The sequence below is a fragment of the Micromesistius poutassou genome, assembly GCF_964030765.1.
Source record: "Micromesistius poutassou genome assembly, chromosome: 21".
Taxonomy (NCBI): domain Eukaryota; kingdom Metazoa; phylum Chordata; class Actinopteri; order Gadiformes; family Gadidae; genus Micromesistius; species Micromesistius poutassou.
Window position 1 is genome coordinate 9,059,960 of NC_140291.1, and position 60,473 is coordinate 9,120,432.

The following is a 60,473-nucleotide window of genomic DNA, read 5'->3' on the forward strand; positions in this document are numbered from 1 at the left end:
TTCATTACTTATGTATAAACCTTTTGGAAAATGTCCAAGTTTACATTAAAATCTGTACTATTGCACAATTTAATCAAATTTAATGGTCTGTAGGCTATGCCGTTGTTGTAACGGCCATTAAAACATTCCATGCGAGGTAACATTTCAAAGGTTGGACCAAATTAATTATTATTATTATTATGAATACGTTTAGATGCTTAAAACACAATTACTTAATTTATAAAGCCTTTTCTGAAAATAAATAAAGTCATGGAAACAGTTGAGGTTTATAGATAGTTCTACATATTAATTTGAAACAACACTGGATTCTGTCCTCTGTTAACCCCATTTTTCAATTGCTTCTATCAGCTAAATTGTTCTACAAAAAAAGAGAATGTAATACAATAATATAAAAGTAACTTCATACTTATTTTTCAAATCAAGAAAAAAACACCACTAGTTGGTTGTGCCTGATTTGTTAATAGCCTAAAGGGAACTATTGTTAGATGGAAGAAAATGCATTTCATACTGGAAGGAAATATTTTGAAAAAGACCCCTTTCAATAATACAAACAAACACATAAAATGCGTGGAAAAACTAGACTTTTTTTATCCCTTCCACTGGTAATAACTCTTTAACTCAACCATTTCCCACTGTTGCTGGGGACTGACGGTCTACCACTGGTTCCAACCAAAATGTTGGTGGTGATGGGGTAGGATGGAACTCTCTTCCATGCACGCATTCATCTGTATTTTCATAGAAGAAGATGCACATTGACCACCCGACTCCTTGGGGGTCGGGTGGTCAATGTGTGTGTCTTTGTATTTTTATTTTTTATCTAATCCCTCTTTCCCTGTCCCTTTCCTCCTCCATACCTTCTTCCCCCATTCTCTTCTTTATACGGGGCATAGCCCCCAGCTCTCTCTCTCCCTCGCCTTCTCTTGTGCTTTTGCCTCTTTTCTTTGTGTCAAATGCAAAGATTCATAGGAATTCATAGGAGAAAAAGAAATCATGCAAATAAATTATTTTCCTCGCTTCCTCTCTCTCTCTCTCTCTCTCTCTCTCTCTCTCTCTCTCTCTCTCTCTCTCTCTCTCTCTCTGGAAACTGTGTGGCTGAGGGGCCCTGTCATGATGGTGTCATTGACCACTTGAGTTAATGTGGCTCCCTGGGGGTCCACTCTCCTGCTGCGCCAGCCTGATGGGAATAACCAAACCAGGGAGAGAAGAGAGGGAGAGAGAGAAAGAGAGAGAGAAAGCATAGTGTGCAACATGAGATATTCTTGAGCTGCTTCTGAGGAGTCAAATGGGGTTCTACAGATGCTGAGCTAACCTCCTCAAACATCTGGAGCGGTATTGACTAAATCCTTTATGCAAATGCAATCCAGTTCAAAAAGGCTTGTTCTATTTCACTGTTAAAATGTTTGGAAGAAAACCAAGCACAAAACATGAATGAATGGGGGTCATGTTGGGTTGTCTTCTTCGGGGTGAGAGAAGGAGAGGGTAAAGGAAAGAGAAAAGGGGGTCTAATAATTAATGTATTATAATCATTATTGAGAAGATTAACGTACAAAACTGAACCTCGTTGCTCCAACAAGTTTCATGTTTTTTAGCTAAATATGTTAATAAGATAAGTGGAACAGAAGTACTTTGTCCTATTAACACTTTGTGCTCTGACCAGCAAAATCGACACTGCCGTGGCCTACAATACATATTCATGTACGATTATATTCCCATGTGCTCTATTCTGGCACTGATAGAAACTATTTTGTAAAAATCAGGTACACAGCTCGAAAAGCTTATTGTACCAGGGAAAATGGACGGGAATTTAAAATAATAAGGACGGACCGACTCTGTGTTTTCATTGAGTCCCACTGCAGTATTTATTAGTCCCATCTATCCGGTTCTGCTTGTTTACTAAAGCGAGACCTTCCTGCTTAATTTCTCGTACTGCCTTCTGTCCTCCACTAGCCAGCTACTTTTAGCTTCAGTATTTCAACACTGAGGTTCTCCGTCCGTCAACTCTCTTGAATCACCCCTGTAGGGGCTGGCCCTCCAGCAACGGCCCCCCTGTGGTGCCCGCCCCCTCCCCTCACACAGTCACCTCCGTCTTGCTGTGGGTGGAGCAGCTCTTGTGCTGGGTGTGGTGGGGGTGGTAGTAAGGGGGCTGAGCAGACCCCTGGTACTCCTGCAGCTGACCGTGGCCCCCCGCCGGGCCCCCCCTGTAGGCCCCGGCGTAGGGCTGGGTGAACAGATCGGGCAGGTTCTCTATGCTCCGCTGCCTCCTGGTGGAGTAGGCCTGCCTGCGGGAGGAGGGGTACACACCACTGCAGGGGATGGAGCTGCGGCCGGGCGCAGATGTCTGCCTCTGGACCTGCCGGCTGTGCGGCTCCCAGGCTCTGAAGGCCGAGCTGGAGATGGAGGTGGGGTGGGAGGTGGCCTTGGGAAGGTGGGCATGCTCCAGGTGATCAGGCGGGATGGAGATGGAGAGCGGGGCGTGGGGGGGGTGCTGGCCGGGCGGGACTGGGTGGAGGAAGGACTTCTCTGTGTTGCGTGGTGGCGCGGCAGGGGGCGGGGCTGAAGACTGGTACTGAGAGAAGTCCATCAGTGGGTAGCTCCTGTAGTAGTGGCCCGTCGCCGTATCCGCTGGGAGGGAGGGAGGGAGGAGAGGTAGAGTGGGGGAGAGGAGAGGGAGAAATAGAAAGGAGAGGGATAGAGGGGGAGAGAGAGAGGGAGAGAAAGGAGAGGGAGTGTGGGGGAGAAAAAGAGGGAGAGAGAAAGAAAAGAGAAGAGGAGAGGGAGAAATAGAAAGGAGAGGGATAGTGTGGGAGAGATAGGGAGACAGAGAGGAGAGGGAGAGTGGGGGAGAGAAAGAGGGGGGAATAGAAAGGAGAGGGGGGTGAGAGAAAGCAGACCAGAATGTAAAAGGATAGAGTGTGAAGTCATTTAATAAGGAATGTAAAAATTAAAAGAGACATCGTTTGCAAGAAACCCTAAACGGCAAACAAGAATGAGAGAAATAGTGAAAATGGAAAAGAAGAATGTCAAATACATCATTAAAACAGTTTAATTGAATGGTATGTAGGTCATAAACATTTATATCAAACAACAAATACCAAATAGGCCAATCACGAAAAAGCAAAAGCTACAATTGGCTTGTTATTAAAAGGTTGTTTTTCTATTTGTCTGATGGTAACCTGATATGACCCTCATTATGGGACATTGGGTTGTTTTTCTGCTAAATTAAATCTGCACTCGCCTGTTGCAGATCAGGGCGAAAAAAAGAAATGAGCTGATTCATCTCCACGTGAATAGCTGTGGGTGGTTGCTTCAATGAGTGTATGCACACTGGCGCGCTTGTACTTTTGGGAAAGAAAAGCTTTTTCCCATAAAAATCAACCAAGTGTGCTTATTTCATAGTTGTACAACATTGTCTCTGTCTATATCTTTGGGTTGTTTACAGCTAGAAGCTGCTCATGCTAGGAGAGGAGGTGTTTATTATACCACTGTGATGACAGTAAAGATCAAGGGGTAGGAGCAGAGACGAGAAGATGGGGGTGGAGGTTTGAAGGCGATCTAACATGATGGCCAGTGATTCAGGTGACTCCTTAAAGGTGAAGGTTCTTGTGGGAAAATGTGCATGGTTTCAGTGTTATAGATGAGTTTGGTGTGTTTGGAAAAGGGTGGCTAATACAGGGGAAGGCAATGCACGTTGGCACCCTTGAAAAGCAGGTTCATAGTGCTGACAAAGGAAGCAATCACATTAAAAGACAATCATTAAAAAACATGAAGAACGATGCTATGCTAAGTCACATGCTTGGCATTTTTAGGGTTATGTCGAGAACCGTGTCGAGATACACAAACAGCTGTCCAGCAGCACACAAACACACAAAATAGCTCTCTCCGTCTGGCCCAAAGTGTCTGCTGTACCAGTCCAGTATGTCACAGTTGTTTTTCAAAGGGCTGTGCATGACATCCATCTATCTATCTATATATATATATCCAAAACACTTAAGCCTTGCCCAGGTAAACAGGTGACAAATAACAGGTGAGATAATGAGATACAAGTGGACTTCATTAAGCCTCTGCTGGGGTTCTCCTCATTTCAACTCAGAGAGAGATAAAGAGAGAGAGGCAGGCTCTGCAGGGCTCCAGACTCGAGCATCTTAGGGCAGCTTCTTTAATGTCACCTTTCACTCGCTGTAGGGAAGCGCCCACCATGACAGCTCCTGCACCCTGAACCTTCTCCTGAAGGTCACCACGCCACTCACACTCAGCATCACACCTTGTGTGTCACACCATAATAAAAATGACACCCTCATCTCACCCACAGGTTTGAGAATGGAAAGGTTGTATTTGTGCGTATGTGTGTGGGCTGAGGCTCATCATACCCACAAGTTTAAGAATATCAAAGGAGGTAACACTGAGTGTGTGCGTTACCAGTCAACCCACTCTACCTCCTGAGCTACTTTCGCCTCATAGGATGGAAGCTGTGTGTCTTGGGAACATTGGACCCCTGCCGTGACCGAGTCGTACTCTGACCAATGAGTGGAGTGCTACTGGTGTCCACACGGTAACCCTACATGATATCATAGACAAAAAGCCTGATTCTAAAGATTACATTATTTTGTTTGCTCGATCACTGATCAACTGATCATCAGATGATTATTAATAATTTGGCCAGCCCTATGAGTTGCATATTCCAGAGGGAAAGCTGCCTCCTTGTCAAATGTCTTACTAAATATGTTAAGCTGGTCATGTGACAGGTGTCATGGCGGCGCGCAGAGTCGCAGCGGCTAGGAGCTCTCACAGTGGGCATACGTTTTTTGTTGTCTTGGTAGCACTTTGTATTATTGCACGCAGTTTTCTGTAACTGTAGATACATTTCAGTAACTGGAGATACATACATACAACCGCCACAAACTATTAGAACTTAATAATGGAGCAGTACACCATCTTCCAGTGGATATATTCATCCCCCCAAGATCGCCAGATCAACACCCGGGACTACCGAGGCTGCGAGACGGAGGAGGAGACGCTGTGAGCACCGACAGAAGAGAGGCAAGCGCGGGGGAGTGTGGTCCAGGCTAAAGGCCAATCCATTCAAAACACCGCTTCCCACCATCTTCCTATCGAATGCCTGCTCAATCCGGAACAAGATGGATGAAATCCGACTGTCGACACAGAAACACATGGACAACTGTAACAGCTTGATCTTCACGGAAACATGGTTGGACAGCACGACTCCAGTGGTGGCTACCGAGCTAGCTGGCTGCACTAACTACCGAGCTGACAGGACAGCAGACTCGGGTAAGAAGACCGGTGGAGGTCTGTGCATTTACATCAACGACTCTTGCTGCACAAACACCACTGTAACAACTTTGCTGCCCTGACATGGAACTCCTACTGCTTAAATGCAGACCATTTTACATACCACGTGAATTCAGTGTTGTTTACATCTGCACTGTTTACATTCCGCCTGACGCCAATGCTAAGCTAGCACTAACACAACTTCATGACTGTATACACAAATGTCTGGTTGCACACCCCGAAAGTACCTTTATTGTGGTGGGGGATTTCAATCATGCCAACTTTAAAACTGTACTTCACACGTTCCATCGTAATGTGAAATGTACAACCAGAGGGAACAATATACTCGATCAGGTTTATACCAACATAGCACACGCATACAGAGCTCAGGCGTATCCCCACCTGGGTCTCTCCGACCATGTTTCACTCCTCCTACACCCCTGCTATACCCTGAATGCCAGATCCACTAGGCCCGTAGTTAGGTCTGTTAGGACATGGCCTGAGGATGCAATCCCCAGACTCCAGGATTGCTTTGATTCCACTGACTGGGACGTCTTCAGAGGCCAGGAGGCGCTGACACAGAGTTCTCTGGATGAATTCACCGTCTCGGTTTTGGATTACATCAACTTCTGTGTGGATACTGTCACATCTTCGAAGGAGGTCCGTGTCGCTCCAAACCAAAAACCTTGGATGACAGCAAAGCTAAAATCACTAACGCCAGGGATATAGCATATAGATCAGGGGACACTGAGGCATACAGGGCAACCAGGGCAGCTCTTAGAAGGGGCATCAGTTCTGCCAAACTAGAATACAAGAACCGCATTGAGGCACACTTCCACAACTCCTCAAACCCCCGGCAGGTGTGGGAGGGTATTAGGGCAATTACAGACTACAAGGGAGTTTCATCTCCCCCTGTCAACAGCTGTGCCAGCTTAGCTGAGGAATTAAACATATTTTATGCCCGCTTTGACAGAGATAACAAAGACTCTGTGCTGCCCCCTCTCTTCCCTACTGACGCCGCCCTAGTCCTGTGCACCCATGATGTTAGACTCTGCCTGTGCAACATCAACCCCAGGAAAGCAGCGGGACCAGATGGAGTACAGGGACGGGTACTCAAAGACTGTGCAGCCGAGCTAACACCGGTCTTCACTACCATCTTCAACCTGTCTCTGGCGACTTCATGGCTCCCTGCATGCTTTAAATCAGCCACAATAGTTCCAGTCCCCAAGCAGTCTAAGGTCACAGGCCTGAATGACTACAGGCCAGTGGCACTCACCCCCATCACTGCAAAATGTTTTGAGAGACTGGTCATCACACACATAAAAGCTGCCATACCGCCCTCACTAGATCAATACCAGTTTGCATATAGGAAGAACTGGTCAACAGAGGATGCCATTGCTATCGTTTTACACACCCTGCTAGAACACCTAGCACAGGAGCACATACTGCAAGGCTTCTCTTTGTTGATTTTAGCTCAGCATTCAACACAATATTTCCAAACAAACTCTGTAACAAACTACATGGTCTTGGACTCAGCACCACATTATGCAACTGGATACTGGACTTTCTAACAAACCGCACACAATATGTAAGGGTAGGCAAGCACACGTCCTCCACTTTGACCATCAACACCGGGGCACCCCAGGGTTGTGTGCTTAGCCCACTTCTCTACACACTTTTTACATATGACTGCAGCTCTTCCTCCCCATCCACCCATGTAATAAAATTTGCAGACGACACAACAGTGCTTGGCCTCATCACCGGGAATGATGAGACTGCATATAGGCAAGAAGTCCAACTGCAGGCAGCATGGTGCAGCAGCAACAACCTGGCCCTCAACACAAAAACCAAGGAAGTAATTGTGGATTTCCGTAAGACTGGACAACTGAGCCACTCCCCACTCCTCATTGGGAATGAGGTGGTGGAGAGGGCCTCTAGTTTTAAGTTCTTAGGTGTGACTGTGTCGGAGGACCTGTCATGGGGGAGAAACATCGCCTCTGCCACAGCGAAGGCCCAACAATGCCTCTACTTCCTCAGGAAGCTGAGATGGTCGAGACTGCCCCAGAGACTCATGGTCAACTTCTACCACTGTGCAGTGGAGAGTGTGCTGACCTATGGTATACTATAGGAAGGAGGACATACACAGAGTGGTTAGAGCTGCAGGGAAGATCATTGGGGTCATCCTTCCAGACATCGCGACTGTGTACACCTCCCGCTGTATGTGAAAAACATCCTCCTGGACAGTCTACATCCAGCACACCACCTTTTTCAACCAATGCCCTCTGGGAGAAGATATAGGTCCATCAGGGCCAAAACTAGCAGGCTGACCAACAGTCTATACCCCCATGCAGTCAGGCTGCTAAATGGACAGTCTGCCCCCCCACTCCCCATTGGACACCCCTCTGTGACATAATAGCCTCCCATACACCTCCATAACTGTGACCTGGACTCTGCATTGCTGCAAAACACACAACAACCCCACCCCCAGCAGATGTATCTATCTATTAATTTATTTATTGCACTAAGCACTTTACTGGTTATGTGGAGTCTACGGGGTCTTTATGAGACTTACAAGTAGTATTATGTGTAAAGTACTGGGTGATTAATTAATTGATTCACAGGGATTAAATTATGTTTAAATTATGTATAAATTGGTGGACAACTAAAACTACATGCCTGTGTTTTTGCTCCAACTGAACTAAAGGTCCCATGGCATGAAATTTTCACTTTATGAGGTTTTCTAACATTAATATGAGTTCCCCTAGCCTGCCTATGGTCCCCCAGTAGCTAAAAATAGTGTTAGGGCCCTTACATAGTCAACGCATTGGTACGCATACGCGTCCACAAGGCTACGCATCGCTACGCTTCGGCCACCATTATGCGGCGATGGGTAGCAAAACGTGTCGCCCCAATTTTTGATACGCGACACGCCAATCCGTGCAATACTATGCGTTGTCGGTGGGGGCGGTGGTATTTCAACTATGTTATATTTACAGTAGAATATTTGAATAAAATGGCGGGCGAAGAGGAGAAATTGTGCAAGCAAATACGTTTTTATCAGCATTTATACGATAGTTCGGCACAATTGCACTCCAACAGGAATGCTTTGGAGAATGCATGGAGGGAGGTTGCAAGAGCAATGGGAAAAACTGTTAAACAGGTAAAAACGGACTGGAAAGCTGTCCGGGACAAATATGCTAGAGCGCATAAAAAGTGGAAGGTAGCGTGCAGAAGTGGTGCAGGTGCAGTAACGTTCGACTACCCCAAAATCTTGACCTAGCTGGTTGAGCGAGTTCATAAGGCACAGGAGGACCGACTCAAATTTTCCGGTATGTAGGCATAATCAACATGTGTGTGTGTGTGTGTGTGTGTTGCGAGTAGCGAGAGAGAGAGAGAGAAAGAGAGAGAGAGAGAGACTATGTTTTCAATGTATTTTGTAATGGTAGGCTATTTACTTGGTCAGGACATTTGAAAACAGGTGTCTTTCTGTAGGCAGGCGAGGGAGACGATGATGATGATGAGGAGGAGGAGGAGGAAAGGCCTAGGCCTAATGTGCAGGCAGATCAGGCACCTCCATCTACCCCCAACCCCGCCTCATCCCTATCTCAATTTCAACTTCTATCTGACCCTCTAACCTCTACCTCTTCCACATCTCACCCTCCCACCACTCCGACACGAGTGGCTTCTGCTACCTCTTCCCCACTATCTGACCCTACCACCACTCTGATGGCTTCTACCTCTACCTCTTCCCTTCTTCCACCCCACCCTCCCACCACCCCGACTGCAGTGGCTTTGACCGTTCCTCAGTCAGTTACCCCACCATCTCATCCCCCTACCCCGACATCATCAGCCTCCCGTGGTGGTAAAAGAAAACGAAAAAGCGTCAGGCCGAATATGGATCCATGCGAGACTGCCCTCCTCGATAGGCTGCAGGAAATTCGGCAGGATAGAGAGGAGATGGAGAAGGCGAGAGAAAGGGAGAGTGAAAGGGAGAGAGAAAGGGTGGAAGAGAGGGAGAGAGAGAAGGAGAGGGAGAGAGAGAGGATGAGGGAACGTGATAGGAATGACATTCACGTCACCTTTACCAATTACCTGTGCCAGTTTATGCGAACCCTTCCACAGCGGCAAAGTGCTATTTTGATGCGCGACATCAAACAGCTGATGCGGGATTATGAGCAATTTTAATGATCTATACTTCACCCTATATTGCTTCTGTTACTGGAATTATTTGTTAGTGTTATCCTATTGGAATTTGTTATGTAATGTTTTGTGTTCATGTTCTGTGTGAAACATAAGTTCAGTAGCCTCTTAGTGAATTAGATATAATGAAATAGCCCACTGACACCATTTAAAATTTGTTTTATAGCCTACTGCGTGCGTGTATGGTGGGTCAAGTTGCTGTAGGCCTAATTGATAAATAAACCCCTTTTCTCTAATAATGTTTCCTACTATATAATTTCTGTGGACATTATGCACTATAGCTTTGTCTATAGGCCTACACTTAAATACACTTAAATAATTAATTAATCTATCAGGGCAGTAGCTCGTTGTATAAACATTTTATATGGATATGAATTAATGAGTTTGATGTAAACCAAATTAGTTAACATGTGTAATGTGATAACTAATAAATCAAAAGTCATGCTTCCAAGTGACCAATGTATATGCATTTATTGGTCAGTGCGCATACCCAATCATAGCACATTGTACTGGTTGGGAAACACGCCAGCATCTGACAAAAAATAATCAGCCAGCTGCTCCCTGACAAGTGCCGCTCTCTGAGATGGTCTGGCTCTGCCGACCGAACACTGTGGTCCGTCGACCATATTCCGGTCCCCCGCAACATGCTGCCTCCACTCTCCAGGCTGGACCTCTCCGGTGTCAGCGGTCGTATCCACAAAGGTGGCGGGCATGTATCTGGCTCGTTCGGTGGATGCCAGGAAGTTGTGGAGAGCCACGCACGCCTTCACAATCTTCACCGCCTTTTCAGGTTGGCAGTCAATCGGATGGCCAAAAATTCGGAAGCGCGCAGCCAATATACCAAAGGCATTCTCCACCACGCGTCTCGCCCTGGCCAGTCACTAATTGTAGATGCGCTTCCTATCCTGCAGGTTAGTGCCTTTAATGAGAAGACAAATAAGTGTCATGCCAGAACACAGAACAGATGACAGAACAGATGACTTGGCTGACTCTAACTTTACACGGCTATGGAATAGTAATGGTCAACTGTGCCATTGCATGCACTGTGTGCCTGCCTGGGTAGGCTATGCATTTTTTTTCGTTAGACTAATTCATGTATATAATTAAAACAATAAATATGTAAATCTATAAACGAGCTAACACACCAGAAGCCAGCCATACAAGACCCGTGTGTGAATCTTTCTCTGGACATGCAGATTGCTTTAATGTAGCCTGGGGTGTTTTATCCAAGAGACCTGCGTTTATTTCCATCAGCTACCAATTAGTTTTTAATTACCTGCACAGGTTGCATCAGATTATCCTGTGGAAAGGCCTCTGGCCTATGATGATATATTGTCGGGGTGCGAATTATAGGCTCACGGCAACTGAATAGCCTACAGTGCCATAAGGTTGGCTATGTTGCACAACAGGTATTGAACAAATTGGCTGGTAATCAAAAAAGTTAATTTAGAACCCTGGATGTGAGTAACCTACTTGGATCATTGTATAGATGCTTTCGCAACTTACTGCAGGGACATAAGGCCAGACAGATATCCACTGATGTGACCAACCATCTGATACCCCCAACAACCTTAACCGGCCATCCAGGTCGGCCCTGATACACCATAGCCACCGAACAGATTTCGCACTGTGTCTATTGGCATGACATAGCAGAGAATTGCATCATGCTTTGGCATTAGTCGTAGAACCCTCTACTGACACAGGCAAACTCTGGGTTAGTTGATCCATTAAGATATGCAGTATTGTCAAATCAACAACTGAACAGCCTTGTGACCAACATACTTCAGTACACTAGTACCCAATCTCTTCATGCAGCTGCTTAGTTCTCATGCAGCTGCTTAGGTTAGGCTACCTGTAGGCTGTTGAGCAGACATCAGTGATTTTCCAGCCACTTTCCTGTTCAACTGAAACGTGTTCCTGTTCAACTGAAACGCCTTCCTATTCAACTGAAACACCTTCCTATTCAACTGAAATGCCTTCCTGTTCAACTGAAATGCCTTCCTGTTCAACTGAAATGCCTTCCTCTTCAAACGCCTTCCATTTTCACTGAAATCATCACACACATATGAGTGAAAAACTTTCAGTATAGTAGGTTTTCAGGTTTTCAGTATGGTATGTGAATGGTTTCATATGTGTATGTGAGAGAGAATTTTTCAGCTTTGTATATGAGCACATTTTAATAGTAGGCTACGTGTGAAAGCATATCAGTAGTCTATGTAAAAGGTTCCACTAGTTGTTACGAGAGCTTTTCAGTTGTTTGAGTGAAGGTTTTTCAGTTGTGCATGTAAGAGCTTTCACTTGTGTATGTGTGAGGTTTTCAGTATAGTATGTGAATGGTTACATATGTGTGTGTGAGAGGACATTTTTCAGCTGAGTATATGAAAACATTTTACTAGTATGTGTGAAAGCATTTCAGGAAGGTTTCACTAGTTTTTATGCAAGCTTTTCAGTTGTGTATGTGAGCGTATAATTTTTCAGTTGTTTGTGTGAGAGTGTTTCAGTTGTGTATGTAAAAGCTTTTCACTTGTATGTGTGCAAGGTTTTCAGTATAGTATGTGAATAAGTTTTGTTTCATATATGTATGCGTTTCTTTTCATTAATACACAGGATCAGATGTTATAATCCCTTGTGCCAAAATCTAAGGAAAACACATATTCAGAAGCCCCTGCCCAAACCAACCTTATAAGCACGCTGGCCACTAAGATACCAACCAATGGTGAAAAACAAAAGACAAATGGCCCAACTAACAGCAGTATGCAGTATGCAGCATTTCATTGGGGTTATAAAGTGGGCACCCTCTTTCACCAATGTTTCGTTAAGTTAAGCCCACGACACCTCCTGAGGGCTTAACAATGAAACCAGCGTCCTGGAGTCACCCCCCTCTATGCTGCCACCACATTGCCACATTTAATGCATCTAAATACTCTCTTTACTGCATCATACCCCTAGCCATACCCCTAACCCTGATCAAACAAACACGTTAGCACATTAGTCAGCTGGCTTACCTTAGCTTGCACCCCAGGAAGTATGTTTTCTCTTTACCCACAGCCATTCACTTGCTCGTTCTGCTGCCAAGGACATGTTACTAACCCCCTGCCTCAGACTTCGTCCACAAATGCCCAGTTCAGACAGCAAGCTAGTAGCAGATCTAGCCACGAACCCCCGAGTGCCGATTTCAATAGGCCTTAGCCGCGTACTCCAGCCTCGCTGTACTGCCTCTCCAGCCATTTCAGCATACTTCGCTTTCATAAGCTCATTGGCTTCTTCAACTCTGTTCCCAAGGAACTGTAAGTTCAATGAAATAAACAATCTTCTCCAAGTCTGACCACAATAGCATATCCGGTCTTAGCCTAGTGCTAACAATGTGTGGAGGCACAACAATCTGCTGAATAAGATCCGCCTTCATTTCCCAGGCTCCTCCATTACTTAGCTGCCCGGCTCTGTGCCTGCCTCTAAGTGGTCTAGCCTTTTCCCCCTGATGCACAAAGTTAATTTGCCTACCCTCTTTACTAGAGGCTGATGAATCAACTTCTCTTCGTTTATCATCAACAGCCATGCTAATTCTGAATAATGTCCCATACGGCCTCTCATAAACACAGATATCTTGCCACATCCCTTAACTGATATGGCATTAGAGGAGTAGCACATACATGGCTTGGTAACTATCTTCACAACAGAGAGCAGTACGTTCAAATACAAAATGACTGATTTAATGAAAGTAACATGTGGGGTACCACAAGGTTCAGTACTCGGGCCCAAACTATTCTTATTGTACATAAATGAAATCTGTAATGTGTCTAAATTGTTGAAATATGTGTTGTTTGCGGATGATACAAATTTATTTTGTTCTGGTAGTGATCTGTGGCAGCTTTTGGATACAGTGGAGAAAGAACTGAAAATCCTAAAACAATGGTTTGACATTAATAAGTTGTCTCTAAACTTACAGAAAACTAAATTCATTATATTTGGATACAAAAAAATCAAACATGAAATAAAAATCATGATAGACAATGTTGAAATTGAAAGAGTCTATGAAAACTAATTCTTAGGAGTGATCATAGACCACAAATTATGCTGGAAACCACATATTAAACAAGTGAAAAGAAAAGTTTCTATGTCCACCGCAATACTATAAAAAACGAAAGATGTACTCAATTCAAAATCATTACACATGTTGTACTGTTCCTTAATATTACCATACATAACATACTGTGTGGAAATATGGGGAAACACATACAAAACAGTTACAAACCCTATTTTTATTCTACAAAAGAGGGCAATCAGAATCATTAACAGAGCAGAATATCTTGAACCAACCAATACATTATTTATAAACTCTAACGCACTTAAATTTAGAGAGTTAGTGGAGTTCAAAACAATGCAAATAATGTATAAAGTCAAAAACAGGACAGTTCCAGACTGTATCCAGAAGTTGTATCAGATTAGACAGAGCAAGTATGAACTAAGGGGAATGTGCATGTTCACAAAGATAAAGATAAGAACAGATGTCAAACAAAGATGTATATCTGTAAAAGGATTAAACATGTGGAATGCCTTAGATGAAGAAATTAAAATGTGTAACACGGTACAAAGACTGCTTAACAAATATAAAAGTGAAGCATGTATGGCACTGTAAATATCAATGTGGACCTATTTTGTTTGTCATAATTTTGCAAGTAATATGTATAAAATATACAGTAATTAATTACAACAGTAATAATCATAGTAATTATTAGTAGTAAAAAACAAATAAAATAATAATACTTCATGAAAAATAAGAATGTGTGTGTGTGTGTGTGTGTGTGTGTGTGTGTGTGTGTGTGTGTACTTACCCACGGCCTTCAGTGAGGTGTATTTGTTAAGTCGCGCCAGACTGTGGTTACTGTGGGGGTGGGGAAGAGCTGGTCCAAATGGACCATAGGCAGAGTTGTTGAGATGGTACTGCTCTAGAGAGAGAGAGAGAGAGAGAGAGAGAGACAAAGTCAGGTCTGGTTAGGTCCATGTATATGATCAAACTGTTAAATCATTAAACCTTTCATCAACACTTTATGTTAAATAAGAGAGCGAGCATCTTTTTTTTTCAAAGGAGATATCTGTGCACAACTCCTGAATAACAATCAGCAGCACCGCACAAAGCATACAAAGAAAGAAAAGTAGTATTGAAGTATTGAAGACAGGTGATAGAGGAGAAAGACCTAACGGCAAGTCTAAAAGAAAGAACGAGAGAGAAACAAGGAAGAAAATGAGAGACAAAAATAAAGTAATGGAGATGAACAAGCCGAGAGAAAAACAGAATGAGAGAAGGAGCAAAAGAGAGAAACAGAGTGATAATGAGGGAGAAAGAGGGAGAGAGAGTGAGGATGAGGAAGAGAGCCATGATAGCAGGGGGAAGATCTCAACAGGCACTGGTGTTGAAAGTGAAAAAGAAAGATGCTGAGAGAAGAGAGGAGGAATAACGTCAAATGGTGTTAGTGGTGTTACACACACACACACACACACAATCTACAAGATTATAAATGAACTATCTTCTCTGCTAATCCCCTGAAACCATGCTTTACAGCACACCGGTGATTTTATACGTTAAGGAGTATGTGTTAGTGCACGTGTGTGTGTGCGTGCGTGTCTGTGGAGTCAGTAATCCGGTGACCCCTACATATGTCAGATTAGTGGGTTATGAGGAAAAAGACGGTTAGTGTCGGTTTAATGTTCGTCACTTCTTTTCCTCCACATGCTCGCTATTAATCTCTGAATTTCCCCTTTGATCGCTTAATTTCACTGCACGAGCTTCATCATCATCCTCAACACCACCACCATCATCACAGAAATCCTAGAATCCATCCCTAAATGCTGTGTGTCCCTGCTATGGTCCACAGACTCAAAACTCCTCACCGTCTTCGAAATCCCTCATGCCAGACAAGGACACATGTTCAGAGCAGGTGTGTTCCAACCAAAGCATCCAACATGCCAACACATACGGACACAGATGTGTACACCCACACTAGCATTATAGCAATAGCATTCACCAACACACAACAAGCTAGCTACTTGCTACAAGCTCATCACGAGTATTTCAAATGTGTTGTTCCTGTTCTGTGTATGGTGTGTTGTTTATGTTTAAATACTCTGAAGCAAAAGACAGATATTCAAAGGTAAAAATCCTTTGCATTTGCATCCTGTCATTTTATTTTTTATTTTTTCACCTAAATAGAGACTATTATGAGTCAGAGAAAAAATTCAACGTTTAGATCGAAGACAAATCGGAGCGTATCACCGTGGCAACTCATCCTCACTTCACTTCCTCCATGACGTGAAACCTCAGACACTCGGACCCTCTTAATGCAGAAAAGAGCAGATGAACGCTACCCAATGAATCATGCAACATTTCCTGTTTCTGGGCCCTCTGGCACACTGGTGATGTGATGGTAATTATGCCACCAACAGAGAACCACTCCTCTGCTGCCGGTATCACAGTGTCCCCACCAGAGGGCTCTGTGGCCCCTGGGGACTGCTTAGACACCAGGGGACAGGCTGTCACACCAAGACACAGATGAAGAGACAGGGGAGGAGATTGAGAGAGCGAGGGCGAGAGAGAGAGAGAGAGAGAGAGAGAGAGAGAGAGAGATGGGACACTGAAAGGGAGAGAGTGACACTGAAAGGGAGAGAGAAGAAGAGTGCGGGGACAAGAGAGGGAGAGATGAAGAGAGGAGATGAGAGAGAGAGAGGAGACCAGAGAGAGAAAGAGAGAGAGATATGGGACACAGAAAGGGAGAGAGCGACACTGAAAGGGAGAGAGTGACACTGAAGGGAGAGAGGGACACTGAAAGGGAGAGAGAGAGACACTGAATGGAAGAGAGGGACACTGAAATTTGCTCTGTGCTAATTTTAATAATATTTGTTCTGTGCGAATTACACTGTTTTCATTTGGAAATACGTTATATTAAGGACAAATCATTTTGTGGCATTTTTCCAAAAAAAAAAACAAGGTTGGAAATGTTGCCTAATTGAGAGAGCAGACGAGTTATAGACGAGAACTGGTAGACAAGAACTTATATAATGTAATGTATAAAATGTAAAATATAATGTAATGGTGGTTAACAAATAGGAAAGACAAGGGGACGTTGTTTAATGGGTGTTCTTCTTCCAGTGTGACTTGTGTCTATCGGATAACACTTTGATCTAGGAGAATGAAGTAGAGTCCCGCTTTTCCAGCAAATACTTTGCCGTCTAATCTGTGAAACAAGCTTTGATTTTAACATCTATTGATATCCTCCTGACATGTGAGCTACAGACAGCAGGGCTTTCAGTGGACCCTGCCTACAGCCTTTCTCTACATAAAGCTCCACTCTCGGGCCATCTTGGAAAAACCATTCATGCCCAAGTATAGCCTTAATATTAGTGGAGCGTGTTATCCAACCTCAAAGACAGAACAGGTCGTTTTTTTTACCCATAACGACCAATATGAGCGTTCACTGCTACAGCGCCCAACAATTCAAACAGCTTCTGACTGCTCAACCAGTTCCCGACTGCCAAAACAAAATGGATGACATTTGTTTTATTCTCAGTGGAAATGCAATTTAGTCTGTATATTATAAATATACAATCTATATAAACAAATACTGTATTGTGACATCTCGTGGGTCATAGAATTTATTACAAAGTGAGAGAGAATGAGACAAAGCGCACGCCTACGAGCATCAGATCAGAAGTCTGGTGTGACCCAGCGACCCAGAACATGAAGACACATAAGGAGAAGGAGAGAGAGAGGCGACAGAGAGAGGGATAGAGTATTTACAACACCAGGCTTCAAATCCTTCTCTCCCATGGGAGAAGCATGTATGTCGTGTGTATGTGTGTTTGTATGTGTGCACACGCGCGTGTATATATCTCGCTTCAAGACTCTGTATGTCACAGAAAAATACACACACTGCACAACCCCTAACACGGTTATGCAAATCAGTTATGCAAATCGCTTCTATAAATATTTCAAATACATTTTTAAACTGGGATAAAGGTTTTGAGACAAAAATTAGTCGTGAATGGACAGTGGTTTGCAGTTCTGTCAAACAATGACTGTTACTTTGCTTAGATGGTTTTACTTTTCTCACATTTATGTGTGCATGTGTGTGTGTGTCTGTGTGTATGTATGCATGTATTTGTGTGTGTATTAGGCATGTTTGTGTGTGTATGTTTCTTCAACGGGTCTTCAATGTATTGTGTGGGTTTATGTGTGTGCTTTTGTGTATGAATTGTGAATTTGTGCGTGGCGATGTGTGTGTGTGTGTGTGTGTGTGTATTTAGGTTCTCTAAATATCTCTGAATGTGATTTCCTCACATTCAGAGAACATGATCCCCATATCTCTCTCCTCAGGGGCCAGTACCCAGGGTGTGTTTTCTGCACTACAGGACCTCCTTGTGGGGGATCCACTTTATTTATTTTCTTTCAAGTTCACATTTGTTCGCTAAAAAAGCGTAGTGATGAACAGTGAAGGCCCAATAGGGGAGGGTCTGTGGCCCGATCGGCCCCAGCAGGACCACCCCACAGCTGGCCTTCAGGGGTAAACACATCACCAAGACAAGGTGTGTGTGTGGAGCTGGCATGGGATAACAAAAGCCTGGTGTCAAAATGTAGAGCCTGCTGTGACTGAATATTTAGTAGTATACTGTGTTGTGTGTGTGTGTGTGTGTGTGCGCGTGCGTGCGTGCGTGCGTGCGTGCGTGCGTGCGTCTCTCCTCCTCACCGCTACGGCTGCGTAGCATCTTGTTGGAGGCTCCGTTGGCCCTCCGGCCGGGGGGGGAGCCACCTGCCGCGCTGCCCACCGACGGCACCTCACCCTCGGGCTGCTGCAGCAGCTCCGTCAGGGTCCTGGTGGAGGACAGGAGACACAGGTCTGGCTAAAACGTATATATATATATATATATATATATATATATATATATATATATATATATATATATATATATATGCTTACTGCATACTGCTGTTAGTTGGGCCATTTGTCTTGTGTTTTCACCATTGGTTGGTAGATTAATGGCCAGCGTGCTTATAAGGTTGGTTTGGGCAGGGGCTTCTGAATATGTGTTTTCTCACAGATGACTGAAGATGACTCACCTGTGATGGACACGGTTACTGACCCTGGAACAAATTTGACTATGAGTAAGGAAAGCATGTCGGTGGAAGCCACTAGTTCAAACTTAACTGAGAAGAAGCTGTAGGTGTGTGTGTGTGTGTGTGTGGCTGGCAGAAGGTTACTACTCTGAAGGGCCTGAGAATCCATCAAGGGATAATGAAGTGCCCCCTGTGAGGGAACACAGGGAACCTGCATTGATAGCTTCTTCTTAAGAAGTGCATTGAGTCAGTCTGTTGAAGTCCAGCGACAGGAAGTAACCCACAGTTCGCGGGACATCAGCACTCCTGATGTGGAGGTAGATTCAAGCACTGAGGCAGAAAGAGAGGCCAGCCAACCAAAGAGGGAGAAGATGAGTGGTCATAGGCCTGGGGTCAGGTGGCCAGGCGCAGCAGAAGGTAGGACATTGGAAGATGTTAATAGTGATCTGGTTAGAATTCTGGGTCGGCTTAAAGGGATGGCTGAAAGCAAATTAGAGAAAATGGGGCACATTATCTACAGCTACGGTAAAGAAAGATTTGGGATTTTTGAGAAAAGGATGAAACGGAAACATGAGGTAGCCAAATCTAGGCGCCAGCAAGAGATAGACTCATCCAGGAGAGGAAGCAGCTCAAGAAGCAGTGGAGAAAAGGTATAGATGACGAGAAGGAAGGCATTGATTGTCTACAGGCAGATGTGAGGGAGCGGTTGGCAGTGCTAAGAAGAGCAGAAAGTATTAGGAAAAATAGGAAGAAGAAATTGCGAGCTAGAGTCGCATTTTATAAAGATCCATTTACATTTACATTACATTTAGCAGATGCTTTTATCCAAAGCGACTTACAATAAGTACATTTGTCATAAGAAGTGAAACAATATATTGCCGTCGGTACAGTAAATATGTTCATAGAACCAAGTGCAAGTACTAACAATCGCCAGGCTAACCCCATTCCCCGTATACAGCAGTGATAGCTAGCTACTGCAGATACACTGCAGCTACACAACTAAGTACATGCTACACAACATGCATGCACAACACAACATGCTACACAATTAAATACAATGAATGAATACAACCTGCATTAAGTGCGTTCATCTGCATTAAGTGCCAGGACGTACAACAAACAATAGTGCAACAGACAAATAAGGGACTGAATGGCTATGTAGAGTCTAGGTGAACTCTGAACAGGTGGGTTTTGAGTCGTTTGCGGAAGCTGGTGAGCGACTCTGCGGTCCTGACATCAGCAGGTCATTCCACCACTGTGGTTCCAAGATAGAGAAGAGTTGTGATTTAGCTGATCGACCTTTGGTTGCTCTTAGTGATGGCTGTATCAGACTTCCAGCTGAGGTAGTTGAGCGGAGGGATCGAGCTGGGGTGTGTGGTTTGACCAAGGCTTGGAGGTAGGCAGGGGCAGTTCCATCGACTGCCTTGTAGGCCAGTACCATCATCTTGAATCTGATGCAGGCTACTACAGGGAGCCAGTGGAGGTGGCGGAAGAGGGGAGTCACATGGGAGAATTTAGGTAGGTTGAACACGAGGCGCGCTGCCGCGAGATACGCTGCAAAGGTCTAATAGCAGAGACCAGGAGTTCAGCCAGGAGCGAGTTGCAGTAGTCCAGGCAGGAGATGACCAGCGCTTGGACTAGAAGCTGAGCTGCTTCCCTTGTGAGGAAGGGCCGTATCCTGCGGATGTTGTAAAATGCAAATCTGTAGGATCGGGCCACTGCGGTGATGTTGGCGGTGCAACATAACTGGTTGTCTAGTACCACACCAAGGTTTCTGGCAGTTGGAGACGGAGATACAGTGATGTTCTCGACAGTGACCAGTAAGTCAAAGTGTGGGCAATCTTTCCCCGGTACTAGAAGGAGCTCAGTCTTGTTGAGGTTAAGCCTCAGGTGATGGGCAGTCGTCCAAGTGCTGACGTCTGCCAGACATTCAGATATGCGTGTTGCAATCAGGGCTTTGTCAGAGGAGGGGAATGAGAGGAATAGCTGGGTGTCGTCGGCATAGCAGTGATATGAAAAACTGTGTGATGTAATTACAGAGCCTAGAGATCTGGTATAGAGGGAGAACAGAAGGGGCCCCAGTACAGAGCCTTGAGGGACACCAGTGTCAAGTGCGCAAGGTTTGGACAAGGAGCCATTTCATGTGACCTGATAGGTGCGATTCGACAGGTAAGATGTGAACCAGGATAGGGCCGATTCAGCAATGCCAAGGAGGAGGGGGTGAGGATCATGCAGGTCTGGAGTGGAAGGGACAGAGGGAGTCCAAGGAGGAGGAGAGGGAGGATAGCATAGTGTCTGAGGCTTCTTCAGTGGATAGTTGGGAGAATTGTTTGACAGAAGGTAGTGAGGACAGAACAGTTGAGGCAAATGTAGAGGGAGAAAGAGAGATTTCAGGTTACGGCGGCTGGTGACAATGTGAGGGGTAGGGGTAGAGAGGAGAGAGGGAGAGGACTTCAGGGGGAGAGAAAAAGCAACAAAATTATGGTCAGATACGGGGAGCGGGGTGACAGAGAGAGCCGAGGTACTGCAGGACCTTGTGAATATCAGGTCAAGTTGGTTACCAGCCTTGTGTGTGGGGGGAGAAGGGGAGAGTGTCAAGTCAAAAGTGGCAAAAAAGTTGGTTAGTTCAGGTGAGTGTAACTTCTCTGGCAGGATGTTGAAGTCGCCAGGTATAACGAGTGGTGTGCCATCTTCTGGAAAGAAGCTGAGGAGGGCATCCATCTCGTCATAGAAATTGCGGTACAGCGAACGCAATACCGCCCCCGCTGCTCCGATTCTCCGGCCAATCTCACGCTCCATCGTACCCTCACTCGCGAACAAGACCCCGAGGTACTTAAACTCCTTCACTTGGGCTAAGGACTCATTTCCTACCCGGAGAGGGCAATCCACCGGTTTCCTGCTAAGAGTCATGGCCTCAGATTTAGTGGTGCTGATCTTCATCCCAGCCGCTTCACACTCGGCAGCCAGCCGATCCAGTGAGTGCTGAAGGTCACAGGCCGATGATGCCATTAGGACCACATCATCTGCAAAGAGCAGTGATGCGATCCTCAGATCACCGAACTGCAACCCCTCCCCACCACGACTACGCCTCGATATCCTGTCCATGAATATCACAAACAGGATTGGTGACAAGGCGCAGCCCTGGCGGAGGCCAACACCCACCGGGAACGGAACTGATTGGCTGCCGAGAACGCGGACACAGCTCTCGCTTTGGGAGTACAGAGATTGGATGGCCCTGAGGAGTGAACCCCTTACCCCGTACTCCCGCAGCACCTCCCACAGTTTCTCCCGGGGGACCCGGTCATATGCCTTCTCCAAATCCACAAAACACATGTAGACCGGATGGGCATACTCCCAGGCCCCCTCCAGGATCCTTGTGAGAGTGAAGAGCTGATCCGTAGTTCCACGTCCAGGGCGGAAACCGCATTGTTCCTCTTCAATCTGAGGTTCGACAATCGGCCGAACCCTCCTTTCCAGCACCTTAGAGTAGACTTTCCCAGGGAGGCTGAGAAGTGTGATACCCCGGTAATTGGCACACACTCTCCGGTCCCCCTTTTTGAACAGGGGAACCACCACCCCGGTTTGCCACTCCTTTGGCACTGTACCAGACTCCCACGCAATGTTGAATAGGCGTGTCAGCCAAGACAGCCCCTCAACACCCAGAGCCTTTAGCATTTCTGGCTGGATCTCATCAATCCCTGGGGCTTTGCCACTGCTGAGATGTTTAACTACCTCAGTGACTTCCACCAGGGAAATTGACGATGAACCACCATCAACCTCGAGCTCTGCCTCCAACATAGAGGACGTGTTAGTCGGATTCAGGAGTTCCTCAAAGTGTTCCTTCCAACGTTCGACTACCTCCTCAGTCGAGGTCAACAGAGTCCCACCCTTACTGTACACAGCTTGGATGTTTCCCCGTTTCCCCCTTCTGAGGTGTCGGATGGTCTTCCAGAAACACTTTGGTGCCGACCGAAAGTCCTTCTCCATGTCCTCTCCGAACTTCTCCCACACCCGCTGCTTAGCCTCCGACACGGCAGCGGCTGCAGCCCTTCGAGCCCGCCGGTACCCTGCAACTGCGTCAGGAGTCCTCCGGGATAACATACCCCGGAAGGCCTCCTTCTTCAGTCGGACGGCTTCCCTGACCACCGGTGTCCACCACGGTGTCCGAGGGTTACCGCCCCTTGAGGAACCTAAGACCCTGAGGCCACAGCTCACCACCGCAGCTTCAGCAATGGAGGCTTTGAACACCGCCCACTCTGGCTCAATGCCCCCAACCTCCACAGGGATGCTAGAAAAGCTCAGCCGGAGGTGTGAGTTGAAGATCTCTAGGACAGGAGCCTCCTCCAGACGTTCCCAATTCACCCGCACTACCCGTTTGGGCTTACCAGGTCTGTCCAGACTCTTCCCCCATTCCCTGATCCAACTCACCACCAGATGGTGGTCGGTTGACAGTTCCGCCCCTCTCTTCACCCGAGTGTCCAAAACATACGGCCTCAGATCAGATGACACGATCACGAAATCGATCATCGATCTTCGGCCTAGGGTACTCTGGTACCAGGTACACTTATGAGCACCCTTATGTTCGAACATGGTGTTCGTTATGGACAATCCATGGCTAGCACAGAAGTCCAGTAACAAACGACCACTCGGGTTTAGATCAGGGAGGCCGTTCCTCCCCACCACGCCTCTCCAGGTGTCTCCATCGTTGCCCACGTGGGCGTTGAAGTCTCCCAGCAGAACTACGGAGTCCCCTACCGGAGCCCCATACAGGACTCCATTCAGGGTCTCCAAGAAGGCCGAGTACTCTGAACTGCTGTTCGGTGCATATGCACAAACAACAGTCAGAGTTTTCCCCCCCACCACCCTTAGGCGTAGGGAGGCGACCCTCTCATCCACCGGGGTAAACTCCAACACCGCGGCACTCAGCCGGGGGTTTATGAGTATCCCCACACCCGCCCGGCGCCTCACGCCCTGGGCAACTCCAGAGAAGAATAGAGTCCAACCCCTATCCAGGAGTACGGTACCAGAGCTGAGACTGTGCGTAGAGGTGAGCCCCACCAGATCTAACTGGTAGCGCTCCACCTCCCTCACAAGCTCCGGTTCCTTTCCCCACAGTGAGGTAACGTTCCACGTCCCCAGAGCCAGCTTCTGCCGCTCGGGTCTGGTCCGTCGGGACCCCTGCCTTTCACTGCCACCCATGTGGCAGCGCACCCGACCCCAGCGGGTCTCCCTGCAGGTGGTGGGCCCACAGGGCGAAGAGGGGGGGGGTGCCACGTAGCTTGTTCGGGCTGTGCCCGGCCGGGCTCCGTGGCAAACCCGGCCACCAGGCGCTCGCCGGCGAGCCCCTCGTCTGGGCCTGGCTCCAGACGGGGGCCCCGGGCTTCCTCCGGGCAGGGTCTCTCCTCCTCTTTTTGATGTATTCATGGGGTCTTCTGAACCATTCTTAGTCTGGCCCCTCACCTGAGACCACTCTGCCATGGGAGACCCTACCAGGAGCACATGGCTCCAGACAACACAGCCCTCAGGTTCACAGGGACACGCAAACCTCTCCACCACGATAAGGTGACGGTTCCAGGAGAGGAGGCTCCATGCACCAGCAGGTTGCTCGAAAAGTTAAATAGCAATCTGCAATGGGCTACAATGAAGGTGAAGCCAAGTAAGTCTAGGGGCCCTAGTTAGACGGTCTCAAACGCAGACGTGAAGGCGCAAAGTCAAAGTACTTTGTGGGCGGTTCTACAGCGCTGTTGCTATTATGATGGCGAGATAAATGAGCTTTGCGCCCAGCGCAAATCTAAAATGGGTTGGGCTGAAACCTGTAGGTGTGTTTTGGGCGTAACGTGCAATAAACCAATGAGAGTTGGTTTGCATTCTCCGCTGAGACAGATGCATGACCACATGAATTTCAAACTTCAAATGGCTCAGTTTATGGCCAAATAATAGGCATAATTAACACATGGAATAGCGTTTTCTTAACTTCAGAAACACTGATTCGTCATGTAAATTGCGGCAAAGACAACTTAAAACATATATGATATGCGGACGCGGTCCTCGATGGCCGCAACTGTGGGTCTATTTAATGATATGCGGCAATACATTAACAAACATCGTTACCAGTATTGTAGTTGTAGCCAGTCAAAGTTGTCACCATTGGGGCCACCGAAGGAAATTTGGGCGGTCCTGAATGAATGTTATGGTTCCACATTCACACTGACGGCTATTTAAGCATCCAGACGTCTGCCTGGCACCAAGCTGGGTAGCCGTGCCGGATGGTGTGTGGTGTCGGTGCTGGGGAGATTGCAGGGTGACAGTGGGACTTGAGGTAGGCTATATTGCCAGAGCTTAGTTGTAGCTAGTTGTATGTATGAGGCTAAGCAAGTGTATATTACCCCCTTCTTCTAGATCTCGCCACTGCTGCTGCTGTTTTGATTTGTTTTATTTGATTTCCTTTTATTTTACGGTTGTTCGTGTTGTCTTTCTCTTTCTCTTGTTTTCTTATTTTTTATAACAACTTGTGGTGGTTCTGGACTTGGAGGAGCCCAGTGGGGCATCAGCCAGCTACAGGAGGGTTATAGGGCTCGCTTTAGGCTACTACCCCTGTGCCGCTTTTTATTTTTGCTGTGTGTGTGTTGTGTGCGTTTTATAGGCCTGGGTGTGAAAGTGAGTAACCTAGCGAGCTAGCTCCCCCCCGACACTGTTCACGGTTGTCGCCACTTGCCAGCCATCTCATGTTGTTATGATAAATATGTTAAATAAATATAATTGTTTTGGGTACAACTCACGTCTCCGTCTCATTGGCGAAAACTGCGTATTTGGGGAACCCGGTTTCAATTACACACACATTTGGTTAATTAGTCCTTGAAAATAACACACTCAAGGTGGCGTTGTCGATAACATTAGTCGCAGTTGGACTCCTTGCCACGCCCCGGTTACATATATACATTATCGTTATCGACTTGTGTTCATAATATGCATGTGTACCCCCGTTAATATACATTGCCATGGACTGTATTATGTGTTACGTGTTTAGTTTGCGTGTGTTTAAACAGATGGGTGCGCACACACACGCGCACCAAGCATCATCCGCATTCATTCATTCTTTTAAACACTCACTCGCGGTAAAACAGTTTTCTCACGATCAAATACTCATCAATCCTAAAAGTAATGGGCTTGCACACAATGTCTGTGTCAAGAACATTTGCTGTACGGTGTTTGCAGATGCATTAATTTAAAAGTACAACTTACCGCTGTATCAGCTGTTCTTTCCCAAATCATTTAACCAACCATTTACCATTTACCATCTCCTAGCAACCCTGACAGCTGCGGTTCAAACTGGACAGCGGAGGAGAAATATGGAGCCAGAAATTATAATTTTATTTGTTATGTTTTATCTTTTATTGGAGGAGTGGGAGAAGATTCACCGCCGGAGCCGGCGGATGAAGAGGAAGGTTATACGTCTAGCATTAATGTCATTCAACTTTGACAATAAAGTTACATATTTAAAATGGTCCCAACCTTACTTTTATATAAAAAAATGTTTTTACATAGTTTTGTCATCAAATATGTATTCGCTGCAGCTGCCGCTTCTGAAAAAAATCCGTCGTGCAATGAATCTTGGGATACGTTGGGCTGTGAAGGATCCACCCGGTGCATATCTCGGCCGCATTTGAAGGAGCTGTTATGTTATTTTTAATCCAGGAAAGGCCGCAGAGACAGGATCGCTTTTAACTCACTTAATTTGGTAAAGGTTTTGGTCTATTGTCTATGGTCTATGAAACAAAAGGAGAGGAATAGTATATAACACGAGCGGAGCGTCTCTAAGCTTTACATCTACGATACGCCGCCCAAGAGATTCTGCCTTCTGATAGCGGAATCCGAGTTTAAATAGGCAGGGGTGTTCTGTGGCTTTAAAAGCCCGCCCCCTGACCATGCGCAAATGTTGCAGCCCTACCGTATGTGCTCAGTGCTGCTCCCTGTGGCTATGGGAGAATATTACCTCTTAACCATTATATGTGCTTGGTGCTGCTCCCTGTGGCTATGTGAGAATATTACGGCTGAAATATATTACAGAGCCTTCAAAATGGGACAGCCTTGACGTGCCGCTGTGACGTAAGTGGTCTTCAAATGTGTCCTTCGAAGGATGCAGCCCCTGAATTGAGCCGCAGCCATAGTTAGCACTAGGCTTAGACCGGATATGCTATTGTGGTCGGACTTGGAGAAGATTGTTTATTTCATTGAACTTACAGTTCCTTGGGAAGACAGAGTTGAAGAAGCCAATGAGCTTAAGAAAGCGAAGTATGCTGAAATGGCTGGAGAGGCAGCACAGCGAGGCTGGAGTACGCGACTAAGGCCTATAGAAATCGGCGCACGGGGGTTCGTGGCTAGATCTGCTACTAGCTTGCTGTCTGAACTGGGCATTTGTGGATAAAGTCTGAGGCAGGCGGTTAGTAACATGTCCTTGGCAGCAGAACGAGCAAGTGAATGGCTGTGGGTAAGGAGAAAACATACTTCCTGGGGTGCAAGCTAAGGTAAGCCAGCTGACTAATGTGCTAATGTGTTTGTTTGATCAGGGTTAGGGGTATGGCTAGGGGTATGATGCAGTAAAGAGAGTATTTAGATGCAGCACCACATTGGTGACTCCAGGACGCTGGTTTCATTGTTAATTCCAGGAGCTGATGGTAGCCACTGTTTTTCCCGTACTTAAAATTGTTTAGCTCTGTATGCCTTATCATTGTGTAAGATCACCTCCAACTTATGTGGTTTATTTATTTATTTTCTTGTTTTGTTTTGATGAGGTTTGTTTGTTTCTTTCCTTTTCTTAGTCAGCCGGGGCTGGGAGAACGTAGAGGGTAGGATAGCATATATATGTTCAGCGCAGTGGGTCTGTGTTGGCGGTAGCCACTGCTGTCGGTACTGAGGCCTTTACTAATCTGTTGTGTGCAGTGATATTAACCTACTGGTTGTGTTGAAATTGCAGTGGATTAATTGTAACATTCATGTTGTGTGGTATATTATTAACTGTGTGACTAGGCACATTATAGCCCTGTCGTGGTATAGTGTGTAGCTGTCTCTTTCTCTGGGTAATTCTACTCTCGGCTGGCGGACCCTTTCCCTCACCCTTATAGAAGTAATTGTGCCCATTTGTGGGGTGATTATCGTATATTTTACTTTTCTTTTTGTAGCAAAGACAAACTTAGTTAAAGTGCATTATTTTTGTACATCGTCTCCTCCCTCATTCATTCAATTGAATATCTGATAGAGAGAATACTGTATTACACCTTAGGTCGGGAACTCTGATACTTATTGAGTTAAGTTAAAATGAGGAATAAAATATAACAATTATATGTAAGATAAAGTAATGTAAATTAGGCAGTAGTTACGATGGACAAACATGGATGTTGTAATGAGAAGTTATTCTGCCATCCATTTGTATGGTACGCCGGTACGTCCGACCTGCTCTAGCGAGAACGTGACATAATTTCCTGGCTTGTAGCACATAGCGTTCCCGTTTGTCATTGGCTAGTCATTAAAGTAATTAAAGTTAATTCCCTAAATTATAGAACAAGGCAGGTTGGATGTTGCTTATGCATTTTGAAATCATCATCACTCAATTGGGATTAATGGCAAACAATTCATCATTTGGCATAGTTATTTGATAGACTATATACAGAATCCTTTCACTTTCACGAATTTACACGATCGGCTATTTTTTGCCAGCACGCCTCCCTAGCCATATATGTGCAATTGTGTTGCCCCTAGCTGTTATCAGATTTTTAAACTCCTCATAGGAGTTAATTATGACTATATGTTCCTCTTGAGTGAAATAGACTGCTCTTGCTCTATCCATTTTGTAAAGGTGAGTAAAATGACGCGATAAACGCCCCTTTCACGTGAACGTGCGTTGAACCTAAAGCGGAAAACTTGGCTAGACTAATCGAATCCCAAGTGAGTGTCGTAGGACCTAACATCGCCATAACAACCACTGGGCAAATTCAAGACGACGACAACACAGTAAACAAATGAAAAAAGTACAACAACCCGATGCTGCGAGCTGAGTCCACCAGTAAACCCGCCCATGTGCACCACCAAAGGGCGGTTATCAAATGTCACAACACAAGGAGGAGGTCGACCGATGTGTTCCTTGGTTTTGGGGGTGAGAACACAAAGCTGTCTGTGTATGTAGAGAGTGAGCACACATGCGACCGGTCACAATACTTAACAAGGAAAATTATTTTGACCAGGTAGCGATTAAGGGATTGCGCCAAACCTCTTTCTTGCACCTCCAGGATCTGGAGATTTTAAAACATGCCGAAATCTCTGCAGATGCCGGCAATGCAAATATTGTGCGTGATTTGTCAGAAAAGCAAGGCGTGCATGATTTATTTTGATCAGATTTTCACGCCTACTTTGAGACCAGTCTATAACTGCATTAGGAGTATAAAACAAGTTTACATGGATGAGGCGTCTCGCACAGGGACACCTCGACACTTAGCTATGAGGAGCCTTGGATCGAACTAGCAACCTTCCGGGTAGCAGTCAACCTTCTCTACCCCCTGAGCTACTGTCGCCCCCTTTTTTGTCTGCAAATTTTGTCTGCAAAGCACCTCTTCAGCCTCAGCCCACCAAAATACAATTTCATCTTTTTACATATACGCTGCCCGCTTTCCTCAGAACAGGATCATGGCAACAATCAAAGCTTGGTTTAAGAGCAGAAGCTGAAGGCTGCAGAAGGCTGCAAGGGTCACTGCTGAGTGTGAAAAGGACGATTAACATATTGATTATCAGCTTCAAAGGTTACATTGACATGGGGGGAAGCTTCATGGACAATGGACGGCTGAATGCAAAGATCATATAGTAAGCAGGAGGAACATTTAGACTTTATAATTCCATATCATACAGTTGTCTTAGGGTTAATGAAAATACTTAAAGGGCCCCTATTTTACCACCAGTTTTAAGCTTGGTTAGTCATTACAAAACATATCAAATTAATTTTCATCATTAGACCTCCTCAAAATCAGCTATATGATTATATGCAACATTCAGTTTGGGTGGTTCTCGAGACTAGTGGACACTCTTACGTTTGTCACTTGTGGATGCCTATTTCTACATGGCTTACTTCTAGCTGGATTAAACAGGGGCCTCTAACCCTGTACTCCCAGAGGTGTGATGGGATGGAGAGTGATGGTCAAGCCCTACAGGTGAACACCAGGTGAGAACAAACCCTGAGGATGAGGCAGCTTCCACATTGAGAAAAGGTCTCCTCATCCTCTTTCCCCCTCTCTCATCCTCTCTTTCTCTCTTCCACCACACTATCCTACATATTTACTTTCAACCTTATTCTTTCACTCTCCCATCCCTCTCCCTTATCCTCTTCTCTCCCTCTCTCCTTAAACCATGATGAGGCACGCTGAGAGACACATCGAGGGAGGGTTGTGGGGGGGTGGGGGGGGTGGAGCTGAGCGGGAAGTAGCAGTAGTGTGGGAGTGCATGTGAGTACTACGAACAAATGTATGTGTGTATATTTGCACTGTTAAATGGACTGCATTTATAAAGCGCTTTTCTAACCAGTGGCCCCTCAAAGAGCTTCACAATACTGCAGAACATTCACCCATTCATGCACACATTCACACACCAACGGCGGTGTCAGCCATGCAAGGCGACAGCCAGCTCGTCAGTAGCAGTCAGGGTGAGGCATCATACTCAGGGACGGCTCGACACTCTAGGTAGGAGGAGCCAGGGATTGAACCAGCAACCTTCCGGTTACCAGTCAATGCTCTCTACCTCCTGAGCCACATGCCGCCCCCTGTGCATATACATTACATGTCTTTCTCCATGGGCGTCGTACCCACACTGGGGAAAGGGTTAAGATGGAAAACTAAATCTGATTCTCTGCGTCACCCACTGGTTTGCCTCTGCCGTATTGACCGTTGCTTATGTAGGCTGTAGGCAACCAGGGGGGCCACACCGAGGTCAAGCCTTTATATACGTCTCTCGTTACATAACCCTAAAGCCCCCCTCGCAGCCCACAGCTGTTACGCACGTATAGACATATAGATTGATAAATCAAACATGTTTATGGATCGATGCGTGGATGGCACGCAATCAGCCACCCACGTTGTCAGGCACGTGACATCTGACGAGAGCGTGCACGTGCATAGGCACACGTGCAATGTGCACGCGCGCATGTGCGTATCCAGGGGAGCATCTGTGTGCTCATGTGTGTGACCGTGGGCATGCACCCTTATTGTATGAGGGGGTATGATGCTGAGTGGAGGGGCTTCCTGTCTTGTGGTCTTAGCTGAACCCGGGCAACCCCAAAACCCCCTCTGTATCATTGTGGTTGTGAATTGAACTATAAACTAACATCAACATTAAGTATCTGGATTGTGTGTGTGTGTGTGTGTGTGTGTATAAAGGTCACCAGTTTGTTGACTCTTTGTGTGTGTGTGTGTGTGTGTGTAAAGCCAAGCCGTTTCTAGTGCACTGCCGTCCATTAGACGCGACGGGTTCCACCTGAGGCTGGGCAGAGTGGCGCAGCCCGATGCTTTTGTAAGCCAAAGATGGGCTGAGTTTATCCAAATGGACGGGACCATCTCGGAGGGGAGACAGAGATGGGTTGGCCCCCCAAGTGAAATCTACCTGATGTTAAAAAGGGGTGACTAGAAAGCTGCTCTAAGATTTAAAATGTATTTTTTGTATAAGCTTCTAAAAGATGATAGGGCTTTTGAAGAACGAGAAAGTGGAAAAAGGAAAGTAAAGAGAAAAAGGTAGAATGGAAGCAAGGGGGCGGTTAGAGAAGGTACTGGACTTTGCATAACATAATTATGTTCTGCTGTCTATATTGGTATATAAGGTCAGAGTTTGCTGTCAGGAGTGCTAATTTTCACCTCAGGACCCAGGATTATATTTTTGTTCTTCCATTTCAAAGATGGCTCAGTAGGTTGTTCTAGGATTATTATCCTACATTTACAGGACGCAGATCACTTAGCAGAAAGAGAGGAGGGACTGATTCAAGAGAAAGAAAAAGGAAAGGAGAGAGCAGAGAATGAATAAAGAGATGTTGAGAGATTGTTTGAAGCCCTTTCCTACTCATCCCTGTTCCTCCTCCATCTATTAGATCCCAGAACCAAGGGAGGAGGATGAGCGAGTGATGGAGGAGCCCAGTGATGGACAGAGCTAGATAGAGGACTGTGGAATGTAGGGGGGGTTGATCAATGGTTACAGAGATGAGACACTGGGCGGGATTCTATTGAAGAGGTTGAACAAAAAGAAACCACTTTGAGGAACCTACACACGAGAGAGCGAGATAGGGAGAGAGCAAGCAAGAGGGAGAGAGGTGGGGAGAGAGGGGATAGTTGAAATGGAGAGAGATAGGGAGAGGGAGAAACAGCGATTGGGAGAAAGGGAGAGAGATCAGGATAGATCAGAGTGATTCAGATTAACATGATGAATATTCTGATGGGACAATATAGGAAAGGATGATCCACAAACAGACCAGGAGTTTGGATATGTGCTGTGAATAACGAGAAGAAAAGTGATGGATGGGGAACTAGGGCCTCAGAGACGTCCACAGAGGATGATGAAGATGGGGATGGAGGGGAAGAGGAGGGATTCATTGGTTTTCATGCCACCGATGTCGCTCCTGATTGGTGTCTGAAGAACTTTGTTCAAGGTTGGAGCTTTGGACTTCTAACCCTGGTTTCAAAACACATGAATCTAAATTCAGAAACAGCTTCCAAACACACTAGCTGCGAAGGAGACACCATTACAAGGAGATATCACTTGGCAAAGGTTCAATGCCATGTGATGTGTGTCCTTTAGAATGACCGAATTATCACTTACCGGTGTGTAACCAAAGGAGGTGACCCATGAAGTTCTTTTGAGTGTAAAGGTTGCTCTTTAACCTAAGGACAAAGTGTGTATGTGTGTTGCTGTGTCATTATGTGAATTTACACATTCTTATGTAGTTAAACGCAACCACACTTAGTGTTATGTAACTCAGAGTAAGATAGATTGGGAAGGGAGTAATAAGTGAGTATTTGTAGTAGATTTGTAGAATTTGTCCAGTCAGATGAAAACATTTTGTTTTATTATTAGATAACAATTTAACTCAGATGTAGGAAGACATTTTGAGATGGATTGTCAATTGTCCTTGTTTTATTGTGTGTTTATTTCATATATAGGTCATGCTTACAAGCAAAACAAATTCACATGATGGGTGGCAGAAAATAAACAACAAAATCATGACCAAAAAAAAGGAAAAATAGGGAGAAATTAAATAAATCAATTAGTTATGTGTAGAAAATAGTACTGAACACAAATGAATGGAAATATGAATAGATGGACACATGCATACATATATTTAGCCTGCACTGCTTTGCACACACAAAACACACTCACCTACACACACACACACACACACACACACGCATAGATTAAATATCCACTCACGGCATCATACGGCACACAATGCACACACAACAAAATAAACATACATCCTTGTCCCTTTCATCAAATCTATCGCAGGATTTCTCCACTTTCACCAGACACAGAATCCAGGTGGAATAACCACCCCTTGCTCTGCCTGGTCTTCAGACATAATGAAGTCAAACTGCGCTAAGTTGGCTAAATAAAGTTTAGTTCCCTCTGAAGACCATCTGGTGTCTACACTATGTCTCAGTAGAGCTGGTAAAATGGGAACCAAACAAAGCAAAGCTACAGTTACAGACGGAGCGTCGATCAAAACCTGAAGCTCTGTCGTGACCTCAGGATGACTGTAACCTTGTTAAAAGAGAATAAATGACCCCCTTATACAGTATAAAACATGAAGGCAAAGACACTGTCGGACTTGGTTTCCTGCAGTGCAATTGGTTTCCAATGCCCTGTTGGGTTTCTCAGTTATCTGAATAGAATGAACTCCTTTAGAGTGATCAGAGGAGGAATCAACGGTGGTTAGCTGGTGTTATGCGACACACATTGATCGAGACGTGTTCAACAGGCATGCACACACACGCACGCACATGTTTAAACACATCTACGTAGACGCACATCCAACACAGTAGTGTTATTTAGGACAATGCACATCACAGTTGTGAAAGTTAGAGAAGAGACATGCACCAACATGGAACACATAATGCCTTGGACACACACACAAAAGATAATAAATTAAAGCAAAACTATGCCACACACACAATACCCAGAGGAGTGTAAATTAGTAAACAGACATGCACTAACATTGATTAAGAAACACAAATACCTTTCTCACACACACACACACACACACTCTCCATCCCCGCTACACTCACCTGGTGTTGCTTAGGTCACGGTGGGCGTACCCCATCCCTCCTGCTCCTCCTCCTGCTCCTCCTGCTCCCCCACCGGCCCCCCGGCTCTTCTCCAGGCCCAGCTTGGTGAAGATCCCTACCAGCACCATGACGGCCACCACGCCGCAGATGATGTACACAATGAGGTGGGTGCGGTCACTGTCCTGGCCGCCCTGGCCCTCGGTCACAGCGGCCACCGGCTTGCCGGTGTTGGCCCAGATGGGTGTGTCGTAGTTGGAGCAGATGCTCTGGTCCAGCCGCTGCTGGCGGAACTGGCAGCAGAAGCGGTAGAAGCACGTCCCGCAGCAGTAGAGGAAGACGCCTGCGTTGCAGTTGAAGGGCGGGTCCCACTGGCCCATCACGTCGTAGTAACCCTGGCAACGGGTGCCGCCGGACGGCGGGAGGTCCTCGTCATCCCCGTCGCCCCCGCTGGCGGGCGTGGAGAGGCCGGTCTCCGGTGAGGGGGCGTCGCTCCCCGTCGTGAAGACGCTGGGCACCAGCATCTGATTGGTGGGTGACGGCGGCGAAAGCAGCTCGCCATTGTTGTCGTCGCCACCGGTGGTGGTCGTGACCGGGAGGTCCTGAGCAAGGGCGGGGTCCGGGGAGGCGAGGAGGAGGAGGAGGAGGGCGTTGACAGGGAGGAGGAGGAGGAGCCAGCGGGGGATGCTGATGGCCACAAGGGGGGCTCTGATGTGAGGAGCCATCGCTGGCGTCTGACCTGGAGCTTCCGACAGAGTCAGGATTAGGAGACAGTGGAAACATTAGTGTCACTGAACATTACACACTGGGTTCATTGTAAGGTTGTCTCTTTATATGACCACTGCCTTTCAAAGATCCTTCCTCATAACTCTCTTGATGTTATGTCACTGCTACAGTCTGTCCAAATAATGAGAAGATTTACCATTTGAAGAAGATAGTATGATGATTTTATAAATAAACCAATTATGCAACAGTCCCTGTCAGTCTTGTTATAACGGCTATTCCTGCTTTTGAGGTACTCATTTACAATGGAGCTGAGTTGTAAATATTACCATTCATAAATCACCCATCATCAATTGTGTGGTAAGTTGCTCAGACCAAACATCATTGATTTCAGCTGGGAGTTGGAATAAAATGGAACTGTATTGATCCAGCAAATGTAGGCCATCAATAATGGAAAGAGAGCAGGGGACAGCTTAACTAGGTCACTCTGGACCGCTAAACATGCCCACAATCCCCACTCCAGCAAACATTCCTACGCTCATTTACAGGTGGATTCAACCTGTTTAGCCTAACATCCAGTTATCTCTTGGGAAAAGAGTAATCTACCCCTTTCAATGTTATGAAAATCTGAAGAAGAGTTCATTTAATACAAAACATTTTGTATAACTTCTCATTATATATATATATATATATATATAAATATATCAACATTTTGCATGTACTTGACAATGACAACTTCAAAAAACGTTAACGTTCAACTCTAAATTCAATTTTCTAAACCCCACTCCCAACCTCTCACCTCTTGTTCGCCTCCTTCTGAACGTCAGTCGTCAGTCAGAACAGTCAGAACTCTTGGTTTTTAAGGTATTTTTAATCGTCTTTAGACAGAAGCGCAAACTTTACTGGGCTGCATGGTTTGTCTTTTCCTTTTCACCTCCTCTGCGATCCCTCTCAAATCCTTCTCTTTTTTTCTTTCTCTCTCATGCGCTCTCCATCTTTTCTGACACACAGCTAACCCTCACAAAAAGTAGTTTATCCTTTTTCTCTCTTCTTTTTTCTCACTTTTTCCTTTCTTGTGTTCCCTTCTTTCTGTTCACTTCGTCTCCAGACTTAAGACAGCTGTTCTATTTTCCCAATGAAACTGAGTCAGTCCAATACATCAGATATAATCCCACCAGGAAGCTTTGAGTTCACAACGAGGCAGCAAGTCCCAACAACGTTGCTCTCTGTCCTCACATCGAGGGAATGTGTGTGTGTGTGTGTGTGTGTGTCGAGGTGATGTTAGGGATAGTGAGAGGCAGACAGATAGATGTAGAGCGCGTCCGCAGCACAAAGAGCTCTCCGTCACACGCAACAGTTCAGACTCTAATGACACTTCCCTCCCTTGCAATCTCCTCCCCTCCTCTGCCCTCCCCTCTCAACTCCTCCCCCTCTTCTGCTCCATCCACTCTCTCCTCCCACCCCCTCCACTCTCCTCCCCACCTCTCATATGCACCATAGATAGGAAGGGAGAGAGAACAATAAAAGTTTGGTAGACAGAGCAAGGCACATCTATTTACTGTTTACTTTGAGCCCGGAGAGGGGAACATGGCTACTAAGAGAGAGAGAGAGAGAGAGAGAGAGAGAGAGAGAGAGAGAGAGAGAGAGAGAGAGAGAGAGAGAGAGAGAGAGCGAGAACTTGAATCATAACACACTGAATGATGTGCAGTATGTAAGTTTTGTGTGTCTGTGTGTATCTGCAGTATGTAAATTTGTGTGTATATACGTGTACGTGTGGTGATGTAGCTGACAAGGGACAAGCAACACCTGCTGAAATTCTCCCTGGCTCATACCTGTCCTCTCTCATCTCTTCCCAACAAGGAAAACACACACACACACACACACACACACACACACACACACACACACTCTAACATCTTCTAGCTGCAGGTCATTAAGCGTGTGTGTGTGTGTGTGTGTGTGTGTGTGTGTACATTACAACAATGCATCGCATTGTTTCAGGTCTGCTGGGAGGGACGTTGTGGTCCCCTTTGCCGTGTTCTTTGGAAAATCAGGATCAGAGTCAGGATCGCTTTTAACTCACTTTATTTGATTAAAGGTCCAGTATAATATCTATGAAGCAAAAGGAGGGGAATTGTACAAGCATGCGTGGAGATACACTTAGTAGGGCATTCGATAAATGCGTTACCTGGAGCGTTCTGACCCCTTGAGCTATGTGTTGTGACTTTATGAATGGGTGGGCGTGGCCTCCGTAATGCGCTCTGATTAGCTAAGCATGGTGCTGAGCTCCCACCTTTTGGATACCCGTATGTGTACTTGGTGCTGGTCCCTTGTGGCTATGTGTAGGTATTACAACTTGGTTTCCGGCTTGATCCTGCCCTCTCGTGGCTATGTGTAGGCATTACACTTGTTTTCGTGGCCTTCGTCTCTGGGATTCTCAGACACCTGGCCTGCTGATGTCTCAAGAATTGATACGTGTCTGAATGGCTCTACACATGAACGAATGCTTCCCTAGTCGCCAAGGACATATCTGGCCTGATCGAGCTAGAATCCAGGTTTGATCCTAACCTCTCGTGGCTATGTGTAGGTATTACTCTTGTTTTTGTGACCTGGGTCTCTGGGCTTCTCAGACACCTGGCCTGCTATTATCTCAAGAATTGATACGTGTATGAATGGCTCTACACATGAATGAATTCTTCCCTAGTCGCCAAGGACGTATCTGGCCTGACACACACTTTTTATGAGCTTAGAGAGAGAAGGAACACACAAAAGAGAGAGAGAGCGAGCAATAGAGAGAGAATTACCAAAGCTTGTCATGAGCTATGGACTGAATGGGAGATTTAAAGTGAATTTTAAGCAAGATCGACAAGAAGTTTTATTTTGTTTTGGTTCAAATGTCCTCCTGGTGTCTCCAGCTTCGACTCAAAGTCTGCAGTTGTGTATCAACAAGACAAGAAAAGATGGAGGGAAAGTCCTAAGTAAGGAGGGGAGGGAGAAGGGTTAGAGAGAATTTAATGTAGGACAGGAGAATAGAAAAAGAGTTAGGGTCCAAACTGACCGACTTGAAATTTAACCAAAACTTCAATCACGAAAGACGGCTGCTAGCCAAGAGAATTTGACTGCATGCCAGGCTAACTCTCCACAGAGAAGCGTCAAAACTCTACCAGACACCACAGCTCTGATTTGTGAGGTAACAAAGCAATTCATCGACATTATAGACAAGAAGCTTTGTGAGATATCGGGCACTCTGGAAAAAATATCAATCCAAACGCATCGTCGAGACGGAATGAGTATCGGATGTGGAGGATTCCCCTATGATGCCAGCAACCCTTTCGTCCATGGGCAATGGTGGGGGCTTCCCATGCCCACTTTGGGTTACGTGAACACTCTGTATTCTGATATTCGTTTTTTGACTCTACCTTAATATCGGACCACTTCTTTTTTATTTCCTGAAATTATCTTTGGGTAGAACTGACCTCGTTTACAGCAGCTACCACAAACTGCCATTCAAGATTTTAATTTTTGTTTGTTAGCCCTGAGCTGAGGCTTCCAAACTGAATATTTTTCCTGTTCTATACTTTGGTAAGAAGCACTTCTATTTCGCAGCTTGCAAATCTTTTTTTCTTGGGTGTAGGCTTATCCATTTTCTTGTGTAATGATAGGTCAGCAAAGGCTCCTTAGATACTAGGAATATTAATTGATTAATTAGCATTGAACTGTTATGGGACGATCTTGGGAGCATGGCGCTCGAGCACGAGCGCAAACTGGAACGCACATTGGTATTTATAAGTGTGTACAGGTGTGCACCACACGGTTTAATAGATCTGAATATTTTTGTGCATACGCCGATTCTGAGGTTTGGGCGTACACAACGTTTTAGGGAGGGTTTTACGTAGAGTTTTATAAATGAGGCCCCAGAGCAGAGGGTTTAATGAGAGGATCTAGGAGTCTTTGATTCTGCTCACATCAGAAACTTCCTCGGAATAGACAGGATTTACTTTACAAAGCCTACCTGACCTTTGACACGACCGGCATATGAACTAATACATATCATGACCTTGCAGAATATGTAAAACCTCCTACACACACACACACACACACACACACACACACACACACACACACACTTCAAAACAGGCAGCTAATCAATGAATAAAACACCCAATGATCAGGGCGTATCGAGTGCTGTGTGCAGCATGGTGCCTGGGAGTCGCGGTGGAGGTAACGTGAGCTACTATGGAAAGAGGGCAGGAAACCATTTTGGATGGCACAGAAAGTTCAAAAGTTACGTCAACAGTGACCGACAAAAAATTCTGATGTGGAAAAGTGCTAATTGAGATGCCTATGCATACACACACTCACATACGTACACATCAGGGATGGAAATTTAAACCTGCCACACACCATATGCGGGTAGATTTGTATGCTGGCGGGTAAATTGTGGCGATATTTTCATATCTAGGGGTGTACAGTATAAACGGTATAGAGAGTACATCAGTGTGAATTTTCACTACGATATGTATTTTGACGTTACCGTGTGACCGGTAGGCTAGATGAGCACTTTCTTTTTCTTTTTTCTTTTTTTTTTTTAACTTAAAGAGCACTAAAGAAGCAACGTAGTGCCAGAGACGCAGTCGTTTATTCATAATATCCTCCGGAGGCACACACAGCTTTTGGCCGTGTTCTATAAGATATTCTAGAACACTCCGGGAGCTCCGGCAGGCTTCTTGGAGCTATCTTAAAGACTGTGTCGGGTTCTCTGATGTCTCTGGTCCTTCCACATCAATCTGAAGTCGCGGTTCAGTTTGGACTTCAAAGAGTCAAAGCCAAAGTTCCTTTCCCCCAATTCCTTCTCCACCTTGGCCGAGATAACCTCCACTACGAGTCTTTACTTGTTGTGGAAGTACCAGTGATGTCCGAGAACCCGACGCAGTCTTTATTCATAATATGTATATATTATATAATGTTATATTATTTAGATATAGAGCTCCGGGGGTCTGTAAATGGCAACAATCACTTTCTCCTCCTGCTCCGATTCACTCTGGACTGCAGGGAGTGAACGCTGATTGGCTGTAATGTTATGTCCCTCAGGGAGTGAACGCTGATTGGCTGATACCCCTTCAGAAGCATTAATATAGAAATTAGAAGATAAAATGAACATACTGTGATATAATACCGTTACTGTCTATGCCTCAAATCATAGTGATACAAATTTTAGTCCATAAGGGGGTCTGTGTTCAAATATAAAATGTTTTGAAATAAACCTGACTTACAACTCAGTTCCTTGGTAGCACCTACTTACAGTAGAAATCACTAAAAATGTGTATGAAAAACACTTTTCTTACATTCATACTATTATATTGTTTAATATTAACGCATATATTAAAACAAATATTGCGTATAAAAAGTGTCTGGTAAAAAAGGTAAATGGTAAAAATTTTAAATCCACCTGCCAGTGTCCGGTGGGCAAAAAAGTTAATTTCCATCTCTGGTACACACACACACACACACACAGACACACACACACACACACACACTCATATACACACATTCACACACACACACACACATACTCACACCCACACACGTACACAAACTCACACACATTAATCCTTAATCTATAAAATAGAGACAGAAGGGTAGCCAGAAAAACAGATGAAGGTTAATTTATCTATGTCTCTTTATTTAAATATAGAAAACCCAAATGATCTTTCTAGCACATGGACTTGATTGATCCCATTTCAAACTGTGAATTCGACTGTTTTGTATATATTTTTTTCAGATTCATTGATTTGAACTTCAGTTTAGCTTGGCCATACAACAATAGACTGAACAAGTACAGTCTATTGTTTTATGGGTTTGGAGAGTATCTAAACACCCTCAACACTCAAAAGTATCTTTGGTGTTAATTCATTTTCAAGGGACACTAACACCACTTTGATGACTGAAGCTGGAGGAGAGAGGGAGCCCGATCCACACCAGAAAAACAACAAAAAAGGACTGATGAGGCCAAACCTGTGAAGAAAGCCGAACACAAATCCTCAGAATGACAGAATCAAGGAACGCCGTCTGAAGAAGATGGTCAGGGTCTACACGAGAGAGGAGCACGGCCAGGAGCTTGACAAACCTCAATCCTTCTCAATCATTTATGCTTATTCTGCAATTAACTGCATGTCTTTGAATCCCTCAGGATGTTATTTGGTGGAACAAGTCTTCTCACATGTTGTGTAGCCACCCCGGGCCACGACGAATTCCTGGTGAATTCAAAGATTACCAGAGATGACACAGAGCAGATGAAGAGGAATCATCTGCTCTGACAGGAGAGGAAGAGACAGAGAACAGAGGAATACATCAACTACTACTGGGCTAAGCACAGGAGGAACAGCACTATTAAACATGGGTCCACTGGGCATCAGGAGCCAACCCACCAGGCCTGCAGCCCTAGAAGGAGGAAGGAGAGGAGGACATGAGTTCCACCCCTACCCAACATTAACATTTTTGTATAATTTTTTTATAATTCACTTTGGGACAAAGTATCATGATGTCATCATCACAAAAGATCATCTTAATACACACACCGAAGACTGTGAGAAAATCTCTCGACATGACAACCTCAATACACAACTCTGGAATGGTTATGAGCTCGACCTAGCCAGGAACAGAGTCAACTTAAGAAACCTAAGGAACAGCAAAGAATAATACCTCCTTACTTTCTATTCATGGTTATTCAATTCATTCAACACGTTCTTCATCGAAGGTCAAGCTTTTTAAATATTTTGCCATCTTTTAGACATTGTAATAGCTTGCTCAATATTAAAACCAAGCTGGTTGGTTGACATCACACCATATCAACAGGGTCCTCCCGACTACATTTTGTTGAATGAAATATACATCATAGGATATGCCATTTTAGTTAGTGGGTCATTAATATATCACAACATTTGATGTATAATAAATTACAGATATCTGACAAAATCTGAAGGACATTTTCATCAGTAAACGAAGACTGTGACTAAATTAGATAATAGGAAAAATGACATTGGCTAACAAATTTTGGACAAAATGTTATGCTGTACAAAATGAAGTAACAAAAAAACTAAATAAGCAATAAAGCATTACAGAAATAAAGAATGATTATCAGATTGGTGTTACCAAATCATAAAATGACTGATATGACATCAGCTATTAGGTAAACATGCAAGTCAAAATACTGGCTTCTTCGACAACAGTGCTATCCAGTATGTTCACCTGTGAACTTCTGTTTTGTATATGAAACAGATTGGCACACATTCACATTGTGCTGCAGCCATGGAGGCAGGAAAACTGGATCAACTGAGATTGTGCTAGATGCTACCAGACCAAAAAGTCCACTGCCGTGGACTTGAGTGTGGGGAGGAGGATGGAGAAAACTCTCTCCAGTATTGTGAATCTGAACTGCAGTAACCATTGTAAAAGTTCTACATTGATTCTTGTGTAGCACAGTTCCATTATGAGTACACTCAACAGCGTCACTGAGGAAGCCGGAACCGAGTGTGTGGATGGTGCTCCCTCGTGTGTGACGTCGCGGAGCTCCCCATAGTCAAGTTACGTTTTCTTTGTTTTCTCCCTTCTCAGTGCCGACTACGGCAATCAAACAGTCCTTAAACATCACATACGATCGGGCGGACTTACTGAAACTGAGAGAGCGCAGTAGTTCCGGCCTGTTCGACCCAAGTACGCTGAACGATTACCCTGAGCTAGCATGCCACATCGCAACGCCAGGTCATCCACTGGCAGGCAGCTCTCCAACGGCCCAAAGCGGAGACGCGGCAGACGGGGAGGAGTGCAGCAAAGGCTCGGGCGTTTGGCTAGCAGAGGGAGCAGAGAGCCCAGTATGAGCTTGAGAGGTCCATCACAGCTGCAAAAAGGGCCCACTCCCAAAAACTTGAAAGCCTCTACCTGAACAACAACACGCGCAGCATGTGGCAGGGAATCCAGGCAGCTACAAATTACAGGACTACCATGATGACCCCAGACACCCGAGATGCCACCCTCCCAGACAGCCTCAACAACTTTTATGCCAGGTTCGACAGGCTGAACACAGACACCCCCTCAAAAGCCCCCTGACTCCACAGGCACTGCCTTTCAGGTTACACACGCACAGGTTCTGAGGGCTCTGAAGCAGGTGAACCCCCATAAGGCTATCGGACCAGACGGCGTTCATCCCAGAGTCTTGAAGGCCTGTGGGGAACAACTAGCAGGTGTGTATGCTGACATTTTCAATCTGTCCCTATCCCAGGCAGTGGTCCCACGAGTATTTAAATCATCCATTATCATACCGGTTCCAAAGAAGCCAAACTCATCAACACTAAATGACTTCAGGCCAGTGGCGCTAACACCAGCCCCCATGAAGTGCCTAGAAAAGCTGGTTCTTACCCACATAACCAACACAATACCGGACACTGTCGTCCTGTCCCAGTTTGCATACCGCCCCAACCGATCAGTGGATTATGCGGTGGCCATAGCCCTACATCACACTATACAACACCTGGACAACAGCAGAACATATGTCAGGATGCTTTTCCTGGACTACAGCTCTGCCTTCAACACGATCCACCCGGGCAAGCTGATTGGCAAACTGACAGACCTCGGTGTCCCGACTCCACCTGTAACTGGATTTTAGACTTCTTGATTGAAAGACCACAGGTGGTGAGAGTGGGAGGGCGGGTGTCTGCTGAGCTCATAGTCAGCACAGGTTCACCACAGGGCTGCTGCCTCAGTCCCAAACTCTTCAACCACTACACGCATGATTGTGCCTCCACACAAGACAACACCATCGTCATCAAATATGCTGATGACACTACCATCCTGGGCCTCATCAAGGGGGGTGACGAGTCAGGCTACAGGAGTGCAATTGAGGACATTCTTGTCTATGGAGAGGAGAATGACCTCATCCTCAACGTAGCCAAAACAAGGGAGGTAATAGCAGACTTCAGGAGGAGTCCTGCCCCCCTACAGCCTCTCACCATCCAAGGGACTGCGGTGGAGAGGGCGGACAGCCACCGATTCCTGGGACTGTAGGTGACATCTGACCTGAGCTGGTCTTTAAACACTGCTGGCACAGTGAAAAAAGCCCAGCAGCGGCTGTATTTTAGGAAATCGGAACTGAACCAGCGCCCTCTCACCCTGGCCTACAGTGGACTTGTTGAGAGCATTCTCACCTCAGGTATCACTGTTTGGTATGGGAATACCACACAGGCAGAGAGGAGGTCCCTCCAAAGGGTCATAAAAACTGCAGAGAGGATTATTGGGACCACACTTCCCTCTATGGACCCTATATATATTTTTTTTTTTAAAAGGGCAGAGAGAATCATCAGAGACTCCCTCCACCCAGCTCACCCTCTACTCAAACACAAACAATGCAAATACAGCCTCAGACACAGTAGAGTGGACAGTCTCATCACACACACAACAAGATTCCTCAACAGCTTCTTCCCTGCCATAGTGAGACTGATGGCAAAAAGAAATTACACCTGATCCCAATTCCACACAAAAAATACAATGTGCAATATCCCTCACCACCCCACCCCCTCTTCCTACGTGCAATAACGCTGCTAAAATGGTTGTACAGTATGGTTAAAAAGTTGAAAAGCTAAGTACACTGCAATGTATAAAGGTGCAATCTGTTCTTATCTAATTTTTTAATTGTTTTGTGTATCACTTCTTACTGTGGTGCTCTCTCTGCAATGCTATATATAATGTGCAATTTTTCCTCAACCCAACTTTTTAAAATTTGTATCTTTTATTATTACTATTTATTCTCTCTCTCTCTCTCTCTCTCTCTAAAGATGAACCTGTAAATGTATTAGGTGTGTGGCTGTGTGATTTATGAGATGATCATGTTTTTTTCATGTCTTCAGGGATCATTCGGTTTGTAAAATAGCATTCAGTTAATCTTAATCCATTAGTCCATTTTTATTACTTAGAATGGGAAATGTTCATTGCAGAAGAATAGGTACAGTGCTGAATGCTGATGTAGTTAAAATGTTACATTTATATAAAACACATACTAATCATACCTGATTATGTATGCTTCTGTACACCTTGTCTCATATTGGTTCTTTAAGACTTTACTTTTAGATTGTTTTGGATTAAGACCTTTCCAGTTGTGGTGGTGGCTTTACTTCTCATTAAACCAGGTATTGATGCTATGAGTGTTTCAGAAGATGGTAATAATAATTTAGAGTATATTTCAAAATATGTATTAAATAAAACTACATTTTGAGGACATTTTTACCTCCAGTATCTCTGTTATAGTCTATTGATTAACGCAGTAATATCATTATTGAATTTACACCTTTTCTTCATTAAGTAACATAGACATTGAAAATGTATCTAGTCTATATTCTAAAAATGTTTTTATTGAAAGTGATTAAAGAACAATTGTTTATTTAAGATTACAGGGACTTTTTAAAATGAATATACTTTTTAAATATATCATTCTTCAGAATCAATCGCCATTATCACAACTAGAGATTGACAGAAATGAAGACAGGTAGAGATAGGGAACTTAACCCTAACTAATTTAATGATTAGTGGGCTGTCTATCTGTGGTCGCCCGCCCGCTGCCAGCCAATCAGAACAGAGAACGACAAAGAGGGCAATGATGCCCTAAAGGCTTAAATCAGAGAACATGGCATACAGGAACTAGACACACACACACACACACACACACACACACACACACACACACACACACACACACACACACACACACTGAGTTAAGAAAACATTCTCTACTGTTAGCAACCGACCCTATCTCTCTGTGATGTCAGACTGTTTCCAGACATCTGTGAGCAAGTTGAGGTGTTCTACAGGGAACCATTGAAGCTAAGTCAAAACCAGATCAACTTTAGCCATGATGATCCAAATAATTATCTTATTCTGGATTTTGTGTGTCTTGTTTCTGTAACGGGAACTACATTAACACATATTAGCTCCAAGCTAAAGGACAGAATAGATTGCATATGTCATCCAAAATGACCCATATCAACATTTTACTATGCACGTACGTAAAAATTCTGTCTGCCAAAAATACATGGATGAATTAATTGTATCCTCATTATAAAAGCAACATTGTAAGATAGCTTCGGCATAAAAATGTGCTTTGATAATATTTTAGGGATAAATGTGCATTTTATTTTCGTAATCTAGGATCAGGATGAAATTGTTGACAAAGAGATGAATATACTGGACCTTTGTGAAACCTGGTTAAAACCAGATGTATTTCTAGAGTAAAAGAAGCTTCTCCACACAACTATGTTAGCTTTCGTTTTAGCTATAGTGTAGCGCCAACAGGCGCTGCAAGTTCTCAGAATTTGCAGCTGACGAAATGCAGCCCCTGCACCACGTTTCACCAATATGTATGCAACTCAGTAGGCACATATAACGTGCCAAGACCTACAGAAAAGCCTCTTGGACCCATGCCCCAAAACCCACAGGAAGTTGGCTATTTTCATTTTCGCTCTCGGCGGCCATTTTCACTTTTTCGCCTTGTATTTGAATGAACTCCTCCTAGGGAATTTATCGGATCTGTTTCAAAATTGTCAGTACAGTCAAGAAATGGTGCTGAATGAACACTCCACAATTTGTGACTGTACGTTGAAGGGTGTGTCCGTGACTTGACGTGACGTCAAAGTTGGCCACTTTGAATGGAATTTCACGTCATGGCCTGTCACTAAAATCGCCACAGTTCATAGATGCAATGTTTGATTTGAGCGGGACCCAAAGTTTCAACTGCTCAGTTAATATGAAGTTGATTGCCATAATATTTTTAAAAATTAACTTAACGCCAAAAGGCAGGGTTAACTTAACCCAATCGTCATCAAACTTAGGATAGTCCAAGGCACATGGGTCAAGATGAAACTGTCCAAATTGTATTTAAATCTGCCCAAAGGTGGCGCTAAAGCAACAGTCCAAAAATGCGAAAATCTAAATTTAAGATGACGCCAAAAGGCTGGGTTAACATAACCCAATCATCATCAAACTTGGTTAGGTTAGGTTTAGGTTTATGGTCTGTGTCATGGTCTGGTGGGTCAATAGAGGGCGCTAGGACGCCGCCCCTCTCTGAAATATTCACTCGAATATTTCTGCCAACTTTGAATAAACTATTATACATACAAAATAAATCAACAAAAATACATAGCGTTTATCCTCATTTAATTGTGTGATAGACCATATTTGCAACTGCCAGTAACCATTTAAATGCGTCTGAAAGTCAATGATTTAGGCTAGGCTAGTTATTGGTCATTCGAAATAAAGCCCTCCTTCAGGTCAGGGGCGCTGGCCAAGTTGAAGTCAACGTAAGCTCGCAAACTTTTTGCTGTCTATCAAGCAGAGACGGCTTTTCATTGGCGCAAAAGAAATCGCCATCGGGTCACACCAGTGTGTGCCCCAGGCCAATTGTATGGCTTTTGTTTTTTTTTATCTCCACACGATTGGACAATTCAGTGAATCAATAAAATAGGCTACCTCCCTCAGCAACACTCGTGCAACACAACTACAGCAGAGAAGAGATGGATCACTAACTAGCAGAGAGTTGTAAAAGCACTTTCCACTCATTTCAGTGGAGGAATTGGACTCCCCAACAATGTTATTCTTAAAAGGAGCAAGTAAGTTACATATTAATTTAGTCTTTCAGCCTGTAGCATATAAACAATATAAAGCAACTGTCCAATATTTCTAACTGCATTTGAAATAGCCATTGAGACACAAAAATGGACGCTATAGGACAGTGATCATGATTTGCCTCAATATCATAATAACAACAATGGGTAAGCTTGTAAGCTTGCCCAGGCCCTGCAAGTCAGGATGTAGGCTATGAATCTGAATGAATAGTAGGTAATAGGTAATAGGTAGTGGCCATCCCCAAAATGCACCAGAATACAGGAAATCAAATCTACCAAATTAATTTTTTTCTATTACTGCACCCCAACAACAATTTTTATCACCAGCTGCCACTGATAGGGGGAACTATGCATAGAGCGCCGCACAGTGAAAATAACACAGTGAGGAGACCTCTGGCAAGTTGGTTACAGTTCGATTTTGGATAATATTGAACATTTTATTATTTAATTTTCATTATATTTGCAACAGCTGGAAACAAAGAGATATGGATGGGTCATCGTTTGGTTAGGAACTCTTCCCTTGTGAATCAAGCCCACACCGTATTGTTTAGCACACATCCCACTGCCACTGGCCATGAATGACTCATCTAGAACTGGCTAGCCTGCTCATTTTGACACAAAAAGACCTCTCTCTCTCTCTCAAACTCACACACGTGTCCCTATTTTCCCTCTCTTCCTCCTCTTTTGAGGAAGGAACCCCCTGGGATTTTAACTAGCCTCCTCCTGTTGATCGTTTATTAAAATTATATACTATTTCGTTGAAAGGCGATGCTTTATACGCATAAACACACAACCAAACATGTGCCACTTTATTCCTACCCCCCACCATTCCTCGCCTTCTCCCTCTTCCTCCTCCTCTGATAGAACAAAAAGCCACCCATCTTCAGCGTGTTGCATAACTGGTGGCAGTTTGGCTGTCCCAAGGTTACATTAACCGACCCTCTTTATGTAATCACTGGTCAATTGTTGTCGGTGGTGTAAATGTAGGCCCGCCCCAGTCTTAACCAGACCATGCTTCCAGCTGGCTCATTCACGTTCTGTACATGCTCTCTCTCCATCTATCCTTCTGTTCCCATCAGTTCCCCCTCTTCCTTTCTCTGTCCCTCTCACCCCTCTTCTCATCTATCCCCCTCTCTATCTCCCTCTCTGTATATCCCTCTCTTGCTCCTCTCCATCCATCTCTCACTCCTCTCTCACCTTTTGCACCGGCTGGGATCAGTTTGAACAAACATCTAAGACTCCCATAACTTCCTGGGTCTTCCAGACAATCTTACGATCCTCTACTGTCTCCACCACACAGCACGCTGCTGCACCCATGTTATAATAAATTACATGCATGCCCGATGGTTGAGTCCCTGTCAGACGCGGACTTCAGCCCCAGTGACGATAGGGGATGGGGGGATGGGGGGGAAGTTAATTAGTGGCATGGCCCCGGGCCCCTTCATCTCTTTATCAGTGAGAGAGAGAATCAGAGGGGGGGGGGTGCGTGTTGGAGAGATGGGGAAGTGGCAGAATACTTTTAATGTGTATTTTAGTTTTTGTCATGTGTGTGTGTGTGTGTGTGTCAGGCAGAGAATGAGGGACAGTTCATATGGAAGGTTTCTATAAATGTATGCACATGTGGACACAAAGGCACAGTGCCTTAATCAGCCTTTTTTTTCCAAAGATGATGAGCATTTAGCATGTAGGGCAGAGTGAGAGCAAGAGAGAGAGAGGGACATTAGCTCCATTCAGGATGGCTGCTCAAGGGGGAAGACAGATGAACGGGGATCAGAGGATGGAAAGGAGAAAAGAGATGGAAAGAGAAATTAAGTGAAAAGAGAAAAAGAAACAAAAAGTAAATGAGTAAAGTAAGAGTGAAAATAAATAATAATAGGTGAAAATAAGGAACGACAAAGAGACGGAAAAAAGTGATAGTATTTTTCTCTGTTAAAAAAAATATATATTTTGAAATTTGTGACTCAAGAGGAAGGCTGGGGGACGTTCAGTTTCTGTTGATCTGGAAAATTCTGGAAAAAATGACTGATGCAACTCTCTTTGCGATGTCTCTTAACTGTGTGTGTGTGTGTGTGTGTGTGTGTGTGCATGATAAATAAAATGGTCTAGAGGTCAGGAATAATCACTTCCAAGTCACCGGCACACTTATTAAGTTATTGTTAATATCATTGTGATTTTGTGTTTGTCATGTATGGTTCCTGGCCAACCACTGGCCTATTCTGCCATGGATTAGCATGATGTGAGATCTTTTAGCTGACGTATATATACAGCTGATGTATATATACAGCAGCAGGACAAAATACAAAATAAATCTCTGAAACAGGAAGTGAAATAGCAAGACATGACAAAAGTGATTTTCGGGTGCAGAAAGTTATTCAGTCCAGCCAGGACTGACAATACGTCTACATTAGTAGAAGCTAGTGAGTGGGACATCCAATTGCTGGCAACATTATGGTTCCTGTTGTAGTGGCGCCCTCTAGTGAAATGTATTTACACAATGATTTAAATCAAATGATAGAAGATGTTTATTAATTAACTTAAAGGGGTCCTATTATGCTTTTCAGTTTTTTCCTTCTGCTATTGCTCTTTACATATGTTTTTGGGTATATAAATGGTTGGCAAAGTTACCATGCCACAAAGTTGCCACAAGGGGGAGTAAATGACTACCGCAAATCACAGTTACTGAGCTGCCTAGAAACGGCTCATTGGGATTTCATCCGCGGCTTTCTTTTACTTCCGGTACAAGGTGACGTAAGCTTGTACTTATGCTGGGAGTCAATGGGAGAGCGTCATCAGATGATTCACAATCAGTCAGAAGAACAGTTAGATTTAGCTACTCTCATCAAGTAAAGTTTTGGTTAACAATGGTTAATAATAATAACTAGAAATGCAATTCCTGAAGGTATTGCGGTGTGAATGCTGACACTGAAATGAAAAACAAAAGTGTTAGAAAAACATGTTCTGTAATAAAATATATATATGGTTGTATTCAATATGAGATATTTTGGTTATTTCTTAACAGATTAGTGCCTACCCTGATTATAGTTCCTCAAAACCCCCAGCAGATGACTAACTAAACATCATATACATTCACTGAATGAATATTATGGCAATAAAAACACATTTTAATGCCAAAACAATATTAATATCACATTTTCCACTGATAATTAAATGAATGCCAGCTGTCTTCTGTTTTCAGCGATAGCAGCGTCCATAGCGACGACATAAAACGTTGTATTCTAACAGTTTTCTGGCCACACCGACACCTCGCAACAACTAACAAACTACAACTACTTATTTTTTGTTAAACACATTTGGAAAAATAAAACAATTGAGGCATTGTGCGTTCTTGTTAGTACTTCAGCCTGTGCGTGATTGTATTATTTGCTTCACACCGACTGGTTCAACACACGGACACACTGGACCACATAGCGGCCCTGTTTGTTTATCGCAGACCGACGCTGTCCGTGGTGCTTAGGACAGTGTGTGATGAATACCAGCACTCACACTCACAGACACACACACAAACACAAATTAAATAATACTTATAATAAAATAAATCCTAAACATTGATGTCAATTTTTTTAATAAGTTCAAGTCACAAAAGGTGATAAACGTGAGCATTATTGCATATGTTCATCCATATGTAGACCTATGATGTAAAAACACAGATTTCCATCTGCAAGTTTATTTACCCAATCCCATGTGATGGATGTGAGATAATTCCCCTGTCAGAATTGGGATTAACTACTACAACGTTGACTGTTCGGACCCAAAGAACAGGTCAGGTGGCGACCAGTAAACCGACCTGTAAAACAAGAACAGAATGCTATAAATGCAGGCCTAATCATTCGTTATCATTATTTAATGCTAGGGTAGGAAAGTTGGAGAAACAAGGCAGAGTTAACTTGATTTTGACAGTATCCAACCGAAAAAATCCAAAGCCACTCCCCAAAAACACGTGACTAGCTCGCTAGCTTTAGCAATAGAGCACAACAGTGACCACCCCCTTTTTTAACAGCTCTGGTTCCAGAAGTAAATTTCCAATTAATTTTCTTGATTGACTTTTCGTAAAATCGTTGTATAAAGATTGTTAAGCCTGGAACCATGCCAATTGTTCGTGACCATGAAACATTTGGTTCAGGAAAAAAAATACAGAAGAAAAGGAAACGGTACAAGCATGTGTATATTATTTTTTGTGAGGGAACTACTCAAGTGAGGGAACTACTCATCCCTTAAACCATTGAGAACTTTTTTCGCAATGGTTACAGCCCAATAGTTAAGCGCGTTTCTTGCATCTTATAACCTTTGTCATTATTATATTGTTTATATTAATATTATTAATAATATTAATAAGTTCTGTCATTTATTCTGTGTGTGTGTGTGTGTCTGTGTGTGTGTGTGTGTATGATTGTATAGTGTTTCATATAGTGTATAGCTTGTCATCGACATGGTACGTTCCTTCGTTCCTGACTGCAATCAGTCTCGTATTCCTGTTATGTATTCATTCAACATTATGTATTCCTAGCTTTTATACTACCCAAATGACTAAAAAGCACTGCTAGTGCTATATTTGTACTTTATTTTTTATCATTTATTCTTTATCAACATATTTTTCAACATGTAGAGCTCATTTCCTCTACAGCTCTAACCACAACTATAACTTTCCATTAATCTAAATCATGGTTCTGTAGTAAGCGATCAAGTTCAGTAGTAATAGCAGTCATCCAAGACTTGACTTGCACGGGTGAGGGTAAACTTTTCTGTGGTAACAGCAAGCTCCACCAATCAAAGACGTTGTGTTACACTTTAGGATTATGGGTAGTGTAGTGGTTTCAAATGACATTGCAAATAAAACGTGTTTTTCTAAAAACTAGATGTTTCCCGTTTAACTTGTGGCTTCTGCAGGAGCATATACCATTGTTTCACAATATAATGGTGCGTGGTAATATATATATCATACTTTGGATGGTTACAACATTATAGATTTTAATCAAAACCCCTATGGAGAAAGTTAATGGGATTTTTACCTCCCAGAACCACACTGGACATGACTAGGCATGACAAGACTAGGCAGCTCTATATGTCTGCCTAGTCTTGTCGAAGACTCTGTTCATGCCAAATGAGTACATGGGCAGAGTGCGCAAGGTAGGGTAGGTTGGTAAACAGATAGCTAAGCTGGCGCAAATTAAATGATTGTCTTATTACAGGCTTATTACACACCAACAACCCCTGATACCAGAGTTTCTTAGTTTTTTTTTACAAGATGCCTCCCTACAAACCCATCCTGTAGCGATAGATAGTTCTTTGTTTTTTTTTGCTATTTAGGCTAACTTCACATGGGGAGATGAACTACATCTTCTGCCTGTGAACAAGATCACAAAGCTCCAAAGTATATTTTTCGGTCATGTTTTGCTATTACTGTAAATACATTTCCGTAAATAGTAGACGGTACTTGATGGTTACAAAGGGGGATTCAGAGTTGATAGAGCAGTCTAAATCTTACCTTGTCAGGGTGTATGGTGGGGCATGCCCAGTTGTACAGGTAGTAATGGAGATAGTCTTCACTAGGGACAAACTTGAGCTTCTCTAGGAAGCAGCTGTTTCCCATCACATCCAGCACGCTGAAGAGGTCAAGACCTTTCTGTAAGAACACAACAGAGATGGGGAGACAGAGAAAGGTAGATATATGGAGCGGGAGAGGCATAGAGAGGGAGAGATATAACAGCAGACAAAGACAGAATGAGAGAGAGGGAGACGGAGACAGAGATAGACATAACACAGAGAGAGGGTTGATTAGTGAACTAGTGATGCAAGAACATACATTGACCCTAAAACGTTCTCCATGCATTTAACCTTTTTTCAGATCCTAGCCTTTATTATTAATTCAGTGTTAATAGTGAATAGTGCAGCTCATAAATAAAGCAGTTAAAAATGCCACTCTGTTTGCCTGACACAACCTACACTTATTGCAAGTTAGGTTTATACTATAGCCTATTGTAACATTTGATTCATTTATTGGGGAATTATTTAATATATTTGGTTGTTTCAGAAAGACGGAACAACCACAATTTCATCTGTTTCATCTTATCTAAATAGCTCATTGTGCCGATATATTTCAGATTAGTCTTGTTTACACATTGAACAATGGTTCACACATGTTTACAAGAGTCCCACACAATGTTCTTGATATTTGGAATAAAAAGCATTGAATATCAATATCAGTGGTTCATAGTGTGAACTATCGTCCAAAGTCTATCTTTAGAACAAGACTTATCTGAAAGAAGCTGAAAGAACCGTTCATTTGCAGTATATCACCATGGAGAGGTTCTGTGAGACTAGTTGAGGCCGTCTGAAGCCACATGATAAAAAATAACAAAACTTGAGTTAGTTAGTTAGTTAGTTAGTTAGTTCATTTGATGTCCCCTTAGGGAAATTATTTTTCACAGTTTCCTTTCGTAATTTCTCATCTAATTTCTTCATATCATATTATACTAGTATATTCATCTATTTATTTTTTTAGAAAGTTGAAGCTCTTGTTGGCTCCACCACAAACTCACAGCCTTGGCCAGCACCAGGGTGTCCTCAACAAGGTCCACTGGGTCCATTGCTGTGGTGACGCAGTATAACAAGCGGGCCTCCCTCAGCTGGCTGTGGACAGGATGGTTGAGGACCCGAGTGGTGACGGTGTAGAAACTCACCAGGTCGGTCAGCCCTGTCCCCTCACTCGCCTAGAGAGAGAGAGAGAGAGAGAGAGAGAGAGATGGCTAAGCGTCAAAATCATACCTCAAAAGCCTCACCTCACCTTCCTGGAGAACGGTTGGTGCTGCTAATCAGCCTGACCCTCCAACAGTGCAATATGATTTCAAGTACAAGTTCAGGTCTGGAAGTATCTAAAGCTTTCTCTCAGAACAACCGCAAAGTTGCCTGAGTTGCAGAGTTGCCTGAGAAAAGTTGAAAAAACTAATAACAATACCTTCTATAGTACTTGGAGACACAATATCTCCCAATGTCTCAAACACTAACAAAAATAAACCTGGATTAAACTAATCAGGCGAGACATGTTGACATGAAATTGAGCCCTCAAGTCAATATGAGCTTCTCTAGGGATTTTGAGATATCTACTTAATTTTTATGCATTATTTAGTCAAGTCAATTGCATTCATCCTGTTGAAGCCTTAGTTTTGACGTTTCAATAGCTATGTCATTCATACACTGAATAATATATATATATATATATATATATTTCCATATACATATTTATGAATTGATATTCATATATATACATATATTTAACCATCTATCCATAAAACTACAACCCCCAAGTTTCTCTTCAAGTCAGCGACAGGACACACCTCTACCACATAGCTGTCCATCACGTTCTCCCTGGGCAGTAGCCAATGAACAGCCTCCTGGTGCGAGAGGGCGGGGCTAAGACCGGACTCCAGAAATTTTGTGTGGAGCAGGTTCAGGGCTCCGGGTATGTCCTCAAGGGTCAGGGGCCGCAGGCCAGGGGTCTTAGGAAGCTAGGCAAGAAGAGGACACAGGAATAATACTGTGTTCATTTTCAGGTCACGTCGTGTGAACCCAGTGGGTCACAACAATAAACAAAACAACCAAATATATACATGCATACCTACATGCTTTGTGCATTTCATTTCATCTGTATGTTTGAAGACTGAAAGGGGAATACTGTATTGTTTAACAATAAAACATGTGGACTTGATAATGAGTATTGCCTCAAATAATTTTACAAGTAAAATACGTTTTTTCACCACCTCCATATGGTGGCTTATTACATTTGAGCGTTATGGTAACTTCGGAAAATAAAATACATTATTGTTTTGCTACATTATTAGTAGACGTGTTGATGGGCTTGACAATGACCAGGTGAAATGTAATAAGGACTGTAATAAGGTGTGTTCGCCACTAGGGGGCAGTGCACACCAACCTTGGGTAGGCGCTGCAGTTTGAGGTGGAGTTTGGTGTTGAGTTTCAGGCCAGGATAGTCAACATCCATTAACTTACGGGGACTCAGCGGCCGATGCCAGAATCTGATCACACAAACGCGCACGCACGCACACACACACACACACACACACACACACACACACACACACACACACACACACACACACACACACACACACACACACACACACACACACACACACACACACACACAAGTATTTACATACTATTAACATAGAAATTATTCCCCAAAACACATTTGTACTCATATTTGAAAAGGATAATGTATAATAAGGTTAAGTTTTAACCTTTCATCACCTTGCTTTTGTAACAAAAATCCAAGAACCTTTTGAACAACAACTGTATTAATCCCAGATCCATGTCTCCTTCTACCATGACATTTTATTATCAACAACGACCAACCAATCCAAACCCATATCATTTCTTTTAGGGTTAATAATTGCATTTTGGGGGTACTACTAGAATAGGGTTACATATCTGTATGTTAGAAATACCCCTTATTATTCTCCCACTGTTCATTTCTGCAAAACCAATTTCAGCGTCTTTCAAAAACCTTTTGTTTTGTATTATGTTGCTTTAAAGTTCCCATGACATGACACTAGAGGGGTATTCCATCAACCAGGCTAAGCGCAAAGCCAGGCTTATTTCGCTTAGTCTGGCTTCTTTCAGCTAGAGTTGCGTTCCATGAACGTGACTTAAGGGAATCTCCGCTAAGTAACCATGGCAATTTATCCGACCAAACTAACCTGGTCGGGAGCAGGTTAACTGTCAGGCTGACTTGCGGTGTGTCAGAGAAATCCATCTGTCAGCAACAATTGTACCATCAGAAGGTTCCGCCAAGCCTAGTCCTCACAATTTTGTCATAAATGTACATATATGAAGTACAAACAGCGTATATTTTCACTAAGGGTCTAAGATTAAATGATGCAAATGAAATAATTCAATGAATTGCTATCTATTATTACTGTGGCTATTTTTTCAACACATTTTTACACAAATCTATGTATTATAGCGTAATCAGGAATCAGAAGGAATCAGCTTTCAAATCCATGGTCAATATTAAATTAAAATATGTTATGCTTAATACTACTTATGCATTCAACAGATGGACGATTTTTGTGCCAGGCAGCCTCCCTGTTTCTATTAATGGTTAGGCCTACAGTGTTCCCTTTTTGAGTTAGCCTATTATATGCTTGTACTCCTCATAGACCTCCACAAGCAGCTTCTGTTCGCCGCTGGAAAAGATCCCGCTCTGTCCTTTTCGGACATTTGATCCATGATTCGACATTCACGGTTATGGGCTGGTTACATATCTCGTGAACACGCGTAATCCAGTATAACCTTAGCCTAACCGGGCTTAATCAACTAAGCGCCGCTTTCGTTAGCGACTTTGATGGAATACACCTCAGGTGTGGTGTGATTAGCCGTTAGAAGCCGTTTTGAAAATCTGTCTGTTATGACATCACAGGTGGGTGTGTCCACCTAGATGTGTGATGGATAGATGAGCAACGTTTGCTACAGTCCACTGGGTAGGCTGGTAGACTGATCTATCCATCACACATCTAGGTGAACATGCCCACCTGTGATGTCATAACAGACAAATTTTCAAAACGGCTTGTAACGGCTAATCACACCACACCTGGTGGCATGTCATGGGACCTTTAAGGCCCCCCTCCCAAGTAGCCCAGTCTACTGTGATTGGTCAGCACGCCCCCTCTGTTGCAATTGGTCTAACCCTTTGCGCGTGTGTCGGCAAATTCAACCCCCTGATAAGTTGTGAACATTGTGGTTAGCCGGGAGGCTGGACTTCTGCACTTCAGCACTGCCCACTGCACAGTCTGACATCACACTGTTACGGAAGTAAAGTTTAAGCAAACAAGCTGTTTCACGCACTTATTGACGGGCATTCTCGGTGGGCGTGAATACTCCCCCTGGCCCGGACTAAGATTTCTCAAGCTTAGCAGACGTAAAACATGTATAAATACGTCATATAACACTCTAAAGCAAAGGGAAAAGTCGAAAAACCATGATATGATACATATTGGGTCTACCGGCAGGTGGCCAAAGGAGTTGGTAGGACCACCAGGGCCGTGTAGACGGCCTGGGACACCCCCTGCAGCTGCACCCTCCTGGTCAGCTCCCGGATCAGAACCGGACTCATCCTCTTCCGACGCAACTTCCTGTGGACACACAGGAAGTTGACCTGTGCCGCCTTCCTCTCCCTGGAGCGAGATGGTAAAATATATCAATTTATATCACACTTACACAACTACAGTACAAGATACTGGGTTCAATCTCCCCAAAGTCTGCAAATCTACCTGAAGGCATCCCTGAGTGAGACACCCTGACCCCTACCTGCTCCTTAATGACCTGTCTCTGTATTCACTGTCTAACCCATACTTGCTCCTTAATGACCTGTCTCTGTATTCACTGTTTAATTCTTGCCTGCCCCTTAATTACTTAACTCTGTACTGTCTGACCTCTACATGCTCTATAATGACCTGTCTCTTTATTCATTGTCTAACCCCTACCTGCTCCTTAATGACCTGTCTCTGTAGTCACTGTCTAACCCCTACCTGCTCCTAAGTTACCTGTCTCTGTAGTCACTGTCTAACCCCTACCTGCTACTTAATGATCTGTCTCTGTATTCACTGTCTAACCCCTACCTGCCCCGTAATTACTTGTTTCTGTACTGTCTAACCCCTACATGCTCCATAATGACCTGTCTCTTTATTCACTGTCTAACCCCTCCCTGCTCCTGACAGATGACAGAAAAATAAAAAATATAGATCCAGCCAAAATATGACATTCCTAAATACATGGGTAATATTTCTTATTTTTTGAATTGTATACAGATAGAGCGCAAAATCTGTCAGGAGAGTTTCTGCGTCTCTCTCTCTCTCTCTCTCTCTCTCTCTCTCTCTCTCTCTCTCTCTCTCTCTCTCTCTCTCTCTCTCTCTCTCTCTCTCTCTCTCTCTCTCTCTCTCTCTCTCTCTCTCTCTCTCTCTCTCTCTCTCTCTCAGATCATTATATAATTTAATTTATCATACAAAGTATAGCTCTACAAAATGAGAGTTATATAACCAAAATAACTTTTATAATTTAGAGGGCTCACTGATAAAAACATAGCTTTTGCTCACGTATCATGAATACGAAGGTTGGTGGGAGCAGCGGAGATGAACCCAACCAGCTTCTGATTGGTGCTCACCCTGACCCCACACAGCCACTGGTCCTGCCAGCCGGGGGGCATTAGGACCCTGGGGAATAACACAATAATCAATAATGCAACAGGTTTACAAAATAAAAGTTCCGTCAAGTCAATTGCATTCGGAAGTACATTCGTAAATCATACGAGAGAGGACAAACATCAAAACTGTAATATCAGTAATGGTAAGACATATTTTGGTGCTCACCACTTCAGGTATTCAGGGGTGAAGTGTCGTCTGAGTGTGTTGTCATCCTCCTCCATGTAGTTCTCACTGAGCAGCACACACAGCTCCTCCAACTGAACAACCCACCAGAAGAAACACTTAGATTTCCATTTTGTTTATCTTTTATTTAATCAGGCAAGTCATTTACAAATTAATTCTATTAATTATTATTATTAAAAATGGCAGACTGGCAAGTGGCAGAAGAAACTTAAGGAAAAAGGGGTGAAAAACAAAATGGTTAAGAATACAAAAACACATTGATGTAGTTTTGGTAGAACATAACCAAACAAATACAGTGTTAAAGATGTTTACACAAGGAGGGGAAGGATAGTCTAGTAGTCTAGTAGCTACGGGTATAAGACTCTCAGTCGAAAGAGCCAAAAAGACGCCCTGTGGGTGTCCTTCAGCATGATGCCTTAGCCCCCATACCGGATCCTTAAGAACCTGTATCTTCACTTTGAGCCATTTGGATAAACCTGTCCACTACATGAATGAAGAGTTGAATAGAAGATGGGGAGCACCAGGGTCTAGGGTTAGGACAGGACGTTGATAACTGAGAACTTAGTATTTCACTTTATGTTTATCAACTATCTGCTGCTGATAATCAATGTCCCAGTGAACATATTGACATCAAACCATTGTACTAGTTAGTATAAGAAGCTTGTGGCTCTGAATCATTAAGTCTGTTATACTGAGCTTTATGTGACCTGTCAAACCATTTCAATTACTTTGAACTGTTAAACTATTGAACTATTAAACACTATTACATTTGTATAGCTCATAAGTCAGCTATCTCTAAAATGTGTGTTATTTTAAAAAAAATGCTTTAAATACTATACCAGAATACAAATATTCTTTAAATTCAGCAATCTATAGCGACCCCCGTATACCAATCAGGGGACCCCACAAGGGGTTTGACCCCCAGGTTGGTAAGCGCTGTTCTAGCCATGTGTTCTAGTTCACAGTAGGAGTACATTGGGGCTGTGTGACGTGTAATGAACCATATGACATGGCGGTTTTATGGGTGTGGTTCTGCGTAGGTGACTCACCACAGACAGGCTGGTGGGGGCCAGAGTGTCCCAGGTGAAACCTGGAGGAAGGGAGTATGGTTCCTGGCGTACCCCGCCGTCTGGCTCAGTTATCGGGCCTATTTGGGTCACATCACCCCCCCCTAATGGTGGAAGTGGAGTGAAACATGATGAGATGATATTGTATATACTCTCAGAGAGAAGATTTAAACAATGCAAGAAGACATAAACGTGGTCCTCACAATGATGAGACTGCCAGATTGTTTTTCAATTCATACAAAGGGTTATTCAAGGAAGTAAAGTGATGAAGTGAAGAGAGGTTATATCATTTGTGATTTTGTTTTTGTGATTATATTTTTACGATATAATAAAGGAAACCTTTCTTTCAAAATGGTTGGATGATGTTCTCAATGGACCAAATACAATCATAATATGACCTGATCCTGGGATGACCCTAGCCTTGTGGTGAGAACAAGAACACGTTGACAAGATGAAACCATAGTGTTCCAGCACCAAGACATGGGGTGATGACCCTGCCCGCATTGGTACTGGGAGGCGGTGGTTACCCAGTTTGGGGACGGGCTGGGAGTCCCAGAAGCGGTAGGTGTGTCTCTGTGCCTCCCGCAAGGTCCTGGGGAGGCTCTGGCCCAGAGAGAAGAGGTGCAGAGCTCTCTGGATCTCCTGCTGCTCCTCCTCGGGGAGAGAATCCAGCTAATAGAAGATGTAGTGTATAGGGGAAGAAACAA

General features: G+C 44.1%; 2 protein-coding genes across 2 annotated transcripts in view; both read right to left on the reverse strand.

Annotated features, from left to right (window-relative positions):
* Positions 1-2,068: 2,068 nt before the first annotated feature.
* Positions 2,069-35,144, reverse strand: LOC311366815 (protein shisa-8-like; the record flags this gene model as incomplete). Its single annotated transcript, XM_084485586.1, has 5 exons — positions 2,069-2,622; positions 14,319-14,432; positions 18,225-18,349; positions 33,895-34,493; positions 35,124-35,144. The coding sequence occupies 5 exons, from the start codon at positions 35,142-35,144 to the stop codon at positions 2,069-2,071; spliced, it is 1,413 nt and encodes a 470-aa protein (XP_084341712.1).
* A 15,826-nt stretch (positions 35,145-50,970) lies between these two features.
* The window catches only part of LOC311366592 (glycylpeptide N-tetradecanoyltransferase 1-like), a 10,216-nt gene continuing 713 nt past the window's right edge, over positions 50,971-60,473 (reverse strand). Inside the window, exons 3-12 of the mRNA XM_084485376.1 lie at positions 60,294-60,438; positions 59,749-59,870; positions 58,682-58,773; positions 58,409-58,525; positions 57,320-57,490; positions 55,228-55,330; positions 54,632-54,802; positions 53,837-54,007; positions 52,783-52,920; positions 50,971-51,084 (exon numbers count right to left, since the gene is read on the reverse strand). Coding sequence (XP_084341502.1) covers positions 51,061-51,084; positions 52,783-52,920; positions 53,837-54,007; positions 54,632-54,802; positions 55,228-55,330; positions 57,320-57,490; positions 58,409-58,525; positions 58,682-58,773; positions 59,749-59,870; positions 60,294-60,438 — 1,254 coding nt within the window. The 3' untranslated portion in view covers positions 50,971-51,060. The remainder of the gene's footprint in view (positions 51,085-52,782; positions 52,921-53,836; positions 54,008-54,631; positions 54,803-55,227; positions 55,331-57,319; positions 57,491-58,408; positions 58,526-58,681; positions 58,774-59,748; positions 59,871-60,293; positions 60,439-60,473) is intronic.